Genomic DNA, 72,089 nt, shown 5'->3' with positions numbered 1-72,089 from the left:
GGCTACTAGCAAGTGTTAAAGGGAAGGTTTACAAGATGGTCGTGAGACCAGCTATTTTTTATGGTTTTTCTTCTCTGTGGATTGTCACCTTGTCCTGGTGGAGAAGCTTACATGGTACTGAGATCCCAAGAGCAATGCCGTCTGGAGCTATGCTCCTGGTAGGGTCACCCATGGCGGTAAGGTTAAGGGAGAGGTCCCTGTCAGAGCAATCCAACCAAGACAACAACGGTGGAACAGGCGGAGGATGATGGCTGACTTTAGTGAAACATCACAATGGCTGGGAAGGCAGATGAAGGCTGCAGCAGAAACGGGCCCTCAGTCATCTTGGACTCCATACCACTGGATCCTGACCTAGATCTGTCAAGGACCATGTAGTGGCTGCCTGTGCACCAGTGTCCCCATCTGAAACAAAGTCACACACAGGTGTCCTCCAGAGAACAATCATGCTCGCTTCGAGTGTCCGCCGATGATGATGTTCTATGGTTTGGAGATGGTGGCACTGACAAAGACAGGAGGCGGAGCTGGAGGTGGCAGAGTTGAAGATGCTAAGATTAGAGGGACAGCTCAGGTTGGACAGTTTGGAGATGAAGCAAGAGAGTAGAGATTGAGATGGTTTGGACATGTGTGGAGAGATGCTGGGTATATTGGAAGAAGGATGCTGAAGATGGAGCTGCCAGGCAAAAGGAAAAGAGGAAAGCCAAAGAGGAGGTTTATGGATGTGGTGAAGGAGGACATGTAGGTGGTTGGCATTACAGAGGCAGATGCAGAGGACGGGAAAAGATGGAAACTGATGATCCGCTGTGGCGACCCCTATGTAGTAGTAGTAGAAACATATAGGGTGCTTACGCCAGTTTCATTGTTTGGCTCCCAATAAAATGTCACATGTAAACTATGACCCATGAATATGTTCAGAATCAGAGTTTGACTATTTCTGGGCCAATATTGGCTCAAATTTGAGTATTCACACCGATTACATTCAGGGGAGTCCTTTGTCATTTGCAGTTAACAAGTACATTAAACTTGATGATAAACTATGTCCGTTGTGTCAAAAAGAAAGATTTATTTGCAAATTGGTTTCAAGACCGACATCAAAAAGAAATATAAACATCCCTCGTTTTAGCAACAAAAAAATAATAAAACCCGTCAACAAAACCCTCAATCTCAAAGAAATTAACAACAGTTAAATTTTAACTTAGTTATACAGAGGCTGAATTCCAATGGATCTCGCCACACAAGTATGACATTTTTAACCGTGGGCTTAACAATAACATTTATTTTGCATATTAGGGGAATATTTCAAAATTAACAATGAAAGCAAAACCCCCCAAAAACAATCAAACAAACTTGAAACAGGTATACATATAATTAAATTGCTCTCAATGTCATCTAGAAAACCAAAACAGCAAATATTAAATTAATTTTCCTCCATCAAGCAACTAGGGAAAGGGGAAAAGTTGTCCCTTGTCTATAGGCTACTGCATCATAAATACAGACTTTCATGATATCCATGGTAGGAAAATCGCTAGACACAAACATGGCTTGAAGAAGACACTACCTTATGAGATATTAATGGTTTACAGTGATTAACTTAACAAAATGCGTGTTCTCTGGTCCCTCCATCCAAAGATTATGTCACATTTCAGATGTTTACTTTGCTACATAAAGAAAACTTATTGCATGCAAAGGCATGCTCATTTATTTTTGTCTCAACCAAGACATGAGGAAGGTTGCAAAGGTGGGAATCTAAAACAGCTTTGAATATGCTGCAAATCTTCTCCAATTTTAAAAAGATGTCAAAACTCATGGCCTTAAATGGAAACATAGAAATGTCTACAATATTCTACCACACACTAGTCTTGTCAGTATATCCCAAATAGTGTTTTTTTAAACTGTTCTTAAACCAAGTTAGTTACATAGAGCTTTTCAGTAAAGTATTCAATTCAAATAAAGATCTGCCAGGAAAACCCCCATGAAAACAAATAATGAAGCTGCAAATGTGGGGTGTCCTGGTGGCTCAGCCAGTCAAGTGTGATCACATGTGGGCTCGGGCATGATCGCAGCTTCTCGGGTTCAAATTGGGCCATGGGAAATTTACTGCATATCTTCTTATCTATTCACCCTGTGTTTCCTGACTCCCTCTACTGTCCAGTTGAATAAAGGCTAAAATTGCCACACAAAAAAAAAACAAAAAAAAAAAACGATAATGCAAACTTACACTGAAATCTTTAAGGACCTAATTATTTTTTACTCCATTTTATTTGTTGTGGCTTAGTCATTTTAGGGATGAACACACTGATGGTCAGGGATAAAGGTATTCAGGTAAAATATATTCATTTTCAAAGAAACTAACCTGGATGAGCAAAGATGAAAATGACAAGAGATTCAATAGCTATTGTCATTCCCCTTCCGTTCAAGTGCTAAGAGATGTGAGACAATTATTCAATTTATTTGTAGGCTGAACAAATGCCTGCTTGTATTGTGCATATGAAGAAGAAACATCTGAATGATGCAGTAGTTGCCCCAACATAAGGAAACAATCATTCAACAATCAAGGATGTAATCATTTGTTTACAGAGGACTAGTTTTAGCTTTGTGTTTTGTGTTGGTGAAAAGAAAAAGAAACTGATCGTTTGAACACTGTCTTTGAATACACCAAAAGAAAATGAAGGGAGCAGTTGACAAAATGGCCAAGTGAATTCAGCCTTGAATGTCACACTGAAACCATCCATCCATCCGAACCGCTTATTCTGCTGTCAGGGTCACGGGGATGCTGGAGCCTATCCCAGCAGTCATTGAGCGGCAGGTGGGGAGACACCCTGGACAGGCTGCCAGGCCATCACACAGGGACACACACATACACACACACACACCTAGGGGCAATTTAGTATGGCCAATTCACCTGACCACGCCGACACGGGGAGAACACACAAACTCCACACAGAGGACGACCAGGGACGACCCCCAAGGTTGGACTACCCAGGGGCTCGAACCCAGGACCTTCTTGCTGTGAGGTGACCACACTAACCACTGTGCCACCATGCCGCACACTGAAACCAGTGGGTGCAAAATCAAACCCATGAGAAGCCCTGCACCAGCATACCAAAGAAATCAGAACAGGCTTGCTCACTCAAGGTGATTACAATGCAACTGTCCTCGGACAGCCTTTGGTGTATCTTCATAAAATTAAATCACATCAAAATAGTCAAGAGGTAAGTGTACAATGTCAATTCAGTTTGGCCATCCCAATAAAAGACATGAAAGTATTTGACACAAGAAGACATTTTGGCTTTCACTAGTCTAAATCTTTTCTGTCTCAGCTGCGGTTAATGTTCTAATTACCTAGATAAGGCTCTGCAATTAGTACAGATCTTGGCGTTCTTCTTAACTAATAAATCACATATTGAGGATCGCTCCAAGATGATCGGACCCTTGTCACTTGGTAGGTCCACAGGGGGAAGTCCCTGGCACATGTTGTACCTCTCCAAGTCCAATAGCAGGCTTGTCACGTCGCCCACAGATGTAAGATGTGTGGGGTGTTCATCATAAAGAGGGTGGGTGAGTAACAGTGGCTGCTTTTGCACTGTTACCTGATAGCAGAAGCCCGGGTCAATCAGCACCATGGTGTCAATCATGCTGGACTGTTTAGCACACTGGATAAGCTGCAGCTGCGGACCCTCTGTCACTATGGCATACCAGAGGATCGGCAATGCAGAAGAGCGCAATTCCTCTAATAGCTTAAGCAGCTGGTTTTCCATGTCCAGACCACTCTCAGCTGCATTTTCTGCCAAACTAAAAATCCGTGTAATCTGTGGTGAACAACAGTCAGAAAAGGAATGAACAAAAAAACACTCATCTGCAGTAATACAAAGAATTGAGCTTAAAATATTCTCAAAGTGAATACACTCACCATGGGAAACTCCTCTTCATCCACTTCTCCAGTCAGCTTTTCAAGACCCCTGCCTGTGTTTGATCTGTCTTTGTCCCATGTGTTTAGCTGATCCTAAATTGATAAGTTTGGATTCTTTTGTAATATGTCCAAATATTAGGTGAGCAAAACAACAACAAAAAACTAAATATGAACTAAACACAACTGTTTTTTGTTTTAATTGTTTAGACTAACAGACATTGAAGTGCTTTAATTTGCACAAAACTCAGAATTTCTATCAAATCTTATTGGTCAGGTAATATTTCAAAAACCAGGGATATTTCTAATGATGCCCTTACACATTAAACCTACAACTTAAAGAAGGTACTAAGAATTTGTTTACACCTGCTTCACATTAGTTACTTTGAGGACTTCAACTTTCAACACTTGAATGCACAGTGCAAGAGACTGGTGTTGGTCCACCTGAAGGAACTCACAGACCCCTGCTTGACCCCCTGCAGTTTGCCTACCGGGCAAACGGGTCAGTGGAGGATGCAGTCAACATGGGATTGCACTACATCTTCCAACACCTCAACTCCCCAGGGACACATGCAAGGGTCCTATTTATGGACTTCAGGCCCACTGATCAGACTGCTTTCACCTTCCTATATCTACAAGGTAAATATGCTGTCTGCTAACCTGCTAGTTGATAGTCACGGTTCAGTCAAACAAGGTAGTGCAGTTGTTAAGGGGTAGTGACATTTTAGAAGATTAACCTACAGTTACAAAGGATCAAGGGTAAAATATAACTTACTAGTCGCAAACTGGTGTGGTTGATGCTAGGGCTTCTTTCAAGGAGTCCATTTCTCTGTACTGCATCTGAATGATTGAACTTTTAAAAGACAAAGATGAAATTCAAAAAAAATGTTTTTTCAGTTTAGGATGGATACGCATTTTAAATCTTTTGGTTTACAATTTTTAATACAACCTGCATGGATGACTGATGGATTCTACTGCTGGTAGGATCAGGATTCCAATTTGGCTAAAACAGCAAGAGAGAACAAAAACAAGTCACAAGTCATTAATGAAGCTCTCAGTCTACCAAATGAAGTGAACTTTAATATTTATCTTGCGTTAATTTCACCCAAAACATGACAACCACTCAATCATAGCGATATTCATCTTGCATTAATTTCACCCAAAAAATTATAACCACTCAATGACAACTTCTCTCAACTTCTATGATCAAGGATAACTCACAGCTTGCAGTCTACTGGTATCATCTTCATTGTCAGTAAAATCCAAGCCAGTCAACAGTCTATTAGTCCTCTTTTGGGTCATCTTTCGACTGTATGTATACTGAGGTCTGGGCCTGCCGAACTGCATCAAGCCTTCCTGGGTTCCATACTCAGCTTGGCCCAACTGAAAGGGCAACAAGTGTCTCTGTCAAATATAAATGTCCATATGTGAGTGTCATTTGGGCTGTTGCTAAAGAGCCGTTTAAACCTACCAGCCTCACATCACCGGAAGCGAGTCCAAAGCTTGCCAAAATAGCAAAATGTTGTCGTCATGAAATGTAGTAAGTTAGAAAAGCAAACTTTGTGAGCCCTACCATTGCCTGTCTCTGACACTGGCGCAGACGACATTTTTGTCTCTTCTTGTTGCTGCCTCCAAACTTAGGTTTGTCGATACAGAAGTCACATGTGCCACAGTCCTTCCTGCAGAGACAAGCATTACACTTCCCACAGGAGCGCCGCTTCCGCTTCTTATGCCACTGAAAGACAGGAGAAATAGAAACTAAATCACAACTAATAACCTTCGTTGGATTTTACCTTTGAATAACTTCTCACTCACTTTACACATTATAAACTGATCTGTTTCTACATAGAATGCTACAACAAAGTAGAACTGTGCCGAAAGAAGCTCACATCATCATCGTCATCAGTCGACATGTCATCATCATCATCAATGTCCACATTCACAGAGAGGTCTTCTGTGTCGCTGTTTTGATAATTTGAATCCTATGGTGAAGATGGAGCAATAAGGAACATGAAGAGAAATAGAAATTGTAAAAATTGTCTTTGCAGAAATAAAATGTAATATTATCAAAAATATAAGGGTGGTTTGGGTGCAGATTTGAAAAAAATAAAAACATTACCTGTGAATCCATATATTGACTCTGTGAAATAAATTTGATCAAATTTTAGTATCACACAGCAAGCCCCGATCATGCAGCGCACTTTTTGCAAAATGCATAATTGTTGCTAAGCAACCACCAAATCACCTATGCTTAGACTAACCGTTATTTTGCTGTGAAGTAAAGTAGTTAATTTCCTAGTTAGTAGATAGTCAGTTAACTAGTAGTGAATAAACATTTGCATAAAAAATGGACAGGCGGCAGGCACTTGCTCTGGCTCTGATGTAATAACTTTCTTCCTGGCCTGCTGTTTTTTGTTCAGATCATGGTAACTACGGTTGGTTAAGTCATATATAGCTCCGAGTATCCAACAGCTACCAGTAGTTTGTCCTCCATGTTGTCTCCACTTGTTGTCGTCACCACCACAAAAGGCCCACCTCTCAATTCATCTGATTGGACAATTGGAAAAAATGCAAATGATGTCGGGGGCTTTTCTAAATTTGAGGGTACGTTTTTTTCAACTCGAATCATTCAGGGCACTCCTGCAAAAACGCAAGGCGCATTGAGCGAAAAAAACGTGAGGCGCTCAGCAACGTAAATGCAGCGTGCAAAAAGCTTCACTCGCATTAATAACATTTACAAAAAGCTGCTACTAAAAGGTGCTCTGTCTGATCGAGGCCTAACAAAGGCATTCTCCCGTACTTCCTTATAAGGCAGCCACTAATTATAGGGCATATTAGTCCTAAAATATATATTTGTGGCTGCATTCGGACATGTGTTTGAATACAAATCCAGCTTGACTTCATTAAATAGACTGCCAAACCTTACCTGCTTAAAAAACAAGTTGCTAATATTTTAAATAACACATTGGCCATTTGAGTGGAATGTTAGATTATCAATCAAAACCAGACTAAATGATAGTGTGATGGGTAGTTCACTTTGCATGTTGTCTTTTTCTTAATGCTACCATTTCCCCACCACCTTCACTTGTCAACCCAATTACTTCGTGTGTGGAATGTAGAAAGCCACTTAAACCTGATAATGGGCAATGCAGAACATTGCAAGCAGGTGTGATATGACATCTCAACACAATAGTTGGGTCAGGATTGGCTCCTTTATTCTTTAGCGAGGGGGCTTCAGCAAACATTCAAGCTCACTCAGGTTTGTTCATTAATAAAATTACAGACGTCATTTACTGGGCAGGTATAGTTTCTTACATTTAAGTATTTATTGTATTTGTTTACCCAATTTTGCCTCAGGGATTAATAAAGTATTCTGATTCAAGTACTTAAGTATTTTCTTAAGTAATTACAATTAGGTAAAGACCAAAAAAGTGATTTTAAAATACATTCAACGCCTTATATTACATCAATTTAAATTTTGATTTCGCTTCTATGTCACTAAAAAAATAATTTAAAATTGACAGTGGGGAAAAGGGAATTAATAATGTACAGTGAAGGAGATGAAAGAAGTGTTTTTACCTGGATACTCATACTATTCTCTGATGCTGCAGGAGGATCAAAGTAAGGTCTCCGATGGGGCAGGTTTCCACTTCCAGGGCTCTGTTGTAACATATAAAATGAAAACGTAACTAGAGCCCATAAAGGTAGCCATTTGCTAGTAAGTCAGTAAGTGACAAACAATGTGTGCCTGGCAGCCTACCTTGCGGATAGGACATATGCATTTACGTTTCCGGCAAATGCGTTTTCGGGATTCAGGGCTCTGCAGCCCATGTTTGCAGTTAGCACACTGCCCACAATTCACTGCATTACGGCAAGCCACACACTGCCCACAAGGAATCCACTACAGTAGACATAAGACCAGACAGGTTTGTTTACACTGTAAAGGTTATGAATCAGCATTCTGTACCTCAAGAGCGCCTAATTATCTTACTAAACTTAAACACTAAATTTCCCATATTAACATAAAATGCACACCAGGCGTTGCTCTCATTGTTCCCTAGAGCAGAGGTAGGGAACGCAAGTGTAATCATGGGCTAGCTCGGCAGCTACGTGGGCCACACTTATACTAATTGGAAAAAACCTCACAAAACAACATATTCAATAGCACTGTACACTGAATACATGAATCAAATGTAAAATACTTTGACCTTATCTAAACTTCTAAAATATAAAAATGGGACAAAACCAATACTAAGAAAAATAAATTTAGCAAAAATAGGTCTCTATTTTAGTAGTAAAAGAATATCTCAACCCTTTTGATTCTTTATGTAATTTTTGACATTTTTGGTTTTTAGATTTTCAGACGGCAGCTCCTGTTCACATCTGGATGTGCTGCTGCCATCATGACTGCTGCCAGTATCAAACACATTCTGTGCTGGGATTGGAGTCTGATGGACTCCAAGTCACAAATTTGTCCATGTCTTCTAGTGCTACTTCCTTGATGGAGGACAGCACTTTGCCTCAAGATAACAAGCTGCTGCAGTCACACTATGCAACACGCAGAGGTAACGTGCCTAAACACCTTCGTATAACTAATCCTAGTGGGGCTTTTTCGCCCCCATTTATTTATTCTTATTTCTTGTGCATGATAAATGTTGTGAATTCTTTACATTTAGAGACTCTTAATTTTGAAATCACGGGTTTGGCTCCACTTCCTTCTCAGTCCGCTCGTTCTCTGTTATGTTTCCGCCATTGCTACTGGTGCGGAAGTCACTGACGATGTAAGTTGTAATATTACCGTTTTAAGGTTAATGTGGCACAATAACTTGATTCTCTCTGTATTTCATAACATTGCGTTGTTTAGCCGATGTTAAGTGTATTCATTGTACTGCTGTAATGTCAGAAAGGACTCGTTTCAGTAATTAGCCTGGTCCAAAATTAGCCGTGCTAAGTGCTAAGCTAATTGGCTAGCCTAGTTAGCTCGCCCTGTATTACTGTGAACATGCAGTTAACGTGGTTTCAGTGTGTTATTATGACAATAGTGGTTACTGCTACATTGGATGTTTAATATTAACCCAGAGAGGATGCAGATTTAATTGTATGATCCTTAAATCCTTTGTTAATGCTGGCTACCAGTTACAACTCACAGACATTCATGCATTTATTTTCCTTGTTTTTATTTCAGAAACTATAGAGATATGCACCGTTATGCTGTACCATTTGTACTGCTTGAAATATTACCACTCTGCAAATTCTTACTACCCTCTAAGTGACTGCGAATGAAGTTAAGCAGAGTTATAGTTGCATCCTGAACCCACAGTCACAAAACTCTGCGGGAACTCCCGGGGCAGGTTGAATGGACACAGAAACAGAAAGCAGTTCAATATCCTTGGTGCATAGTCTCTCTCTTACTATTGTGTTTTTGCACCACCGTTCATTATGTACAAGCAAACTCCACCACCCCGCTTCTTACCGGAGATTTCAGACCATCGATTTGTGCGAATGGGTGCACCAAAATCATCTATCACCAGCTCCACGTCTTAAATCAAACTGATGACTCTGCTCTCTGACCAGAGCCCTGTTGTGGTCAATCATCCAACCAACCAGTTTCAGGGGTCCAACACCCAACAAAAGGTCCTTCGAGCCGGAGTTAATTGGCTACAGCAGAAGATGTCATCAGAAGATAAGTCCGCGTCTCCGCCCCATCCTGAAGCTCAAGAGCACCATGCGAGGTGTCCCCGCACCTCCAGATATCTTGAAGACTACATCCGTGCCTACAATCCTCAGCAACCTGCCCTTTCCTCCTGCCCTACCAAGAGAGTGCCAGAGGAGCAGAGAGGAGCAGCGGATGCAGCCTCCCATCTGGACAGACGCGAACCTTACACAACCCCAGCTCAGGGGACCTGCTGAGCAGTACTTCACTTAGAAAACTCACTGAATCCATCTACGGGATAGAGAGGGAGGATAATGCTGAAGTAGCCCAGCTCACCAAAAAACTCAGTCAGCAGGAAAACCTACAGTGTTGCCGTCAGGAACCGTTAGAACACATCACATCATTCCTAATGGAAGAGAGACAGGTGATCATCATCACAGCGGGAAAAGTGCTACACTCCCCCCGCTCCCCAACATGATCACCCTCGGTGCTTCGCCCCCCAACGTCTCGTCTCTCCATGCCATTCTCCTCCTTCACCAGTGAAGCAGAAACACAACATGGAGGGCCAGGCTGGCAGACACACAACAGAATGTACGTCTTTGGTACCAGAGAGTGGGGCAAAGGTGAGACACTAAACCGCTGTACCAGGAAGCAAAAGAGCAGGGCATACTCTGCATTCACACCACTACATCCAGCCTCTTCAAAGTGTCCAAGCTCCCATTTCTCTACAATCTTGTCTGGCGTGGCGATGCCGACACTGGGCTGGCAACCCCCCACCAAGGCAGACCCTCTGCAACTGCAGGCCACAGGGCTACCTCACCTAGTACCTCTATTTTGAGTCTGGACAAGGCCTCCAGCCTCAAATACAACAGCAGATAGCCACTACAGCCTCTGCCTATAAGCTCATGGCAGTGTCTTACAGCTATCCTGCTGCACTGCACTATCCTCGACCACAAGTGATGCCTCAGGCCTTATCAAGCTATGACCCACCTCATTATGGCCTTATTTTAAGTTATGCCTTATATAAGTGCATACCTTGGGGGAGGAATAGGCTACGGGAGTAAACCCCTACAGAAAATCAACGTCCACAGTGCTGTTGTTTTTTGTTTTTCTTGCGCTTTTGTATCTGTTTAAGTCGGAGGGTACTGCTGGCATCTTGTGTGGCTGCCGCTTCTCCCTCTCGTAGCCCCCCCTTCCCATCCACCCCATATGTTTGTGCTATATTTATCTGTTCTCTTGTTTCACCGCCGTTTATTGTAAAGCGACTTTGAGTGTTAGATAAGCGCTATAGAAGTTTAATTCATTATTATTTATTATTATTATTATGCTACTGTGCCTCCATCAATGGTGCCACCTCAGCATCAATCATCTGGTCCAACAGTGGGTGACTCGCCTCCAACTGTTCAACCTCAGCTGCCATTAACCCAGACTATGGCCCCATTCAGCTTTGGCCTGTCACCTCGCTCAGCATATGCTGTGTCGAAACCCAAAATCCCAGACGACTTCACAGATAGTGAAAAGGAGTTCGCTAACTTGAAGCTGGCTTTAGACAATCTGCTTGAGCCTCACCCGGAGCTGACTGAGAAGTACAAATATCATGTGCTACTTGAACACCTCAAGCCGATTGAGGCTCAGACCCATGCCCATACTCAGCAGCCACACAAGCTTTGCAACTCCAGTACGGGCAGCCACACCAACTGGCACAAAGCAAAATAGCAGCAATTCTAACTGCACCCGATGTGAAACTCAGTGATGCCTGTACCTTCCAGAGCTTTGCCCTACGGGTCCACCTGTTTGTGAGTATGCTGCTCCCGGTAGAGGAACCCCTGGGTATTGAGCTCAACTGCTGTTCCCATGTTGACCGTTTACGCAGTAAGCTACCCATGTATCACAGAGATGGGTTTATCAAATATCTGCAGGGCAAGCTCAACAGCACAAGCCTCAACCCCTACAGCCTAAAGGACTTTAATGGATAGCTTCAAGTTAAAGTCCAGCAGCAGCGCCTGTCCAGCAGATTGGTGCAGCACTACCAACTGGAGAAACCACCAAGTAATGGGAGGGAGAAGACTCTGCCTAAGGGCAAAGGTCAAAGTGTAGCTGTATATCACGGAGCAGAGCCCGCGCAATCAAGCGTCCCCAGTAATCCCATACCCTCCAAGAATAAGAAACCATTCAAAGTACATTGCCTCTTCTGCGACGGCAAAAAGCACTACATCAGCCACTGCCACAATATTACAGAGCAGTCAGCAGCAGACCTGGAGAAGTGGATAGCAGAGGGAAGGCGCTGCTAGAAGTGTGCACGTGCCAATGTGCGTGAGTCATACAACCTCAAGAAACCCTGCCATGACTGCGGTGGCATTCATCTCCAGGTCCTCCACGATGTAGCCCAACATCGCTCCATCGATCCACAGTCAAGGGCCTCAGAAAGTCGAGTCTATCGGACACCTAGCATTGCATCAAGCAAAGTGCTCCTGAAGGTGGTCCCAGTCCTGCTGCACAACGATTCTAAGTCAATGAAGACTTTCGCTGTCTTGGATGATGAAGCACAACTGACTATGATTTTACCCATTGCTGCCCAGCAGCTCCAGTTGAATGGTGAGCGTGAGACTCTTGCCCTACGCACTGTACGAACAGAACTTACACAGCTCTGGGGGTCGAAGGTCAGCTTCAAAATCTCCACCAATCATAACCCACAGAAGCGCTAGAAAGTGCTGGGAGCATTCACTGCTTCAGGTCTAGACCTGGTAGAGCAGACCTACCTGGTGCAGATGCTCCAAAGACGGTACCCTCACTTATGTGGGATTCTGCTACAGCCATTCTTCAATGTGCGTCCACTGGTGTTGCTTGGGTCAAATCATGTACACCAGGGGTCCCCAACCACCGGGCCACAGACCGGCACCGGGCCACAAAGTATTTGCTACCGGGCCGCAAGGAAACAATATGATATACGATATTCAAATAAAAGCCCAGGACCGTGTAACACTAGAGGGCTTTTAATATGAAACTGATACTTGAAGTGTGTGCTACTATGATGTAATTTTATCACTCATTCATGTGGCATTCAGCAGACCAATGGTAACTAACTTCATAACTCAGAGACGCACTCAGTCAACTCACTACTAGTAGCTAGTTGGTTACCATGAGCAGTAAAAAAACAAACGTCGCTTGAGAGTGTCTTCGGAAGAGGTAGGGGAGATAAAAGGTCTAATGACGATGATAACGCAGAGACAGTAGAGGCCGAGACGGCAAAGAAAAAAAAGGAAAAAAAAAAAGAAAGCTTCCTTCAATAGGAAATACGATGAGTCGTACCTAAAATACGTAAAACCAAAACTCAGCGAAACCTGGAAACCAAAACTCAGCGAGTCAACATTTAGGAAGTCCAGCATTATGCAACCCCTCTTGAGGAAGACAGGAGTACCTAAGCCTAACAGCTCCAAACATTGTCATAGCACACCTGAGGGCCACAGAGAAGCGGCTCAAGAAAGAGCCGCCTGAGCATGCGACAGCAGTGGGCTCATCAGAATTGAAAGGCATCACCTTCTGCTGCCTCACGACAGTAGAGGCCAATATCAGCATCCCTGATGCCTCCCGATTCAGTATGTGAAACGAGTTGGTGGGGGCCACTCGACAAACATGTCAGGGTGCTCATGGGGCAGCAGTGGACCTGGTGCAAAGCCAACCCATTAGTCACTGAGATGCAGAGATTCTATTGTTGAGAGGGTGTCAAGCCCATAGCTTCCCAGAAGAAGTTACTGCCCTCAAAGCACAGAAACCTATGCCAAATCATAGTCATCTGGCCAGCCTTACATCAGAGTGGGACTCCTCAATTTGCATCGTCCGATTGGGAGGGAGGTTGCGAAGACTGCAGAACCCAAGCATAGGAGAGCTCCATCCTATCATGCTAGACCCAAGGCACCTAGCAAGGAAGCTACTCGTCAAAGACAAAGAGGAACTTCTGTGACATCCAAGCACAGAGCAGGTGTATGCAGAAATACAAAGGCAGTATTGGGTCCTGCGAGGATGGCAGACCGTCAGACACCACCAACACAGCTGCCCCTCCTGCCAGCGATAGCAAGCTCAGCTGAAGGTCCCACGTGGCAGTGCCTCAAACTTCTCTGTCCACCCTTCTATTCAACAGGTGTTGATTGTAGTCAAGCTAGCCAGGAGGACTGAGAAGCACTGGGGTGCCATCTTCAAGTGCCTCACAACCTGCACCGCTCACATCGAGCTCCTCAACAGCATGGATGTGGACACCTTCATCCTCGCTCTTTGCCGTTTCATCACAAGATTGGGCCGAACAAGAGAGATACTCTCAGATTGTGGTGCCAACTTCTGTAGTGCAGAGCGGCACCTACTTCGAATGTTATCAGTCAATTAAATGGCAGTTATCAGTTGTCATCAGACCATAGATATGATAGTATGGGCCTACTCTACCTCCTTATTGGCTCAGTAGGCCGTTATCATCGATTCGTTCGTTTGATCACGGCCCGTCTCATGTCTGCGTCCATGTCATGTGACTGCTTCTTTGCAGCAAAAACAAACTAACATTAAATGGCTGACATATTTTTAGGGTTAGTTGTTAATTATCGTAATAATTAACAAACTAAACATCATATACATTCACTCAACGAAGATTATGAAAATAAAATGCAAATTTCTTGAACGCATTTTAATGCAGAAACCATCTTAAAATATTGCATTTTCAACTGAGAATAAAGGAGATGTCATTCATTTAAGTTACTTTGTTTTCGCTGTAAAGAAATATGCCGCGATCAGCGCCTCGGGCGTGATCAAACAAACGAATCGATGATAACGGCCTACTGAGCCAATGAGGACGTAGAGTAAGCCCATACCATCTCAAATATATGGTCTGATGACAACTGATAACGGCCATTTAATCAACTGATAACATTCGAAGCGGCTCAGAGTGGAAACGCCACGAGGCTTTTGCAGCCATGGAACTGCACTTGAAAGAACGGCTGACAGAATATCAGATCCACTTCAAGTTTAATCCACTGAACGCTCTCCATTTCGGTGGAGCATGAGAGGGAAGGTCATTCCATCAAGGCCGGTCTTCAAGTCACAGTGGGGAGCCAAACAGTTTCTGAAGACGTCCTACACACCTTAGTGGAGGTAGAGGGGATCTTAAACTTGAAACCACTAGGGTACATGTCAGCTGACATTGCTGACCCCATCACGCCTAACATCCTTCTGCTGGGGCGGCAGGATACGGTGCTGCCTCAAGTGACCCATGTCCCAGCAGGCATAGGGCAGTGGAGATGGTGCCACTGTCAGTTTCTTGTGGACCAGTTTTGGCTCCAGTTCACCCGGAACTACTTGCCTACTCCTCAGACATGGCAGAAGTCATTAGGTAACATAGTCCTGGTCATTGACCCATTACTCCCAAGAGCTCAATGGCCCATTGGAAGGGTTATTAAGACGGTCACTAGTCAGGATGGATGCATCAGAACCACAGAGATCCTGGTAAAAGGTAAAGTCTACACAAGACTGGTGGCTCGCCTGATACAGCTCCCTGTTCCCAAGGATGATACCAAAGACACTTGAAGAAATCCCGTTGTTGCACATTAGCTGCTCAAATGTGGGGGCGGCTATTCTGAATTCTTTACGTTCAGAGAGTTATTTTGAAATCACGGGTTTGGCTCTGTTTCCTTCTCAGCCCGCTCATTCTCTGTTATGTTTCCGCGATTGCTACTGGTGGAGAAGTCACTGGCGGTGTAAATTGTAATATTACCGTATAAGGTTAATGTAGTGCAATAACTTGATTCTCTCTGTATTTCATGACATTGCGTTGTTTAGTCGATGTTAAGGGTATTCATTTTACCGCTGTAATGTCAGAAAGGACTCGTTTCAGTAATTAGCCTGGTCCGAAATTAGCCGTGCCAAGTGCTAAGCTAATTGGCTAGCCTAGTTAGCTCGCCCTGTATTATTACTGTGAACAAGCAAGTTAACGCGGTTTCAGTGTGTTATTATGACAATAGTGGTTACTGCTACATTGGATGTTTAATATTAAACCAGAGAGGATGCAGATTTCATCGTACAATCCTTAAATGCTTTGTTAATGCTGGCTACCAGTAACACCTCACAGACATTCATGTATTTATTTCCCTTGTTTTTGTTTCAGAAAGTATAGAGATATGCACCATTATGCTGTACTATTTGCACTGCTTGAAATATTACCACTCTGCAAGTAAAGGACTTAAATCAAACTGATGACTCTGTGCTCTCTGACCGGAGCCCTGTAGTGGTCAATCATCCAACCAACCAGTTTCAGGGGTCCAATACCCAACAATAATGACTTTTGGTACTAGCACTTTGCTTAAGCATAACAGACTGCTGCAATCACACTATACCACACGCAGAGGTAACATGCCTAAACATCATCATACAACTAATTCTTGTGGGACTTTTTCCTCCCCTATTTGTTTATTTTTATTTCATGTGCATGATAATGACTTAGTACTGGCTAGTACTGTTATACTTTTTTTTTTAAATAACAAGGGAGTTTTAGTTACTAATTTTCAAAATATCAAGTGGGACACCATTATTTATCAACTGGGCCACACGTTCCCAACCCCTGCCCTAGAGTAAACCATTTTAGGTAAGGACCATCAACTAGCTGCCAGGTAAACATTGATTATAATGACTTTAAGACATTTTTGTGATAAACATCATACCCAGAGGATGGTGGCATAGTCATCATGAACACACACACACACACACACACACACACACACACATACATACATACATCCGATAAGTACTGCCTCAGGTGGCTTGTGTTTACTCGTTTATCTCTCTGAAGGACTGAGTTGGACCCAAGTGACAACCCGGGACTCTGCTATAAATTAATGCCTTTATTATTCATCTATTATAGTGTTTTCTCCATCTAGGAAAGATGGAGCAAAGTTGGCAACTCTTAGCTCAGTATGTTGATGTTAAAACTGACTATTAAAAATGTAACTGAATCATCAAGAGTCAGAATGAATCTGTGATGCTGACTGAAAGCACATAGATGAATTTACAAAAATAACCTAAAAGAGACACTAAGTGCAGCTGGACTTTCTACAATGTAACCACTAATGTCAATTTAGCAACACCTACAACATTCGAATGCTGCATTTCTTAATCCCGCTTGATCTTCTTCTTTTGGTGAGTTTGCAAGCGATCAAATGAAAATTGAGATTTAAATGTTTTCACTTAATTAACTTTCTAGTACACGTTTTTGTATGTCAACAGTTGAGGATGCCACTACGCTCCATGATACTATAGAGTGCAGATGCATTTTGATTTTTATAAGGCAGGGGGGAGGGTTGGGGAAATTCAAATCCAATTACTACAGGACATTTTTCTTGATGCCCACCCACACGTGCAAAGTGATGTCACTATCAATTTGACCAGGGAGATAAAACACATGATTACTTAGATGCAAATAAAAAAGGGCAAAGTTTTTTTGTGCATTTTTCGGCACATTATATTAGAAAAATGCAAACTTGGTGCAGATAAAAGGGGTAATTGGATGATTTTTTTCCCCATTTCATATGGTCTTTAACAATGTTTGAATTTACAACTCAAAATTGATGTGTCGACAACATTTTAAATTGAGTATCATTCACACAGCTGACAAACAGTTGCTAACATGATCCAAAAGGCATCTTGGGAGACATTCTTTACCTTTCTGAAACGAGCCAATGGATGTTCCTTCGGCTTTGAGGCTGTTGAGATTATAAAAACAATAACAATAAATGTTGCAGAGTGAGTAAAAATGGTGTCAACCAAAAATGCTGGCATCTTTTTGACCCTGACCCACTTATATCTATACAACTTATTTTTTCTTCAGTCTTCAAAATCATTACCCACTTATGTACTGACTTACCCCAGCAGTTGGAGCAGCAGGGCCTTTTCCTCTGCCTGTCATACCATGTTCCAGTGAATGAAACACCACACATGGAACAGACACTGAAAAGAGGAGAGAACATGTAATAAGATATTCAAAGAAGATTGAATCAGTTCATCTGGATACAACATTCATTGACATACATTTCATCACTCATTTAAATGAGCTCTTCAGTCTAAACTGACTGCAGTCTGAGTCTGAGAGGGAGAGGCAGAGAGAGCGGGCCCTGCCCTTCAACTCGCACATACGACAGGCTCCAAGAGACAGATCTCTCTTCTGGATGGGAATAGCGAAAACGAATCATAGACAAATGTCTTAATCCTATTGTAAACTAGAAACGGAGTTGGTGGGATAAAAGGTGCATAAATGGGAAATTTCTGTTCTTCATTTCTCCAATACAGATAGCAGAACAGTTAATGTCAGAGCTTATCAATACTATGGTCTTTAATAATTTAGCACTGGTGCCCGTTTAATACTGAGTTTTGGTACCCATCCCTACCAGTGAAAAATCATTTATTTAACAAAGAAGCGGTCTTGAAGCATCCTCAATAATCCAGGTAAGGAAATCCCAGAGGTTGAATTAGTTCATCTGGACACAACGTTTTGTCAGAAAAACGTTTCAGTACTCGTCTGTGAATGTTCTCATTCATCCAGGTCATGGTTATCCAAAGGAGTTGAATCAAGTGCAACTGGACTTGGTATATATCCATGAAGACGTTTCGCCTCTCATCCAAGAGGCTTCCTCAGTTCGTGCCTTTCTGACTAGACCAAGCTAGTCTGACTGGCTGGTGATGAGACTCAGTATTTATCCTCTAGGAGTCAGAAAGGCACGAACTGAGGAAGCCTCTTGGATGAGAGGCGAAACGTCTTCACGGATATATACCAAGTCCAGTTGCACTTGATTCAACTCCTTTGGAGTTTCATTACTCATCTAAGTGAATTAATCAGTCTCGAGTGACTGCAGGTATCCCCACCCTTAGGGCCCAAACACACCAAACCGACATCAAAGAAGTAGCGGCGACGAAGGCCAACTGTTGCGTCGCCTCACGTCGCCTGCATCTGGGCCAAAAAGTAGCACTTGAACACACCACAAAAGATGACAGCCAACGGCCAACTAGTATGTATGTTCTGCATCTGTGTGAGAGGAAATAACTCTCCATACCAGCAAGCGGCGGTAGTCTGTATTTGCCATTCAAAAACTGAAACCGGAAGACCCAGGACTGCGGATATACAAACCGTAAACAAAGCAGCATTTGCTTACCATTTTCACTCAACTCTCACTCACTACAGAAAACTGGCTACACTAGAGCTGGCCTTTCTTGAATCATGCTGATCAGCTAATATTCAGTTTCTTCATTCCAGTTTGCCATGTCGTTGTGAAAATATTAGCTTCTTTAAATATTCAGGTGAGATGAAGATGAAAAATGAGAAGAGCCTTTGTATGGCCTCTTGACTTCATTGTTGGCTTGCTTTTGCAACTTCCGTTTCTCTTCTCGTGCACGGATTCACTAACCTGAACAGCCAATCAAAGTGACTGCTCTCACCGACGGGCTCCGCTGCCGATTCAACATGCTGAATCGGCCGATAAGCTGCCAACAGTGCCAACAGTGCCAACGGTGCGGGACACACCACAAAAACTAGGGCAGCAGACGTTCACCAATGGCCCGACACTGGCCAACAGCCAACCGTTGGCCTGGTGTGTCATGGCCTTTATAAACAATACAGTTGCATAACAACTGAAACCAACAACCAGTTTCATATGCAAATATGGGCGTGACCGTTAACTACAGTTTCAATGGCCATGTGTACTATTCACAGAGGATCTGGGAATATTTGCAATCACAGCATTGTAAGATGGCGACAGACATACTCTTAGTCCCCCCCCCCCTCGGTTCAGGGGCGGTCATTCCCTCTTCACACAGACGGCCTCTTTGACTCCCCGATCAAACCAGCCTTCCTCCCTATCAAAGATGTGCACATTGTCATCCTTGAAAGAGTGGCCACTGGCCTGTAGAGGGGTGTAGACTGTGGAGTCTTGGCCTGTCGTGTTAGCTCTCCTGTGTTGTGCCATCCTCTTGGCCAGCGTCTGTTTAGTTTCCCCAATGTACAAGTCACGGCAATTCTCCTGGCACTTAACAGCGTAGACTATATTGCTCCGTTTGTGCTGGGGGACCCAATCCTTGGGGTGGACCAATTTCTGGCACAGCGTGTTTTGGGGTCTGAAAGCAACTGAGACACGGTGTTTGGAAAATACGTGTCTCAACTTTTCTGACACTCCCACCACATATGGAATCACTACTGGTTTATGCTTAGGCAGCTGTTGTCCCTCACCTGTCTTCGATTGGCTGGTGCACTGTTTGGGCGTCTTCCTGGCTTTGACAAACACCCAGTTAGGATAACCACACTTAACCAAGACCGGTTTACTGTGGGATTACTCCCCTTCCCCGGCCGCTGTGTCAGTGGGGACATTGTCAGCTCGGTGGTACAGCATCCTGATGACTCTTAGTTTGTGCTCCAGTGGATGATGAAAGTCAAACCTTAAGTATTGATCAGTATGTGTTGGTTTACAGTAAACATCAAGAATCAAATGTCTCCCATCACCAATTGCAATTTCACAGTCTAAGAAGGCTAACTTGTCATTTTTCACATCCTCCCTGGTGAACTTGATGTGGCTGTCCAGAGTTATTAATGTGGTCAGTGAAATGTGGTACATCTTGAGTAGGCTTGGGCAGTATACCAAAAATGCCGTATAATGGGGTATTAAATTGACACCTCGGTATGATTTTCCCATACCGTCATACTGCCACACCCAATTTTTCATTTAAGCAAGCATGCTCATTCCACTTGCGCATCTCTGCGATGTTTGGATCAGCGAACCTGTAATAGAGTAGCCTACCGTCGTTCCCGCCCCCTACCAAATGCTTAATTAATTCAGTGAAGTCTGCCATTTATTCACATAATCCTGGTTTATCTGGTTTCAAATGTTCAATTGGTACAAAATCAACAGATGAACAATGATAAATTCGTAAGACTATGAACTGCCTTTTTTTGGGAGGGGAAAAAAAGTCGAGGGTAACCAACAAATGTAGTCAGGAAACAGAATGACTTTCGCACACGTGCACCTAGATTCCCACGCTATGCATCACGCGAGGTGTTGTTAACAACTTTTGAGAGACAGAATTGAAGTGACAAGATGGAGCGCTGTAGCAATTTGGTTGCTAAAAAAAATGTGAAGGCTCCTGTATGGCAGTATTTTGGTTTTGAGCCAGATGACAAGGGGGAGCCAAAAGATGTCGATATAGCTACATGTCGACTTTGTCAGAAAGAAGTCACCGCAAAAGAGGGGAACACATTAAATCTCCGATCTCACTTACGCAATCAACACCCATCAAAATCAGTGGAGTTGAGTAGGAGTAGGAGTAGGCCTGTGCCACCCACACCATCTTCATCTATTCCTGCTGTGACAACGCAACAAAAGATTATGGGTGCTTTTTCAAGGTCCACAAACAAAATATTTTTAAAAAAACTAAAAAAAAAACAGTGCACGATGGAGAGATTGCACAGATGCAGTGACATGCTACTTGGCAAAAGAAATGGTGTCGTTCCACACAGTGGAAAAGAAGTCGTTCATTAACCTGGTCAATACACTGGATAAGCAGTACAAACTTCCAGGCAGGAAATATTCTTCACGGACTGCCATCCCAGAGATGTACAGTCATGTACGAATGGAAGTGAAAACGTTGATCCAGGGGGCCGAATACTATGCGCTAACAACTGATGCACAGTCGAGTATCAACATGACCCCGTTGATGCCACTGACTGCGCACATAATTACCCCTGACTGGAAGATGGAGTCGCGGTGTCTCCAGATGGCTTTCCTGCCGGAGAACCACACTGCCGTTAATCTTGCCGACACACTCCGTGATGCTTTGGAAGACTGGCAACTTCACTCCCAAAAGCTCTCATTTATTACAACAGATAATGCTGTGAATATCCATGCTACCATCACCAGTAATCTGAAATGGCCATGGCTAAATTGTTTCGGTCATAATTTGAACATCGCCGTGACCAATAGCCTCCGGGACGAACTACAGTGAACAGATCGAGCACTGGGAGTCTGCCATGCAATTATCGGCAGTTTTGCTCATAGCTGGCAGAAAAAAATGGGACCTCAAGAAAGCTCAAGCAGAACTTGGTCTCCCGGACCATGCCCATGTCAAGATAAATATCTTAGATGATATATAGTTTAGGGATGGGCATGATTAATCGATAATCGATAATTGATCATTAGGAAATTAGTCGATCACGTGGATTTTTTAATCGATCAACATCCATATCACATAGAGGTTAAATTAATGAATCTCACTCCATGGCAGCAATGTTGAAAGAATGAATTTCACTGCCTGGCAGTAATGAGACCTCTTAACCAGGCGGGGATGCAATTTTTATATCTGTAGACCGAAAACTGAGCTAGTACCGACCGGCTACCATATTGGAAAAATAGCCTTCAACATGAAGCGCATAAAGCTAAGTGTGGCGTGGGACCATTTTGAGTTAAAAAATGACATAGCTCGCTGTAAACACTGCAGTGTGACATATAAATATAACACAGCAACTACCCCGATGATGTACCACTTGAATAACGTGCATCCGACCCTGATAAATCCACCGTCCTCACCCTCTCAGCCCACCATCACGTCGGTGTTAGCTCAAGGCAACAGGAGCTGCGATGCACAGCAAGCGGAGAAAATTACCGTGAGCATCTGCAGATTAATAGAGACATATATGCTGCCATATTGTTGAAGGCAAAGGTTTTTGAGATCTGATTAATTTAATTGAACCAGCGTATCACATTCCGTCACGACGCACCATCACCAGGTGCATAGAAACTCGCTACGAAGAGCTTCAGCAGCAGCTTAAAAAAAGCTGGCCACCATTGACACGGTTGCACTAACCACAGACTGCTGGACTGCTCTAACAGCGGAGAGCTACATCACCATCACCTGCCACTATATTGAAGATGACTGGCAAATGAGCTCAGCGGTCCTGCTAACTGAAAGCTTGCAAGGCCGGCATACAGCCGACTTGCTAGCTGAGAAGTTAAATGAAGCTGTAGCGCAGCGGGGACTTCAAGGCCGAGTTATTGCATGCGTCCACGACAACGCGGCCAATATCATCTCTGCCAACAGACCCACCAGAGTCAACTGGGTTTCTGTTGCCTGCTTTGCACACACCCTCCAGCTGTCCATAAACGATGGTTTTGCACTATTCCTGCATCGGGTAATCTCTGCGGCTGGCAAACTCGTTAGCCACTTCAACCACAGCACCGTGGCAACCAAAGCGCTGCAGACGAAACAGGAGCAAATGGGCCTTCCAGCACACCGGCTTATCCAGTCATGTAAAACCCGGTGGAACAGCGTCTGTGACATGTTTAATCGTCTGATGGAGCAGCGGTGGGCTGTTGCCGCCGTCCTGTCAAATCGGACGGTGACCAAGCTTCAAGATGCCAGGGTCCTAGAGCTGAAGGATGAGTACTGGCAGCTAATGGAGGACACAGTCTGTGCTGTCGGCACTTAAGTGTGTCACCACTGTCATGTCTGCAGAGAAGGACGTTTCCATTTCCAGTGCGTATCCAGTCACTTTCAGCCTCATGAACACCCATCTTATGCGTAAAGAAGAAGACGGGGCCAGATGTATCGAATTCAAGGGAAAAGTGCGGTCCTCCCTCAGCAAGCAAATGAAGATAAGCTAACTTAGCAGGGCTTGACATTAAGCTTTTACTTGTGAACTTATCTTTTACTTGTCCGAGAGCTCAAGTTACTTGGCCAAATACAAAGTTTTTGAAAAACCATTATAAGCTAGCTAGCTACTTATTTGCACTAACATTAATCATAACCATTTACTGGTAGCTATTTAGCTACTTAACTGTGTGGTTTAAATTTACCTCAGCTAGCTAATGTTTTAGTTAGTATGCATGCTTTCTAATGTAACAAGCTCGTTAAAATTACATCACATTAGCTAGTCTAGCTAACGTCAGTGTGTTGGGATGCATTCCAGTAGGTTGCTACAGGTTGTATGAGAACCGGCTTATTTTTCCACAAAACCAGTAACATTACCGAACTCTAGTTGTATATAGATAGCTAAGTAGCTACTTTACTTTCGTTATTCTGTAAAGCACTTTGAACCATTGTATCATGAATTGTACAAGCTATATTAATAACGTTTGACTTCCATTTGATTACAGAGCAACTGCTGCAAGGACGGGCAGTCCCGATCACTACCATTTGTTAGCTTGTATTTGTAGCTTCACAATAAAACGCCAATGTTACATAGCGCTGATAAACCAGTAAGATCACCTATCGAGTGCTGCTGACTAACATGTATTATTTGTATTTGACATAATGCATTGGCTAAAAAGAAAGGATGTGTAGACGCTCTCTAGAATGTTGTTAGAGGCGCCCCTGGCATTCAGTGACCCACTGTGTAAATTATTAGCTAACTAGCTATAGCCCAAGACAACGTAATATTTGCATATTAGCTCATTACAGCCAAGTATGTAGAGTTTGGTCACTGTCTGAAGATTCTTTTTCATAATTTATTTAGGTTGAATCTGATGACTTGGTGTCATCCGCCCCCATGATCTCATCAATGCTGGACCCTCGTCATAAACACTTGGGCTTTCTTACACCAACACAGACAGTGGTTGCAAATGCGAAACTGATTTAACTGGGACAGGCAGCGGAGGCGTACCAGGAGGCTATCCCACTGGTTGGGGGAAATAAGGCTGCGTTGTCCGACTCAGACGAGGGGACTAGCGCAGCCACTGGAGCCGCAGGCACGCCGGCGTCTGCCATGGCACTACTTTTCGGGGAGCAGTACTCCACTCCACGCAACATTGGCATCGAAATAGAAGTTCAGAACTTTCTGAGGGAGACTCCCCCACCCCTGAATTGCCACCCCACAGACTGGTGGAAAGTGAATGGAGGGAGGTTCCTCAGGCTGGTGAAGTTAGCGCGAAAATACCTCTGCATCCCCTCAACTTCGGTCTCTTCGGAGCGAGTGTTTTCAGCGGCTGGGCTGACGGTCACTAGGCTGCGTTCGCGTCTCACCCCTGAGCATGTCAACATGCTCATCTTCCTGAACAAAAAACAGTAGGCTGGAATTACTTGAATTTGTTAAGAGTGGACTGTGGACAGTTATCTTTTATGTGAGTAACTGTTATTTATTTTATTTTATCTCTCTCAGCTGGAGGCCTATTGGAGTCATTCAAAGTTACATTTTGTGAAAAACTGTCAGCGCTAAGTAGGCCTAATGTTTTTATTTTATTTTTTAATTTGCATATTTTATACATAGCCTACATATAATTTATATTGTGGGGAATCGTTTCTCAAAGAGGCTCAATAGTGTTTAAGAGCGCAACAGCATTGGCTCTTTAATTTGTAAAAAGATTTGACTCGGCCGGGCTCGTGGCTGCCTTTTTTATGCATCGTGACGGAATGTGATATGCCAGTTTTTTACAATTAAACAGTTAAACTTTAACTACCTTGTTTAAAAGCATTGTGGTTGTACTATAAGTTAACTATAAGTTAACTCCTTTGATGAATAAAGATTTAATTGAGGAAAAACATGCTTTCTTTGGTATTTCTGCCATAGGCATTTTTTTTCATTAAAAGTAATTAACAATTAATCGATAATTGATCGTTAATTTTCGCGATGATCGATCAAGGAAATTTGATCATTTGCCTATCACTGATATAGTTGCCTACGTTCATGAATGAGCATTTTAGTGCCGCTTTTGAGACGGCTCTGGTGCTGAAAAGACAGCTCCATGATGTTGCTCTATCAGTCCTTAATAACAGATTAACAAACATATGTCACTAATATAGCTTCAGGAATGGCTCGTTTAGAGCATGCATAAGGTGATTGAGTAGCCTATTTACTCAGATGGAGTCAGGCTGTAGCAAATAATAAATGGTTACATTTAAGTTGGATCACTGTATAGCCTATATTTTTTTTTAATTATTTCATCCACATTGAATGTGTGATTTAAATGTGTAGCACATTAGAACATATATAGAATATTGATTTCACGTATTCTTATTCAGGATTGCGCCACCTGCTGGGGTTCAAAGCAAAAGATGACCGGGCGCATCTTAGAGAAAGCACAGGCCATATGACGGGTCCTGGCAAGACATACATGTACTCAAGTCCATCAACAACGCCCTCCAGCCTGTCAGTGCCTTCACTGATATTCTATCAGGTGAAGAATATGTTACAGTGTCCTCGCTTCTGCTGACGCTTCAACACCTCGAAAACAATGTATTGGAGTCACTGGAAGACACCGAATTGACAGCTGCACTGAAAACCGGAATTCTGACCAAGTTGAAGGCCAAATATGAAAATGATAACCTCAAAGAATTGATGCACATTTCCACTCTTCTAGATCCTCGCTACTGCAGCGATCACGATGAAGCTTTGGCTGAGACAAAAGGGAAAGTTGAAAAACAAATGATCAACCTTGGACGACAGGCACCTAGTCTGGCGGTGACCATCAGGGAAGAGGAGGAGGAAGTGGAGGAACTGGAGCCACAACCAACAAAGAAGCTCTCCGCTTATCTACAGGGGCCAGTCGTCGACGGAGAGGAAGATCCGTTAATTTGGTGGAGAGCCAATACCTCAAATTACCCCCTGATGACCAGAGTCGCACTGAAATATCTCTGCATTTGTGCCACAATCAAGCACACCATCAGAGCAGGTATTTAGTACGGCAGGCAATATCGTCACTCCCCAGCGCTCTCTGCTTAAACCCGACAAGATGGACATGCTGGTCTTCCTAGCAAAAAACAGCTAGAATGCACTGTACATAGACATGAGTGTTTTGTTACATTTTTGTAATTTTGTGCTTGCGTTTTGACTGTTCAGCTCAGGCCTACACACGTAATATTTTCATTTTTACGATGTTTTTAAAAAAATAATGTTTCAATCATGGGCGACATTACGGGGGGGCAAATGCCCCCCCAACTCACAAAGAATAATTAAAATAATATACCACATAACGTAATTTAAAAATATACAAATATTATTTGCTGTAATTACACCTACGAGCCGCTGGGGGCAATGTAACGATCTGAAGCGAACCATGTTATCTAGCTATGGTAGGCTAATTGAAAATGTCCAAACGCGGTAACGCGTTGTTAAGTTATTTTACAAAGAAAACAAAAATCAATCGGGTTGAAGGGAATGAAAATGAAGAATCGCGTCAGGACGATGATGTGTCTCTCACAGAGACAGGCAACATTTCAGAGCAACCTCTGCGAGAAGTGGACAATGCAGAGATGCAGGTTCAGCAGCGAGAAGCAGGCAATGCCGTGGTGTTACAACCTGCAGCTCCAGATCCTATTCTTGGTGTAGGAAACTGTTTGAATTTCGTGGAGAATGGCCCCTACCAACCTATTCTGTTATTCCCAGCAACAGGAGGGGGGAGATTTGGAAAGGAATGGTATGTTACCTACCTGTGGCTTGAGTACAGCCCCGCCCGCCGCTGATCGGGCATTCTGTTACTCATGCCGCACATTTAGCGTTGCTGGCCACAACAAAGAAGAAACGTTTCGAATGGTGGAACACATAGACGTCTGTTCTTATCATTTCTATTTCTGTCCGAAACATTGGCAACATTTTGCAACGTTCCAAATGTTGTTGTGAAAAGGGACATGTAGGACTACGCTTTTTAAAAGCGATCCTCGATATGCATTTTGCAGCAAAGATTGAAAAAAAAAAGTAAATGTGTTAAAGTTTTGTCACTTATTTAAAATAAAAATTTGACATTGAAACCGCATGTTTTGTTTATTGCACACTAGTTGTACTTTTACATTGATACAATTATGTGATTAAAAAAAATCTTTGCCCCCCCCAATTTTGGGACCCAAATGTCGCCCATGGTTTCAATGTTAAATATAAATATTTATTAAAAACAATTAGGCCTAGTGTGATTTATGTTAGAATGTGGCTTTTCATTTGTAATTTATTGTTGCCATTGCTACGATGTTTAGGTCTAGACTTTATTTTGACCGTTGTCACTGTGTTGAATAATAAAAGTTCCAGAACAAAAGTTTACGTGTTTGACACCCACTTCTTAAGGTCATCTTGATATTGACTTTTTTCTTTGTTATTATATCAATAATAAATTAACTTTTGGTTGGTAAGGCAGTGTTGTAGTACTCGAGTCCAGATTTTGATTTTCAGGACTTGTGACTCGACTTGGACTTGAGCACTGATGACTCGGACACGAACATTGACTGCATTCGGACTCGGAAGTTGGAGATGAGGACTCGGACTTGTTAACTGATAAAGAGTGTTTTTTTGTTTTTGTTTGGCTATTGTGTCACAAAGTAAATAAACTCCCTTTGAAATGGTGACAGTTGTGTCATTTTTGTTTAATGTAGACCTTTTTTTATTTGTAGGTCAGCTTTTTTACGATGCCAGAGTGGAGCACTGGAGACCATCTTGGAACTCGACTCAGACTCAACCTTGATTACTCGGACTCGGATTCAGGTAATGGGGATTTGACTCTGACTCGACCTCTTCTTTGGGGACTCTGACTTGGACTCGAACACTGGGGACTCGAGACTCGACTTGGACTTGAGGTTTAGTGACTTGACTACAACACTGTGGTAATGTAACGCAAGTGTTTTAGCGCAGTGCTGCCATCATGTGGTAACACGTGTTCACAGAACGCAAACGCTTTTTATGACCTTATTTATACATCTTATTATTAATACGGTATACCCCATACCACAGTATATTTTAAGGTCGGTATGACGGTGTGAAAATATGGATACCGCCCAAGCGTAATCTTGAGATTTAATTTTGACCCAGGTGTTGTCCACAAATCTGAACCAATGGCTAGGTTGTGTCCCTGCACAGGACATCAGAGCCCTCTTTCCACTTCCTCCATATACAAGCTGGCCACTACAGGTAAGACTGAGGAACCCATAGCACACCCATGCCTCTCTGCCTATAGTACATACGTGGACTGAAGACACAGTTTCAGGAGCAGACACACTTGGTCAGTGTTAAGGGTGGTCCTATTGCTAAGGGTGGGGTGTCACACCGGGAGCAGGAAGAGGGCCCAAGTGCAGACAGCGGAGAGAAAACTGGGCTACAACAAGGTTTTATTCAACAAGACTTATAGACAGCAGGGAAGGCTCACAACAGGATGTGGTGCATTCAGCGACCAAGAGTCTCTGTGAGTGTCTCTTCGAAACGATCTGACAGAGATCCGGGCAACCAGGGGTAATATATACATAAGGGAGCCAATCAGGGAGATTTGGCACAGGTGTGCAGGACAGGGGCAGGAACTGCACACCCAATCGGAGAAAGGGGAGGGAGATTGGGTGCAGGCACGCAGGAACCACACAGCCAATCGGTGAAAGGGGAACAGGTGAGTGAAGCTGGGCAATCAGGGTCACTCAGGCAAACGGGCGCAGGTGGACTGAGACACCAATCAGGGGAGGGTGCAGGTGGGCCCCGGTGACCCAGATCACACACCCATGACATGGGGTCGTAATTTCATACAGACTACATCCACTGCTTCATCAACAGGAACGCACATGAAGAGAGACTTAACATCATAAGAGACCATTGTTTCATCCCCCTCCATAATGACATTCCTCACCTTATCCACAAAATCCATAGTGTTCTGAATGTCATGTTCATTACTGCCTACCAAAGGGTTTGAAACTGTAGTTAACGGTCACACCCATATTTGCATATTAAACTGGTTGTTGGTTTCGGTCGTTATGCAACTGTATTGTTTATAAGGGTGGGGATACCTGGAGTCAGTTTAGACTGAAGAGGTAGGTCACTTAGATAAGTGATGAAACGTATCTGTCAACAAATGTATCCAAATAAACTGATTCAACCTTCTTTGATTTTCTTACCTGGATTATTGGGCATGCATAAAGACATGTGATAAGACAGAAAGCCATCTACACGCAGCAACTACTCATCAGAAGTCAAATTCCTTGATAAATTTCACAAGTCTCTGGTTATCAAATGGTTAGCTGCTGCATGTCTGATATACAGTGTCTACTATCAAGTGTGAAAAGTTTAATTTGAAGAAGACAACTACTCACAGAGAGGTCTCCTCTGACCCAACTGGTCCATTGATGGAGGGGAGCAGTCTTGATGATGTGGTATAAGGCAATTTTATTCTATTTTCCTTCACAGCATTTTCACCCTCAAAGTCTTTGTTCAGAGGCTCATTTAAGCTGTACGGGGAGAAGCTCTTTTGGCTGAACTCAGACAGTTTGGAGACCATGGTTGGGGTGAACCTGTGATAGGAGTCGGGAGTGTCTGCCCCCTCTCCTCTGTCCATCCAGCTGGACTCTGAGGAGGAACGCTCCATCTTTCTCTAATGGATAAGAATGCAAGGAAAAGATTGTAAAATGGACACCTCACCTTTGTAATTTGTTGTCTAAAATGTAGTAGAGCGTATCAGTACCTTTCCTCTCTTCAGCTGAGGTGCATCACCATTGTAGAACTTTCCTGACTTGAAATCAAATGTGGACAGGTCAGTCATACCCTCCAGCACTGAGGTTAGCTCTACTCTACTTCTCACCCGATCACCCTGTGGACTGCGGGCGAAAACAATTAGAAAAGCTGCAGTCTCTAGTCAAATAAACATGAATAAACACCATGCTGAAGCTTCAAATGTGTTCATAACTTATACACAAGCCCCTGAAATGAAGATGTTTGTCACAGGGGGCATATCAAACCAGTGTGCAGAAGGATGGTCTAATTAATACAAGTTATTTACCTTAAGTAATAAACATCTTTCTGGCCAATACTGGAACCTGAACGACGAATTACTTCTTTACGTTTCCAACCCTCACCGAGCACAGGCCAGTCAACCCATCCCTCATCATGAATTGCTCGCCTGCGGCGGTGAAAATTAAGCCTGAATGTATTGGAGAACAAGAAAATCATAAGATCCGAGAAATGCATTTCAATGGGAAATCCAATAGACTTTTAGTTTAAAGATGTTATAGAACAGCACACAAGAAAGGAAGGACATGAGTGTACAGCAATGCTATTGATTGTTCTGGAATTGAAGAAATGGTAGCAATGTCTTACACACGATGACACCCTTCATGCTTACTTAAGTGCATCTAGTTGTCACCATGAAACCTCTTATAATCAAAACATTACAAACACAACTAAAAGTAGCAGCACAATTTTCACTTGCTGTTCCACTTCATGGTGCACCGAATCACCTAAGGAGTGGAATTTCTTCTAGCTAATATTTATATTATTTATATATTAAGTTAAATAGGAAAATGAGTATGATGAAGTAATATTAATGGATAACCCAACCCTAAATATGATGGCAGTTCGGTAACATTTTTCAGTCTCTAAATAAGGCCAATCAAAATAAATAAGACAGATCCTCACAGAATGCAATACAAAAAAAGGCGTTTGGCATGGACATCTTAGTCTGACAGCATACAGTGTTTCTCTATTACTATATTCAAACTTGACCACCACAGAAGGGTTAAAAGAAAAAAGGAAATGATTCAACATACTGGTAGACCCGTTTAATGGTCCTGTCGCTGCTTGCAATACTCCCACTCTTTTCACTCTCTCCTGCTAAACTCTCCTCTTCAGCATCCCGTCCACTGTTGAGGTTTCGATCATTTCCTGGAAAATCCCAAACTGCGGCATCATCATCATCCTCGAGGGGCTCAAACCAGTCAACAGGATGCTCACCAGCAGCTGCCTTAGTCCTCTTGCCTACATCTATTTCCCTAGACACTGAAGTTACGGTTTCCTTGGCATTAGGACTGCTCGATGGTGCATCCAATGGTGCCAGGGCCACGGGTGCTACCTCATCAGAAATGTTTTTACTGTTCTTCACCTCTGTCCCTCCCTGTTTGATTTTCTCTTCCTTGTTTTCTCCTTCAGAGGTCAAGCTTTCAAGGGGTTTTTCATTCATCGTTCAGCCGGTGTGAGCCACAAGTGACACTAACTCTCTTCCTTATCGAAAGCTCACGTCTACGAGGGTACTCCCATTCCATTGAAAGTGAAGTCTATTTACGTCTAAGCCCCCGGGGTTGTGTAGGGAAGCTTGCGGGAGCGCAGGAACAACCAAGGTTCTAATGGCAGAACCTGTCAAGAGGAAAGGTTGTTTTGTTATAGGGAATGAAACATTAATCGGTTAAAAACAGGCAAGTTCAATCAGGTCCTCGATGAACACCAGTACTGCTGGCGTTGTATTCTGCCGGATAGCTGATTACAGTCCCCTGTTGTTTCAGGTTAAATTCCTCACTGATTGGAGGTGAACGTAATTGACGAACTATCTGACAGAATACAAAGCCATGAATACTAGCAGTACTACAGAACCAGATGGGAACCACTGGGCTATAAGATTATAGTGTTCTAACAGTAAACTAGCATTATATTAGCTACGCTAAATATTTAGCTATCCCGGACTGTTTTGACATAACCTCGTCAGATGTTATTACGGAAAAAACGAATATAATTGGGTGTAACAATCATGTTAATAAACAATAACAAAATTAGCTGCAGTTAAAAGACTAACAATAATCATCACGATGAACCGCGACTTGCTTTAACAGATAGGCAAAATGTGTCATTGCCTGCGTTAGCAAGGACTGGGATGTGGCTAATGTGCGCCAGTTAGCTAAATTATCTCATTTACCTACTCACTCTGCTCGGCGTTTGAACCACTAACAACGTGGACTACAACTAATTAATGCAAAGCTTACATTGCACACGGTTGCATTAATCTAAGGTCCCTCGTGAAAAAAAGCTACTTCGTGCCGAAATGCTCTTCGATGTTGTATTATATAGCGTTAGCTAACGTTAGCATAGCATAAGGATGATGCAGATATCGCGATATTCTTGCGATTGGTTGTAACAGTGCGTCTTGTGGTGGCAGTTGTATGAACGTAAAGACGGACGCTTTGTAGTTGGACAAACAGAAAGCTTTAGAAATAAAATCAAATTGCTAAAGCCCCATGCAACTCTGCTCTAAGTGTGTTTCTTGATAAGGTAATGTTAACATAGTTAACCTTACAGGAAGGTACAGACAAGATTGTCGAAATGCCGCCATTATGAACGACGCGTGCCACAAAACGCTGGGATCATGTCAGTATACGTACTATCTGTAGTAGTATCTGTAGTAGAGTGATCAGGTGTCCACACGCTAATTTCCGAAATGCAGGGCGGCAGGGGAAGGCTTATTAATATTCATAAATGAGTTGCTGCCTGATTGGCCGGTGAGTGGCAGGTGGCAGGGGAACCCTGCATTTCGGAAATTCGCTGTCCGCACAGCATTTTTTCCCCCCTTGTCCCACATATTCAGACGATGTCCCGCATTTTGATTGGCTCTAGTTTTCGAAAGTCAAACCACTGCAGGACAGACGCTTTTCTAGCTTTTATCCAATGACTGTGAAGAAAGCAGGGAAGGCTGTCATCACAGGGCTGTGTTTGATGTCAATCAAACTGGGCACACGTGGGTCAAATGCAGGTTAAGTCTTTTCTGCCACAGGTGCTACATCCAACGGGGGAAATTGCGAGTCACCGCAAAATCACTGCAGATTTAGGCGGAATATGATGGAAAGTAACACCAAGAAAAGGAAATGCAGCTACAACAAAAGACTGGGAAACAACGTATGACTGGTTGAAGCCGGTGCAAGGCGAGTCCCAGAGAGTTTTTTGCGAAATTTGCCAGTTATTTTTCTAGTTTCATACGGAGGGGAATACGACGTGAAGCGACACGGGACATGTGGGTCTCACAAGAAACGTGTGCCTCAATGAGAGATGTGCGGATCTATGGACTCATTCCTACCGAAACCCAAAGATGATTGCTAGACAGATAAGGTAACAGCAGCTAAAATAACTAGCGTTTACCGCACTGTGCAGCACTCCCACTCATACAGGTCAGCAGACTGGTAGTAAACTAGCGCAGATAATTTTTCCAGACTCAGACATTACAACAACAAAAAAAAATTCATGGGGTCGTACAAAAGCAGTGTCCATAGTTACAAATGTGCTTGCACCTGCCTCTGTGGATACTTGTTTGAGAGAATTAAAAACACCAGTGGTTCAACTCCAAAAGTGACAAAACTCACACACGCCATTTTTTCCAGTGATCACGGCACTACAAAACTTTTTCCCACCGTCTGTTAGGTATTCGACACCAGAGTTGGGTTTGAAAAGCAAGATCCTTGACTTTTATGAGGATAGCGATGAGTAATCTGCTAACACAAACCACCAGATTACGAACAAATTAAAAGAAAATGACCTGCGACTGGACATGAAAAATATACAGTTGTGTTCAAAATAATAGCAGTCCAACATCAGTAAGCAGATCAGTCACTGTTTTTGGTAGAAATTATATTTCTACATGGCAAATAACTTACTAGTAGGTGTAGTAGAGTAATAGAAAACCAACAGACCCAACAGTCATGACATGCATGCTGCTGATTCTGTGTAATTGAATCATTAATTGAAAGGGGCGTGTTCAAAATAACAGCAGTGTGGAGTTCAATCAGGGAGGTCATTCAGCTGTGAAAAAACAGGTGTCAAACGGGTGGCTCTTATTTAAGGACAAAGGCAGCAGATGTTGTACATGCTGGTTCTAGTACATTTCTCTCTGAAAATCTGAGTAAAGTGGGCCGTTCCAGACACTGTTCAGAAGAACAGCGTACTTTGATTAAAAAGTTGATTGGAGAGGGGAAAACGTATAAAGAAGTGCAGAAAATGATAGGCTGCTCAGCTAAAATGATCTCGAAGGCTTTAAAATGGCAACCAAAACCTGAAAGACATGGACGAAAACGGAAAACTACCACACGACTGGATCGAAGAATAGCCAAAATGGCAAAGACTCAGCCAATGATCAGCTCCAGGGAGATTAAAGAGGGTCTAAAGTTACCTGTGAGCACTGTAACAATTAGAAGACACCTATGTGAAGCCAAGCTTTCGGGAAAAAAGAAGCCCCTGCAAAGTCCCATTGTTGAAAAAACATGTGCTGAAGAGCTTACAGTTTGCCAAAGAACACAAAATTACAGGCCTAAAGAGAAATGGCGCAACATTTTGTGGACTGATGAAAGCAAGATTGTTCTTTTTGGGTCTAGGGGCCGCAGACAGTTTGTTAGACGACCCCCAAACACTGAATTCAAGCCACAGTACACTGTGAAGACAGTGAAGCATGGTGGCGCAAGCATCATGATATGAGGATGTTTCTCATACTATGGTGTCGGGCCTATTTATCGCATAACAGGGATCATGGATCAGTTTAAATACATCAAAATACTTGAAGAAGTCATGTTGCCTTATGCCGAAGAGGAAATGCCCTTGAAATGGGTGTTTCAACAAGACAATGACCCCCCAAACACACCAGTAAGCAAGCAGCATCTTTGTTCCAGACCAACAAGATTAATGTTATGGAGTGGCCAGCACAATCTCCGGACCTTAATCCATTAGAAAACCTGTGGGGTGACATCAACAATGCTGTTTCTGAGGCAAAACCAAGAAATGCAGAGGAATTGTGGAATGTAGTCCAATCGTCCTGGGCTGGAACACCTGTTCACAGGTGCCAGAAGTTGGTCGACTCCATGCAACACAGATGTGAAGCAGTTCTCAAAAACAGTAGTTATACAACTAAATATTAGGTCAGTGATTCACAGGAAAGCTACATCTTCAAGCATTTTTCAGTTTATACAGTAAATGTTTGAGTTTGTAAAGAAAAAGGCAGACCCTGCTATTTTTTTGAACAGCCTAATATTCCTTTTTCTTCACTTTCTGTAAAGGAATAACACATTTGATAATCTTTTTGTTCATGTTTTGATTTGTAATAGAATGTGCAGTGTTCCCAATGCATTTGCATGTATGGAAATAAAAGCTATTATAAGGATTTTGAGCTTTACTCACTTTTTTACTCATACTGCTATTATTTTGAACACTACTGTACTTAAGTCCTTCACATGCCAACGGCTTAACCTGTAACCTGCATAGTCTATTGTGTGCTACTGAATCAACCAGAGGGCAAAGAATAGAGATTGATGCTTTACGAGCTAAGGGGCAGGATAGAAATGTTTATTTTTTCCTTTAGATAGACAAAATTTTAGACAACCTTTCAGTGTCCCACACAAACATGCTCTTTGTCCCACATTTGGTTTGTTGGGATCTGGTCAACCTATCAATCTGTTATATGAAATGTGTCAACGAAAGGCGAAGGACTTTCAGAAATTTTACTCCGTGTGTGTGTGTGTGTGTGTGTGTGTATGTATGTATATATATATATATATATATATATATATATATATATATATATTCTCCCCAATTGTGTGCTGCTACTACTACTACTACTTTCGAATGTTCCCGTTAGGGGTTGCCACAGCAGATCATCTGTTTCCCTCTCTTCCTGTCCTCTGCATCTTCTTCTGTCACACCAGTCACCTGTCTGTTCTCTCACCACATCCATAAACCTCCTCTTTGGCCTTCCTCTTTTCCTCTTCCCTGGCAACTCCATATTCAGCATCTTTCTCCCAATATACCCAGCATCTCTCCTCCACACATGTCCAAGCCATCTAAATCTTGCCTCTCTTGCTTTGTCTCCAAAACGTCCAACCTTAGCTGTCCCTCTAATATACTCATTCCTAATCTTGTCCAGTCGCTTGTAATCTTGTTCCTAATCCTGTTCTTCATCACTCCCAATGAAAATCTTAACATCTTCAACTCTGCCAGCTCTGCCTCCTGTCTTTTCGTCAGTGCCACTGTCTCCAAACCATATAACATAGCTGGTCTCACAACCATTTTGTAAACCTTCCCTTTAACTCTTGCTGGTACCCTTCTATCGCAAATCACTCCTGAGATTCTTCTCCACCCACTCCACCCTACCTGCACTCTCTTCTTCCCCTCTCTCCTGCACTCCCTGTTACTTCGTACAGTTGACCCCAAGTATTTAAAATCATACGCCTTTGTCACCTCCACTCCTTGCATCCTGACCATTCCACTGTCCTCCCTCTCATTCACGCATAGGTATTCCGTCTTGCTTCTACTGACTTTCATTCCTCTTCTCTCAAGTGCATACCTCCACCTCTCCAGGCTCTCCTACACCTGCAACCTACTCTCGCTACAGATCACAATGTCATCCGCAAACATCATAGTCCATGGAGACTCCTGCCTGATCTCGTCCGTCAACCTGTCCATCACCATTGCAAACAAGAAAGGGCTCAGAGCCGATCCTTGATGTAATCCCACCTCCACCTTGAACCCATCTGTCTTTCCAACCGCACACCTCACCACTGTCACACTTCCCTCACACTGCACCACTCCTATATACTTCTCTGCAACTCCCGACTTCTTCATATAATACCACACCTCCTCTCTCGGCACCTGTCATATGCTTTCTCTAAATCCACAAAGACGAAATGTAACTCCTTCTGGCCTTCTCTATACTTCTCAATCAACATTCTCAAAGCAAACATCGCATCTGTGGTGCTCTTTCGTGGCATGAAACCAGACTGCTGCTCGTTATCATCACCTCTCTTAACCTAACTTCTATTACTCTTTCCCATATCCTCATGCTTTGGCTGATCAACTTTATACCTCTGTAGTTGCTAGTTTTGTACATCGCCCTTACTCTTGAAAATCGGTACCAATATACTTCTTCTCCACTCCGCAGGCATGCTCTCACTTTCCAAGATTGAGTTAAACAATCTAGTTAAAAACGCCACTGCCATCTCTCCTATGCATCTCCATGCCTCCATGGGTATGTCATCCGGACCAACTGCCTTTCCACTCTTCATAGTTGCCCTCACTTCCTCCTTGCTAATCCACCGCACTTCCTGATTGACTATCCCCACATCATCCATCCTTCTCTCTCGCTCTCTCTCATTTTCTCCCCAATTGTACTTGGCCAATTACCCTACTCTTCCGAACTGTCCCGATCGCTGCTCCACCCCCCTCTGCCGATCCGGGGGTGGGGGGGGCAGACTACCGCATGTCTCTTCCGATACACGGGGAGTTGCCAGCCGCTTCTTTTCACCTGACAGTGAGGAGTTTCACCAGGTGGACGTAGCGCATGGGATGTTCACAATATTCCCCCCAGTCCCCCCCCGAACAGGCCCCCCAGCCAACCAGAGGGGACGCTAGTGCGGAGACCAGGACACAGCCACATCCGGTTTCCCACCCGCAGACACGGACAATTGTGTCTGTAGGGACCCCCAACCAAGCCGAAGGTAACACAGGTATTCGAACCGGTGATCCCCGTATTGATAGGAAACGGAATAGACCGCCACACCACCCAGACGCCCGTCCCCGCTATATTTAATGTCAAAAATAAAAATATGTGCAATTATTAATAATAATAATCAAATTTATATAGCGCTTTTCTAACATTAAGTCACTTTACAATAAAGGGGGTGAAACACGACAACAGATAAACATAACACACATGCAGGGGTGGATGGGAAGGGAGGGGGCTACGAGAGCCAAACACGACACCAGCAGTACTCTCCGACTTAATCAGATACAACTTCGCAAGAATTACTACTTTTAAAATTGACAAGTCAATAATCTCAAAATCCCAATACAAATAAGGCTGTTCTCCATATACTGAGTATACTTGTGAATTGTTGGGACATTAATTATACTCCCTCTCTCTTTCTCTCTCTTTGTATGTATGTGTGTGTGTGTGTGTTTGTGTGTGTGTATATATATATATATATATATATACACTACCGTTCAAAAGTTTGGGATCACCCAAACAATTTTGTGTTTTCCATGAAAAGTCACACTTATTCACCACCATATGTTGTGAAATGAATAGAAAATAGAGTCAAGACATTGACAAGGTTAGAAATAATGATTTGTATTTGAAATAAGATTTTTTTTACATCAAACTTTGCTTTCGTCAAAGAATCCTCCATTTGCAGCAATTACAGCATTGCAGACCTTTGGCATTCTAGCTGTTAATTTGTTGAGGTAATCTGGAGAAATTGCACCCCACGCTTCCAGAAGCAGCTCCCACAAGTTGGATTGGTTGGATGGGCACTTCTTTGAGCAGATTGAGTTTCTGGAGCATCACATTTGTGGGGTCAATTAAACGCTCAAAATGGCCAGAAAAAGAGAACTTTCATCTGAAACTCGACAGTCTATTCTTGTTCTTAGAAATGAAGGCTATTCCATGCGAGAAATTGCTAAGAAATTGAAGATTTCCTCCACCGGTGTGTACTACTCCCTTCAGAGGACAGCACAAACAGGCTCTAACAGGTACTATTTAATGAAGATGCCAGTTGGGGACCTGTGAGGCGTCTGTTTCTCAAACTAGAGACTCTAATGTACTTATCTTCTTGCTCAGTTGTGCAACGCGGCCTCCCACTTCTTTTTCTACTCTGGTTAGAGCCTGTTTGTGCTGTCCTCTGAAGGGAGTAGTACACACCGGTGTAGGAAATCTTCAATTTCTTAGCAATTTCTCGCATGGAATAGCCTTCATTTCTAAGAACAAGAATAGACTGTCGAGTTTCAGATGAAAGTTCTCTTTTTCTGGCCATTTTGAGCGTTTAATTGACCCCACAAATGTGATGCTCCAGAAACTCAATCTGCTCAAAGAAGTGCCCATCCAACCAATCCAACTTGTGGGAGCTGCTTCTGGAAGCGTGGGGTGCAATTTCTCCAGATTACCTCAACAAATTAACAGCTAGAATGCCAAAGGTCTGCAATGCTGTAATTGCTGCAAATGGAAGATTCTTTGACGAAAGCAAAGTTTGATGTAAAAAAAATCTTATTTCAAATACAAATCATTATTTCTAACCTTGTCAATGTCTTGACTCTATTTTCTATTCATTTCACAACATATGGTGGTGAATAAGTGTGACTTTTCATGGAAAACACGAAATTGTTTGGGTGATCCCAAACTTTTGAACGGTAGTGTATATATATATATATATATATAAAGTTAATATTATATACCCTGGGTAAGGATAAGTGGTTTGGATAATGGATGGAATATCTTAATATTCCACTTCTCTTTTACTTTTATCAACACAATTGATGGTTTCCGGAAGAAAAAAACACGCTATATATATATCCAATATCCAATATCCATTCCATCCATTAACCTAACCGCTTATCCTGCTCTCAGGGTTGCTGGGATGCTGGAGCCTATCCCAGCAGTCACTGGCCGGCAGGCAGGGAGACACCCTGGACAGGCCGCCAGGGCATCACAGGGCTCTAATATATATAGTAGTAGTATTCTATATATATTAATTATAACACATTTTTGTTAATTTTGCAGTTGGTATTTTGTGCAATATAATTCAAACTATATCTGATGTTATATGTTGATATAAAATCTGGTGCCATTGAAAGCATCCTGGCAGGGTACCTCGCCGCCTGGTATGGGAACCGTACCTCTCAAGACCAAAACGCCATGCAGTGGTACGGTTCCAGAGCATGCCACCAGATCCACACTCACCCCCCTACAGGACTTACACACCAGGCGGTGCAAGAACCAGGGCTAAAAGGATTATCATGGATCCCCATCACTCCAATAACGGACTGTTTCAGCTGCTGCGGTCAGGCAGATGTCTCCACAGCCACAAGGCCAACAACACTGAGACTCAGGAGTTTCTTCCCCTAGGCCATAAGGACACTTAACACAACACAACCCTATTTGTAATACTGCTGCCATTTTTACCACTTTACCTCAGACACTTTACTCAGTCTACTTGCCCACTTGTACTTGTAATGTATATAGCAAATGCACATTATAGATGTGGTTATTTGGAAATACCTTCTGTATTCACCCCAGATATTCCATTTCTCTTGTTGCAGTTTTGGAGTTTGACAAAATTCATTTCACTGCTTATTGTACTTGTACATGAAGTATGTGGCAAATAAACCTTTGAATCTTGAATCTAAAGCAATGTGCTCCGTTATGTTTATCAAAATAGTGATACCTTTATAACTACGGCTTAACTATGAAAACTACAGTAATCAACTGGTCCAATCAATGCGGAAGAGCTTAAAAAAAAAGAGGAAGGGGCGTGAAGGCATGAATGCGTTGGCCCTGTGATGGACTGATGGCCTGTTCAGGGTGTCTCCCCGCCTGCTGCTCAACGACTGCTGGGATAGGCTCCAGCATTCCGCAACCCGAATTCTGATGAGCGGCTTGGATAATGGATGGAAGGGGCATCCAGGTGGCATGGAGGTCTATTCCATTGCCTACTAAAACAGGGATCACTGGTTTGAATCCCCTTGTTACCTCCGGCTTTGTCGGCGTCCCTACAGACATAATTGGCCATGCCTGCAGGTGGGAAGCTGGATGTGGGTATGCGTCCTGGTCGCTGCACTAGTGCCTCCTCTGGTCGATCGGGGCACCTGTTCATGGGGGAGGGGGAACTAGGGGGAATATCTTGATCCTCCCACACGCTACGTCCCCCCAGGGAAACTCCTCACTGTCAGGTGAAAAGCAGCAGCTGGCGACTCCATATGTATCGGAGGGGGCATGTGGTAGTCTGCAGCCCTCCCCGGATCGGCAGACAGGGTGGAGCAGCGACTGGGACAGCTCGGGAAGAGTAGGGTAATTGGTCAAGTACAATTGAGGAGAAAAAGCCGCCCCCCCCCCCCCAAAAAAAAGGGCAAACAATTTCTCACAAGGATCTGGGACAAAGTCATAGTGTAAAGTCAAGTCAATTTTATTTGTATAGCCCATTATAAATTTGCCTCAGGGGGCTTTACAACAACACAACATCTTGTACTTAGACCCTCACATCAGATAAGAAACAACTCCCTAAAAAAATCCTGTAAAATATTCAATTGGGGTAATCATGAGAAGGTCATTAGCAATCATTCAGCAATACTTTGTCTACCACACACAAGATTCGAACATATCAATTTCCTCATTATTATTAAAAAAAATACAGTACAGAATCCAGTTAACCAAGTTTTTTTTTTATTAAAACAGAGAAATCTGAATAATATAGTCTTCATCTCATAGAAAAATCAATGCAAATTTCTAACTTTATTATAAATATACACAGTGGGGGAAAAAATAGGTGCAGACTACCTATCCTTGTTGCTACGCAGATCTGTTGTTATGGGGTCATGCTGAATGGTTTGGTGCAGCATTAGAGCGAGCAGACCAGCCCTGTTGGTCATAGCAGTTCGAACATTTCGCTCTTGCTCGAAGAGCTCATCCAGCTTGTACCACTATGGGGGAAAAAAGGCAGGTGGTTAACACCGATGGCTACGTTTCATCGCTGTGTTTTTAGTAAATGCGTGTGCGTGCGCGTGTGCCGGTCTGCGGCTGATCTCGCAAACTACTGGACCTATCGGCCTAAATTGTGCACTGTTATGACTATGACGAAGAACCTCTTATGGTTGCAGTGATTCAAAACCCTCGAAAAAACATTTGTTCTCGCTATTGCCGCTCCCTCGACCAATGCTACTCTATATCACGGCTAGATCTAAGTCAACCATGTGCATGCGCAACTCATATCTATGGTTGACTCGGATCGGGCAGCAACATGATCAAAAGTCAAGATTAAAAGAAGATTAAAAGAATTTTCATAATCCAAAAAATGCAAAATTTATAAAGGAACAACTTCGTCTAGGTTGCAGTCAAAACAGGAAGTTTGCATATTCTTGTCACTGCCCAATCTGAGACAACCATAGATATGAGTTGCATATATGTGACCGTAAATGGTTTACCCAGCTTTCTTAATATTGTGAAAATACAGACAGGGTTAGGGTCAGACCAAAATGGTTGCATAACAAATGGTTTCTTTTTGGAAAATGCAAGTTTAAATTAGTAGCATTTGTGTGAGGGTCCGCCTCGGGGGTTGGGCATCCACATACTGACAGGCAAAACATTTTTATTAGGTAGACTTTTTAGCTTGAGCACCGCATATTAAAAACTTTTTTTCTCCCATATTTCCTGTTCAACTGACTTGGGCCTGCGCAAAAGTCTTATAATGGCAGGAAAATTGCTTTTTTTCTGTGCGTGTATGTGTGTGCTCTAATCTCACATACTACTGGGCCTATCAGCCTAATAATTTTTGTGCACAGGTATGACTGTACGATCAAGGACCTCTCGGGGTTGCAGCAACTCAAACGCTTTGAAAAACCTGTTTTAAATATAAAAAGTTATATTTAATTTTTTATATTTACGCAATACCCATTTTAAATATAAAAATTTATATTTAATTTTTTATATTTATGAGATATATAGGCGCTGTCTGCATATCTGTTTTAGATGCGCAGACAGCGCCGCCATATTTTCCCTTCTCCCTGTGGGCAAAAAAAGGGGTGGTTTGTTGCCACGTCCGAGCACCGGAGAAGGGGAGATATGCCTGGTGAGAATCTACACTCTTGAGTCCACTCTTCTAGTTGTATTAAATCAATCACATTTAGTTAATACACTCAAATCCAGAAATGGTAAAACAAATAGTAATAATGTTTAAGTGAAACCCTACAGGAAAGAAAATAACCACCATCTTCTCTCCTGAGTAAAGCCAAACATATGGTGGTTTCAACTCACCACTCTGACTCGCTCCAAATCCACCTCGGCTCTCCTAAGCTTCTCCCAGTTATAGTGCTTGTTGCACTTCCGTTTCGAGACCCTGCAGTAGTCACCTGTCACCTCAAATACATTCCGAACCAAAGGACATCCACACACCTCATCAGCAGAAACCTAGCCAGAGGATGAGAAAGGAGAACAATTAAAAGTAATCAACCAACTAAAGAGGGACCTTTCACTGCAGAAGACAGACCGCAGCATTAAGTTTTGACAGTCATTGTAAATATGCAAAATCAATGTGAATTTGTCAGCCATTCTACACACAGCAGCAGCAACGCAAGAATCAAGTGATTTCAATGTCTTCCCACACCAATTTGTGCAAGGACTGATTTTATCATGGCAAAGTCTACTTGGAGTCAACCTAAATTATTCTCCAAAAATGTATCTCAGGAACAATCTCATGTGAGTTATGGATGTGCTATAATCATATTGCCTGCAACGTTCCTTTCTCCAACTATTATTTCTCCACTAAAGTCAACTCTTCTCATCACACAGAGGATATGTGAATAATTGTACGTATGAGATAACTTTTCATGGTTTGATGGTGCTCATTTGATCAAGAGAATGTGGTGGCGATTCAAGTTTTGAGTACTAGACTAGAGTAGTAAGAGCAGGAAAGCAAGTTAGAATTTGGTACAAATGCCCTGTAGCAAATTGTTCTGGCTAAAGATTATGTAATTTGTGTAGAGAAAATAGCAAGGGACTTTTCTGTTTCCAAGTCTACACTACCGTTCAAAAGTTTGGGATCACATTGAAATGTCCATATTTTTGAAGGAAAAGCACTGTACTTTTCAATGAAGATAACTTTAAACTAGTCTTAACTTTAAAGAAATACACTCTATACATTGCTAATGTGGTAAATGACTATTCTAGCTGCAAATGTCTGGTTTTTGGTGCAATATCTACATAGGTGTATAGAGGCCCATTTCAAGCAACTATCACTCCAGTGTTCTAATGGTACAATGTGTTTGCTCATTGGCTCAGAAGGCTAATTGATGATTAGAAAACCCTTGTGCAATCATGTTCACACATCTGAAAACAGTTTAGCTCGTTACAGAAGCTACAAAACTGACCTTCCTTTGAGCAGATTGAGTTTCTGGAGCATCCCATTTGTGGGGTCAATTAAACGCTCAAAATGGCCAGAAAAAGAGAACTTTCATCTGAAACTCGACAGTCTATTCTTGTTCTTAGAAATGAAGGCTATTCCATGCGAGAAATTGCTAAGAAATTGAAGATTTCCTACACCGGTGTGTACTAATCCCTTCAGAGGACAGCACAAACAGGCTCTAACCAGAGTAGAAAAAGAAGTGGGAGGCCGCGTTGCACAACTGAGCAAGAAGATAAGTACATTAGAGTCTCTAGTTTGAGAAACAGACGCCTCACAGGTCCCCAACTGGCATCTTCATTAAATAGTACCCGCAAAACACCAGTGTCCACATCTACAGTGAAGAGGCGGCTGCGGGATTCTGGGCTTCAGGGCAGAGTGGCAAAGAAAAAGCCATATCTGAGACTGACCAATAAAAGAAAAAGATTAAGATGGGCAAAAGAACCCAGACATTGGACAGAGGAAGACTGGAAAAAAGTGTTGTGGACGGATGAATCCAAGTTTGAGGTGTTTGGATCACAAAGAAGAACGTTTGTGAGACGCAGAACAAATGAAAAGATGCTGGAAGAATGCCTGACGCCATCTGTTAAGCATGGTGGAGGTAATGTGATGGTCTGGGGTTGCTTTGGTGCTGGTAAGGTGGGAGATTTGTACAGGGTAAAAGGGATTCTGAATAAGGAAGGCTATCACTCCATTTTGCAATGCCATGCCATACCCAGTGGACAGCGCTTGATTGGAGCCAATTTCATCCTACAACAGAACAATGACCCTAAACACACCTCCAAATTGTGCAAGAACTATTTAGAGCAGAAGCAGGCAGCTGGTATTCTATCGGTAATGGAGTGGCCAGCGCAGTCACCAGATCTGAACCCCATTGAGCTGTTGTGGGAGCAGCTTGACCGTATGGTACGCAAGAAGTGCCCATCCAACCAATCCAACTTGTGGGAGCTGCTTCTGGAAGCGTGGGGTGCAATTTCTCCAGATTACCTCAACAAATTAACAGCTAGAATGCCAAAGGTCTGCAATGCTGTAATTGCTGCAAATGGAGGATTCTTTGACGAAAGCAAAGTTTGATGTAAAAAAAATCTTATTTCAAATACAAATCATTATTTCTAACCTTGTCAATTTCTTGACTCTATTTTCTATTCATTTCACAACATATGGTGGTGAAAAAGTGTGACTTTTCATGGAAAACACAAAATTGTTTGGGTGATCCCAAACTTTTGAACGGTAGTGTAAATATTTCAGACAAGTCATGGAAGGAGCAGTCCGATAGAGTAACAGTGTTGAGCACTCTTACCAGATGGTTTCAGAACCCATCAATGGTGACGATAAGCATGCTCAACTAATGAGGAGCGGAATATCAATATAGATGTATGAAAAAAAATATTTTAATACATAGCGTACAAGCTTGTTTCATGTGTCATGTACTCAGCTGCTAATGTGATTCAACAAAGAAAACAGTGTTTGTTGGATCACATTAGCAGCTGATGAGTGCGCGACACACGAAACAAGCTTGTACTGCTATGTATTAAAAAAAAATCCTATATATATATCTATCTATATACACTACTACTACTATTATTACTACTACCACTACTTCTTTCGGCTGCTCCTGTTAGGGGTTGCCAAAGTAGATCATCCGTTTCCATTTCTTCCTGTCCTCTGCATCTTCCTCTGTCACATCAGCCACCTGCATGTCCTCTCTAACCACATCCATAAACCTCCTCTTTGGCCTTCCTCTTTTTCTCTTCCCTGGCAGCTCCATATTCAGCATCCTTCTCACAATATACCCAGCATCTCCTCCACACATGTCCAAATCATCTCAATCATACCTCTCTTGCTTTGTCTCCAAACCGTCCAACCTGAGCTGTCCCTCTAATATACTCATTCCTAATCTTGTCCTTCTTTGTAACTCCCAATGAAAATCTTAGCATCTTCAACTCTGCCACCTCCAGTTCCGCCTCCTGTCTTTTCATCAGTGCCACCGTCTCCAAACCATACAACATAGCTGGTCTCACAACCATCTTGTAAACCTTCCCTTTAATTCTTGCTGATACCCTTCCGTTGTACCCTGCCTGCACTCTCATCTTCAACTGTCTTCCGCACTCCCCGTTACTTTGGACAGTTGACCTCAAGTATTTAAACTCATATGCCCTCATCACCTCTACTCCTTGCATCCTCACCATCCCACTGTCCTCCCTCTCATTCATGCATATGTATTCTGTCTTGCTCCTCCTGACTTTCATTCCTCTTCTCTCCAGTACATACCTCCAGGCTCTCCTCAACCTGCACCCTACTCTTGCTACAGATCACAATGTCATCCGCAAAAATCATAGTCCACGGAGACTCCTGCCTGATCTTGTCCGTCAACCTGTCCATCATCACTGCAAACAAGAAAGGGCCCAGAGCCGATCCTTGGTGTAATCCCGCCTCGAACCCATCTGTCATTCCAACCGCACACCTCACTACTTCATACTTATCCTGCACGACTCCTACATACTTCTCTTCAACTCCCGACTTCCTCACACAATACTACACCTCCTCTCTCAGCACCCTGACATATGCTTTCTCTAAATCCACAAAGACACAATGTAACTCCTTCTGGCCTTCTCTATACTTCTCAATCAACATTCTCAAAGCAAACATCGCATCTGTAGTGCTCTTTCGTGGCATGAAACCATACTGCTGCTCGCTAATCGTCACCTCTCCTCTTAACCTAGCTTCTATTACTCTTTCCCATATCTTCATGCTGTGGCTGATTAACTTTATACCTCTCTAGTTGCTACAGTTCTGCACATAGCCCTTATTCTTGAAAATCGGTACCAATATAGGACTTCTTCTTTACTCCACAGGCATGCTCTCACTTTCCAAGATTGTGTTACACAATCTAGTTAAAAACTCCACTGCCATCTCTCCTATGCATCTCCATGCCTCCATGGGTATGTCATCCGGACCAGCTGCCTTTCCACTCTTCAGCCTATTCATAGCTGCCCTCACTTCCTCCTTACTAATCCACCGCACTTCCTGATTCACTATCCCAACATCATCCAACCTTCTCTCATTTTCTTCATTCCTCAGCCCCTCAAAGTACTCCTTCCACCTTCTCAACAAACTCTCTTCTCTTGTCAACACATTTCCATCTCTATCCTTGATCGCTCTTACCTGCTGCACATCCTTCCCAGCTCGGTCCCTCTGTCTAACCAATCAGTACAAGTCCTTTTCTCCTTCCTTAGTGTCTAACCTCTCATACAACTCACCATACACCTTTTCCTTTGCCCCCTCTTTCTTTGCTTTACGCTACATCTCCTTGTACTCCTGCCTACTTTCGTCATCTCTCTTGACTATCCCACTTCTTCTTTGCCAACCTCATTATATACAGTCACTGGCCACTTTATTAGGTACACCTTGCTAGTACCGGGTTGGACCCCCTTTTGCCTTCAGAACAGCCTTAATCCTTCGTGGCATAGATTCAACAAGGTACTGGAAACATTCCTCAGAGAGTTTGGTCCATATTGACATGATAGCATCACGCAGTTGCTGCAGATTTGTCGGCTGCACATCCATGATGCGAATCTCCCGGTCCACCACATCCCAAAGGTGCTCTATTGGATTGAGATCTGGTGACTGTGGAGGCCATTTGAGTATAGTGAACTCAATGTCATGTTCAAGAAACCAGTCTGAGATGATTCGAGCTTTATGACATGGCGCGTTATCCTGCTGGAAGTAGCCATCAGAAGATGGGAACACTGTGGTCATAAAGGGATGGACATGGTCAGCAACAATACTCAGGTAGGCTGTGGCGTTGACACGATGCTCAATTGGTACTAAGGGGCCCAAAGTGTGCCAAGAAAATATCCCCCACACTATTACACCACCACCACCAGCCTGAACCGTTGATACAAGGCAGGATGGATCCATGCTTTCATGTTGTTGACGCCAAATTCTGACCCTACCATCCGAATGTCACAGCAGAAATCGAGACTCATCAGACCAGGCAACGTTTTTCCAATCTTCTATTGTCCAATTTTGGTGAGCCTGTGCGAATTGTAGCCTCAGTTTCCTGTTCTTAGCTGACAGGAGTGGCACCCGGTGTGGTCTGCTGCTGCTGTAGCCCATCTGCCTCAAGGTTCGACGTGTTGTGCGTTCAGAGATGCTCTTCTGCATACCTCGGTTGTAATGAGTGGTTATTTGAGTTACTGTTGCCTTTCTATCAGCTCGAACCAGTCTGGCCATTCTCCTCTGACCTCTGGCATCAACAAGGCATTTTCGCCCACAGAACTGCCGCTCACTGGATATTTTCTCTTTTTCGGACCATTCTCTGTAAACCCTAGAGATGGTTGTGCGTGAAAATCCCAGTAGATCAGCAGTTTCTGAAATACTCAGACCAGCCCGTCTGGCACCAACAACCATGCCACGTTCAAAGTCACTTAAATCACCTTTCTTCCCCATTCTGATGCTTGGTTTGAACTGCAGCAGATCATCTTGACCATGTCTACATGCCTAAATGCATTGAGTTGCTGCCATGTGATTGGCTGATTAGAAATTTGCGTTAATGAGCAGTTGGACGGGTGTGCCTAATAAAGTGGCCGGTGAGTGTATATGCTGTCAAAATTAACGTGTTAATTTTTGCAATTAATTTTAAATATTTAACATATTAAATAGAATTAACACAATTAGCACAGCTGTGCTTTGTTTACTTCCTGAGGTGGCTGTGCGAGGCTTTTTAACAGGCATATCACCACTAATTGCCCATTTGGTCACCACGACATTACTTTCTGGCGACGTTCCTGTGACATCGTAGCAATGTTTTCAAGTGAATGTGCTATGTATGTCGCAAAGTTGTGCCTTGGTCAGACGCAGACATTATTTTTGGTACTGTGAATAATGTTGCTGTTGTGTGCACTCCCTCCTGCTTGTCGGCACATGGAGAGCTGTTACAGTGCATAACCTTCGTCTCCGCTTTCTCACAACAGCAGGCTTTATTTGTTCCCAGCCTTCACCCCATCATGGAAAATATTAGATATTCTACTATGCTGTGCCATTGGGGCACATATGGGGTTGTGTGATGCATCATTATGAACACGTTATGAACACATAATGGTCATGAATTCGTGACACTTTAAATTCAACTAGCACTTCAACATGGAATACATTTTTTTGTTGCCTTCTAAACTGATATCTAATTTTAATGGCCTTGATGGTTTAGAAATTGAGCTGGCACATTAACATATAGGCCTGGGTTTAATGCATATAAGAAATATGCCTTTCAAGCTGACGGTCAATTCTGATGGTCTGGATGGTTTTATTGGAAATCTGTAGTTCACAGGAGAGAGTCTGTGTTCACATTTAAAAGGAGGCTATTAAACAAGAGTATTTCAATTTAAATCAACTTCCTTTGTGTTGATTCTACATTAATTCCGTGATTTTATATTTAAATATCCATTATTACAAGCTTCAATCTTAAGAAGAAAAAAGTGATTAATTGCGATTAATTACAGCCCTATATATTTTTATATATATATATAAAACGCACTACTGACCTTGGGGTCCCTGGAATGCTCCGGACACAAAACCTGAAGCCTCTTGCAGTAAGTTTTGCTCTGAGGATTATATACATCACAGAAGAGTCTAGTTGCTCTGGCAAGATAGAGGGAAAAAAGTTTAATCAAACAAAAGAAAAACAAAAGATAGCACTACCAATTTCGCATATTTTATCTTACCCTTCTATTCTTGTAGGGAACATGGAACCGAATGAGGTCTGACTCTCATACTGACAATGCAAAATATAGTGTGTTATTAGTCTTTTGAAAATTATAATTGTGAAACAAGTATTTTTTTGCAAGACATACTTTATATTCCATTCCTCCTTACATATTACTTTTTTTCTCTTACTCACCTTGGCATAACATCGTTCCATATGTCTCAGTGCAACCTTTGGGTTGATGGGGTGACTACAAGACACACAGAAAATCTGCAAGTCTGTGTCATCATTGTCTCCTTCATTCACCTGCAACCAGAGAACAGGGATGGGTATCATTAAGCTTTTAATGGTACTACTACTTTTACCGATACTGCCTATCGATCCAGTGCTTTAACAATACTCTTTATTGGTTCTTTTTTTATTTTTTTATTAACAAATTAAAAACAGAATTAACATTGCTTTACTTTCTCATGTCTGGACACTGTTACTTTTAATCATTAACCCATGTTTGTATATTTTAGTTAACTCTGTGTAGGATCTAGGCTGCTAGCATAAAAAAATACCTGAGGTGGATGGGGCAACGAGAGAAGTCAAAAATTGTGCATCTCTCCACCTTCATTTGTTGCACTTTCGCTAGATGTTTCGAAATATTGCTTGTTTCTGCCCTTACATAAAAAATACTTGTACTTGTAGCAATGAGCACTGTCAGCATCGACTCTAGTGAAGTATAACCAGACTTTTGACCATTAAGTTCTCTCTCCGCCATTGTCACTAAGAGCAGGCTCTGTGGGTCTGTGTGTGTGTGTGTGCATCTTGAGTCTGCGAAGGAGAGGCAGAGAGATGGCCCCGCCCCTCAACCCGCACATACAACAGGCTCCAAGACAAAGATCTCTCTTCTGGATGGGAATAGCAAAAATGCATCATAGACATATGTTTTAATCTTATTGCAAATTAGGAACAGAGTTGGTGAGATAAAAGGTGCAAGATAACGTTTATGTAGCCTAAGTAAATAGGACATTTCTGTTCTTAATTTCTCCAATACCAATAGCAGAACAGTTAATGTCGGAGTTTATCAATACTATGGCCTTCAATAATTTAGCACCGATGCTCGTTTAATACCAGGTTTCGGTACCCATTCCTATCAGTGAGAAATCATATAAGAAAGAAGTTCTTGATGCATGCTCAATAACCCAGGTAAGGAAATCCCAGAGGTTGAATTAGTTAATCTGGACACGTTTTGTCAGAAAAACGTTTCATCACTCATCTAATTCATCAGTCTCAACTGACTGCAGGTATCCCCACCCTTTTAAACAATACAATTGTTTGTCATTTTACAAATGTAAAAATTTCAAATCTACTTTATATGACTTAGTTATCAAAGCTGAAACATCTTTATATGGTCTCAGAAAGGTGAATCAGTTCATCCGGACATAACATTTATTGAGAGAAACCTGACCTGCAGGTACCCCCACCCTTATAAACAAGACAGTGGCATAAAAACCAAAACCAATGACCAGTTTCATGTGCAAATATGGGCATGACCATTATCTACAATTTCAATGGCCATGTGTACTATTCAGAGGATTGGGGAATAGCTAAAATCACAGCATTGTAAAATGGTGAGAGATGTACTCTTAGACCCCCCTCCCACCCCCTCGGTTCAGGGATGGTCATTCCCTCTTCACATAGATGGCCTCTTTGACTCCCCGTTCAAACCAGAACTCCTCCCTATCAAGGATGTGCACATCCTCATCCTTGAAAGAGTGGCCACTGGCCTATACATGGGTGTAGATTGAGGAGTGCTGGCCTTACGCGTTATTTCTCCTGTGTTGTGCTATCCTCTTCGCCAATGTCTGTTTGGTTTCCCCGACACACAATGCATGGCAATCCTCCTGGCATGTAACAGTGTATACTTTATTACTGTTTGTGCAGGGAGACCCTATCCTTGGGGTGGACCAATGTCTGGTGCAGCTTGTTTTAGGGTTTGAAAGCAACCGAGATGCAGTGCAACACTCCCACCACATACAGAATCAACACTGGTTTACTTTTAGACAGTGTGCCTAGTACTAAGAGTGATCAGGGTGCTGTACCACCGAGCTGACAATGTCCCCACCGACACAGTGGCCAGGGAAGGGGAGAAATCCTACATTAAACAGGCCCTGGTTAAGTGTGGTCATCCTAACTGGGCGTTTGTCAAAGCCAGGAAGATGCCCCAACAGTGCACCAGCCAACTGAAGAGAGAAGGACAACAGCTCTCTCAGCGTAAACCAGTAGCGTTTCTGTATGTGGCGGGAGTGTCGTAACAGTTGAGATGCATATTTTCCAACACATTTTAGTAATCTGAACAGGGAGTGTAAGAGGCCATCTATGTGAAGAGGGAACGACCATCCCTGAACTGAGGGGGGCGAGCTAAGTATACATACAGTGGTGTGAAAAAGTGTTTGCCCCTTTCCTGATTTCTTATTTTTTTGCATGTTTGTCACACTTAAATGTTTCAGATCATCAAACTAATTTAAATATTAGACAAAGATAACACAAGTAAACACAAAATGCAGTTTTTTAATGAAGGTTTTTATTATTAAGGGAAAAGAAAAATCCAAACCTACATGGCCCTGTGTGAAAAAGTGATTGCCCCCCCCCCCTGTTAAAATATAAATTAAGTGTGGTTTATCACATCTTTGGAAAGCTGAGTTCAATTTCTCTAGCCATACCAAGGCCTGATTACTACCACATCTCTTCTCAATCAAGAAATCACTTAAATAGGACCTGCCTGACAAAGTGAAGTAGACCAAAAGATTCTCAAAAGCTAGACATCATGCTGCAATCCAAAGAAATTCAGGAACAAATGAGAAACAAAGTAATTGAAATCTATCAGTCTGGAAAAGGTTATAAAGCCATTTCTAAAGCTTTGGGACTCCAGCGAACCACAGTGAGAGCCATTATCCACAAATGGCGAAAACATGGAACAGTGGTGAACCTTCCCAGGAGTGGCCGGCCGACCAATTTACCCCAAGAGCGCAGTGACGACTCATCCAAGAGGTCACAAAAGACCCCACAACAACATCCAAAGAACTGCAGGCCTCACTTGCCTTAGTTAAGGTCAGTGTTCATGACTCCACCATAAGAAAGAGACTGGGCAAAAATGGCCTGCATGGCAGAGTTCCAAGACGAAAACCACTGCTGAGCAAAAAGAACATAAAGGCTCATCTCAGTTTTGCCAGAAAACATCTTGATGATCCCCAAGACTTTTGGGAAAATACTCTGTGGACTGACGAGACAAAAGTTGAACTTTTTGGAAGGTGTGTGTCCCATTACATCTGGCGTAAAAATAACACCGCATTTCAGAAAAGGAACATCATACCAACAGTAAAATATGGTGGTGGTAGTGTGATGGTCTGGGGCTGTTTTGCTGCTTCAGGACCTGGAAGACTTGCTGTGGTAAATGGAACCATGAATTCTGCTGTCTACCAAAAAATCCTGGAGGAGAATGTCCGGCCATCTGTTCGTGACCTCAAGCTGAAGCGCACTTGGGTTCTGCAGCAGGACAATGATCCAAAACACACCAGCAAGTCCACCTCTGAATAGCTTAAGAAAAACAAAATAAAGACTTTGGAGTGGCCTAGTCAAAGTCCTGACCTGAATCCGATTGAGATGCTGTGGCATGACCTTAAAAAGGCGGTTCATGCTCAAAAACCCTCCAATGTGGCTGAATTACAACAATTCTGCAAAGATGAGTGGGCCAAAATTCCTCCACAGCGCTGTAAAAGACTCATTGCCAGTTATCGCAAACGCTTGATTGCAGTTGTTGCTGCTAAGGGTGGCCCAACCAGTTATTGGGTTTAGGGGGGAATCACTTTTTCACACAGGACCATGTAGCTTTGGATTTTTTTTCCCCCTTAATAATAAAAACCTTCATTTAAAAACTGCATTTTGTGTTAACTTGTGTTATCTTTGTCTAATATTTAAATTTGTTTGATGATCTGAAACATTTAAGTGTGACAAACATGCAAAAAAATAAGAAATCAGGAAGGGGGCAAACACTTTTTCACACCACTGTATGTCTCCATCTTACAATGCTGTGATTGCAGCTATTCCCCAATCCTCTGTGACTAGTACACATGGCCATTGTAACTCTTAATTAATGGTCACGGCAATATGCATATAAAAGCGATCGTTGGTTTTGGTCATTATGCAACTGTGCTGTGTATAAGGTTGGGGATAGCTGCAGTCAGCTGTGACTGACGAAGTCACTTAGATTAATGATAAAACGGTTTCCCACTAAACGCTATGTCCAGCTGAACTGATTCAACTTATGGGATAAGAAAGAAGGGTTCACTTGAAAATAAAAATGATTGAGGAAACTTTGGACTGGCCACATTATTGGTGTATGGGCTATTCTTACTTATGGAAATGAATTTCTAAAAGTAAAATTTCTTTGATTTGATTGTTGTTCCCAATAGATGATATATGTAAAGATGGAATATTAGCTGAATTTACAAATAGCCTAATGCTTTCATGATTGTGATCCTATGATAGTGACTTGCAAAGCTTGCCCTGAATAGTCCCACATGGGTTATTTACCCACTGGAAAAGAAGCCATTATTTGCAACAAAAAAAAAAGGATGTGACTAGGTGGGCAGAGATTGATAAATTGTTGACATCTCACCTCTTCATCCTGCTGAACCACCTGCTGCTTGCCTTTGGCGATGATGCCCTCCAGCTCATGGAAGCGCCGCTCCATCTCTGTTAGACGCAGGCGAGCATTCTGCTGATCACGCCTGATGCGCTCCAGCTGTTTTTTACCCTGCTCCTCAGCAACGCAGGGACTCTGCTGCCACTGCTGGATACGCTGGGGGAGAATCTCATAAATTCGACTAGTGATGGAAACACACACGTATACACACACACACACACACACACACACACACACACACACACACACACACACACACACACACACACACACACACACACACACAAACCATACAAAGGCCAGACTAAGTCAATTTATAGTGCCAGAGATAAAGATTGAGATTTTGCTTTTTTTATCTTACCAGTCATTTTTGTGAACAGATATTTTCATTTTTAGTGATCAAATATCATGAAGTAATTTATGGCTTATATGTCTTGATTAGGAATGCACAATGATAGCGGCACATCATCGGTATCAGCTGATAAAGGCTTTAAAATGAAATATTGGCATTGGCCCGAAATGCTGATATGACGGGCCAAAAAGATGATGCTTCAATTATGCACACTCAACGTGAACCACTGACCAGGCATAAATGCGGTGAGTCACATAGGTGGGACAGTTTTTTTGTTTTTGTTTTTAACCTGCTACACCAACTACGTCTGTGTTGCATGTGGTTGCGTGCCAGCCATGTTTTCTGAGGAGTTTTCGGAGGAAATTTCAAGTAGGATACTTTGGAAAATTGGCAAGTTAGGTGGAAAATGCTTTATCTGGTACTGAACAATCATTTCAACTACAGGATTATGGATACAGGGGCGGCATGGCTCAGGAGGTAGAGCGGACCATCTAGTAACCTGAAGGTCACTGGTTCCATCCCCAGCTCTTCCAGAGAGTGTGTCGAAGTATCCTTGAGCAAGACACTGAACCCCTAACTGCTCCTGATGAGCAGGTTGGTGCCTTACATAGCAGCCTCCGCCATCAGTGTATGGAGATGTGTGTGTTTGTGTGTGGGGCATACATTGCAAAGCACTGAGTGGTCGACAGACTAGAAAAGTGCTATATAAATGCAGTCAATTTACCATTTAATCATTGATTTGATTTACTGTTTTATAATGTGCAATGAAAAGAACATCCCACAAGGTTGCATTGCTGTGTCACATTGCCTCTGGTACAATGAGGTATTTATTTTCATCATGTTTAAACTGATTGTACTCGTCTTTTGGAGGGCCGCATAGTCACGCATAGGGAGGGAAAAAAAAATAGACCAGCTGCGTAAAAATAAAGATCAGCAGCATGATGGAGAACAGCTGCAATCACAGCGTTGTAAGATGGAGAAAGATGAGGATGAGCACATCCTGGATAGGGAGGAACAATGGTTTGAACGGGGAGTCAAAGAGGCCATCTAGTATGTGCAGACGGAACGACCATCCCTGAACCAAGGAGGGAGTAAGATGATATCTTTCTCCGCCCGCTTTTGAATTTCATGCTTTTACTGTCTCTTATCCAGTCAAACTCACCATTGTGGTTGTGTACCGCCCACCAGGCCCCCTTGGTGAGTTTCTGGAGGAGCTTGACACACTTATCTCGCACTTCTCTGTTGATGACTCTGCACTTATCCTTCTCGGTGACTTCAACATCCACACTAACAAGCTAGATCCTCTTCTCTCTTTCCTCTCCTCCTTTGACCTTCACCTCTCACCCTCTCCTGCTACCCACAAGGCCGGCAACCAGCTGGACCTTATCTTTACTAGACACTGTCTTATTTCCAATCTCTCTGTTACTCCCCTCTAGCTCTCTGACCACTATTTCATGTCCTATTCACTCTCCCTCTCTTCACCCCCCTCAGCCCCTTCCCCTACCCACATGGTTTCCACCCGTAGACACCGCCACTCTCTCTCCGCCACTGATCTTTCTTCCTCTGTTACCTCTATCCTCCCTACACCTGAATCTTTCTCTCTCCTACCCCCTGAAACTGCTACTGATCTTCTCTCTACCCTCTCCTCTTCTCTGGACAATCTCTGTCCCCTCACATCCAGGCCTGCATGCCCAACTCCACCTGCCCCTTGGCTGACCAACTCAGTACGTACTGAAAGACGGAGCCTGAGAGTGGCAGAGCGCAAATGGAGAAAAGGCAAACTCCCAGAGGACCTTCTCAACTTACAGTCTCTCTTCTTTCCACTTTCTCCTGCTCTCTTTCTGCTGCTAAGGCTGCCTTCTATCGCTCTAAAATCCTATCCTCTGCCTCTAATCCTAAGAAACTCTTTGAAACCTTCTCTACACTTCTTCAACCCCCACCTCCTCCCCTACTTCCACCCTTCTCCCTGATGACTTCGCTAACTTCTTTGACAAGGTAAATAACATCAGATCCTCCTTTTCTCACCACCCGGTTAGTGCTGCTTGCACTATCCTACCCTCTGCACCCTCCCTCACCTCTCCACATCCCACCCTATCCCACCTCGCTCCCCTCTCCCTCGACGAGGTTCTAAACCTCATCACATCCAGTCGCCCCTCTACATGCTCCCTTGACCTGGTCCCCTCCCCTCTTCTTCAGTCTATAGCACCTGAACTTCTTCCTTATCTAACCCACCTCATCAACACCTCCCTCCAGGCAGGATGCTTTCCATCTGCCTTCAAGACTGCTAGAGTCACCCCCCTACTCAAGAAACCATCACTTAACTCCTCTGACGTCAAAAAATACAAACCAGTTTCCCTTCTACCCTTTCTATCCAAAACTTTCGAACTTGCTGTCTTTAACCAACTTTCTTTGTACCTCCACCAGAACAACCTTCCGGACCCCAACCAGTCTGGGTTCAGGGTGGGTCACTCGACAGAGACGGCTCTCCTTGCAGTGGAAGAATCGCTGCACTCTGCGAGAGCAAACTCTCTCCTCTGTCCTGATACTCCTGGACCTGTCAGCTGCGTTCGACACAGTGAACCACCAGGTCCTCCTCTCTACCCTCTAGGGGCTGGGTGTCACAGGCTCTGCACTCTCAATGTTTACAACCTACCTGATGGGTCGCTCCTACCAGGTGACATGGAGGGGATCTGTGTCGGAGCCTCACAGACTGACTACAGGCGTTCCACAGGGTTCGGTTCGGGGTCCTCTCCTATTCCCCCTGAACACGACATCCCTGGGTTCTGTTATTCGCTCGCATGACTTCTCTTACCACTGTTATACCGATGACACCCAGCTGATCTTGTCCTTTCCTCCCTCTGACACACAAGTAGAGACTGGCATTGCTGCGTGCTTGACTGACATCTCGGAGTGGATGGCGACACACCACCCAAAGCTCAATCTGGGCAAGACAGAGCTGATGTTCCTCCCGGGGAAAGGTTGCCCGCACCGAGACCTGGCCATCACCATTGACAACACTGTGGTGATGCCAACTCGGACTGTGAGGAATCTGGGTGTGATCCTGAATGACCAACTGTCATTTACTGAAAACGTTGCACTGGTTGCTCGCTCCTGCAGATTTCTCCGCTATAACATCAGGAGGATTCGCCCATTCCTCACCGACAAGATGGCACAGGTGCTCATCCAGGCTCTGGTCATCTCCCAGCTGGACTACGGCAACTCCCTCTTTGCTGGCGCCCCGGTGTCGGCCATCAGACTTCTGGAGCTTGTTCAGAAAGCTGCAGCTCGTCTGGTGTTCAACCGCCCTAAGTTCTCCCACACAACTCCCCTTCTCACGCCCCTACACTGGCTCCCAGTAGCTGCTCGCATCCAGTTTAAGACTCTGGTGCTAGCCTACAGGGCAGTGAAAGGAACAGCTCCTTCCTATCTCCAGGCCATGGTCAAGCCCTACACCCCCGCCCGACCACTTCGCTCTGCTGCCTCGGGACGCCTGGTTGCCCCGTCGCTCAGAGGCCCTTGCTGCCGATCGACCCGGTCATGACTCTTTTCTGTCCTGGCCCCACAGTGGTGGAATGAACTCCCCACTGATGACAGGACAGCGGAGTCGTTGCCCATTTTTCGGCGCAGGTTAAAAACTCACCTCTTCAAGAACTACTACCCTGTTACTTGTTCTTAGCACTTACTGTATTCACTAACTTAAAAAAAAATATTCTGTCTTGAACTTTTACTTTAGCACTGGTTTTGCTCTTAGATGCTTGTTTAGATGCACTTATGACCTCTGATGACTAGTAGTTCTCCTTGATTTCCTACGTTAAATGCACTTATTGTAAGTCGCTTTGGATAAAAGCGTCGGCCAAATGACTGTAATGTAATGTAAAAACAAGTTCCATCACTGCCAGAAAGCCATTCTGGTAATGTGGAGGACTTTTTTTTTACTCTATAATATGACATCAGATGCATTCTAAGATAAACCCAAGCACAAGTTCTTACTTGGCAGCCAACTTCATGCCACAGTCCTCAGAGCAGTATTTGGAGTTGGGACGTGCTGCCTCCACACAGCTGGGCCCTAGACACTGACGCAAACCTCCACTATCACCACCATCCCCTCGACTGCTGTGTCTGGTTTTATCCTTGTGTTTCTGCTTTTGTTTGTGGCGTCGGGACTCCTTCTAACAAACATAAAAAGAAACAGTTGTGAACCAGATGTTAAATAATTCATCAACATGAAATAATTTGGCATAAAAACAAAGACATGCACTTAAAACCCCAAACTATCCTTTCCACTAGTAAACAAACTTTTTCTTACTTTCTTGTCGAACTTCTTCTCTCGTCTCTTGACATGTTTCACCTTCACAGCTTTCTTTCGCATGACAGGACTGAATGGAGGCTCATCATCCTCATCGCTGAGCCACGGCTGGGTGAGAGGGGAGATCGTGCAAGCAGTGGAAAAAGTAAACAGTGAAATAAAATTGTGTCCACTGAAAAAATCAAATATGGGGACGTAAATTGATTACACCTTAAAAAAAGATAATGTGATTGTTAATTTACAACTGTTTTATTAATGATTCCCTACCATGGCATCGTCATATCCAGCTGCTTTGTATTGCTGGTACAGCTCTGCCTCACTGTCATAGTCATCAGAGTATCGTCTCCGCTTGTGGTGGGAATTCTCTCGCCTGTCTTGCAAGGAGAACTCCTCATCTTTCACACGCAGCATTTTCTGAAAAATCAACCAAGTATGCTCAGGGATCCATTAAATGACATTAAGAATCGTAAATCTATTTGAGTCACAGGACTTTAATTTCAAAACTACTTTGTGCTTAATTAAAATGCTAACTTTGAACCTATATCAACCGCCATGCATTACCACAAGTCTGATACTATTACTACAGTTTACTACAGAATCACTACAGCATTACTACATTATAGCATTGCTACAGTTTAATTCTGACCAAGATTTCACTTGCCAACTTAATTATGTAAGGAATGAATTTTCAAAAGGATGAAATACAATATTATGTCATTGTGTAAGGAGGAAATACCCTGGCCCGAACTTCACACTGCCTAAATCTGCACTTCTGCCTTATTTTGTTGGGGCCTCCAAACTTCTTCATGTCCATGCAGAAGTCACACTGAGCACAGTCCTCAGTTCTTCTGCAGGGCTCACATTCCCCACACATGCGGACAGAGCGTTTTACCTGGAGAGAAAATTTGACATGAGATAACCTGCATCTTTTGTATTCAATTTGACTATGGGTGTTAGACAATATCCACTGTGTAACACCCACCTTGATATTAACTATAGTCACCACTGTTTTACTTCTACAGGTGGGGCCCTGGGTTACCAAAATGAATGGTCTCTTGACAAAATTTACAAATTTCGATTTTTATACCTGTATTTTAATATTTAGCGTTGCCTCCACGTAGCAACTTTTAATGAGCTGAAATCAAGTCTGCTAAGACTAAAATGTTTTTTTTAAATCTGTACCATTAATTTATGCTCCCACTTATTTATGGCCTTATCTAACAGTAAACACATTACTCAATTACTCAATCAATTATTTTGAATGCAGATATATCTTTTTAGTTAGTAGACACTAGTGAAAGTACATAATTTTTTACTAGAAACATGAAATAAAATAAAATAAAAAACATACATGAATTTAGTATGACAGTACCTTTTCAATTACTATCAAGGGTAACTAAGTTATAGAATGGGAAAATGACAAATTGTGGGTTCACACACACTCACACCCCTGTCACTCAGAACCCTTTGTGTATCCAAGGAGAAATGGAAGAAATAAAATAAAATGTCTCAAATAAATGTTGCAGGCCTGATTCGTTGCTAGGGTGCGTTGGAGCCTAAAAACAGAAGTGTCCACTTCACTTGCGTTTAATCACAGTCCGAAGCAGCATAAAATAAAAGATTGTGCACGTGCAATAGAGTTACTCACGACCGGGTGGCAAAGTAGAGTTGACGGCAAACCAGACGAGATGGATACAGACAGTTGTTACTAAGCAGCTCAAGGCTGCACAATGAACACATCAACAGACTGGTATGCTTAAGCCTTTTTCTCCAGCAAAATTCTTTGTTCTCACTTAAACTGGCCAAAAACCCATGTTACAATAACACCCAGAGTGAAGCACATGCTTTACATGTCATGCAATCACTTAGAATCATGTAAATGTGCAGCTACATTGCCCTAAAACCAAAAATACTAACCAAGGATTGGCCCAACTACAGCTCACTAAGTAAGCTCACTAGTAGAAAATTGTATTAGTTATGAGTGAAATCTATCACATTTATACTGCCATTTTTTTCTTAAAAACTTTTTTTTAAACTAAATGCAATTTATATTCAGTAATATCAGACATCAAATACTGAACTGACAGGTTGTTGTTGGGAGTCTAAATCAAAGAAGCAGCTAAAATTGTCCACTGAAATAATGTACAGTGCATCCGGAAAGTATTCATACCCCTTCACTTTCCCCACATTTTGTTATGTTACAGCCTTATTCCAAAATGGATTAAATTCCTTTTTTTCCCTCATCAATCTACATACAATACCCCATAATGACAAAGCAAAAAAGGTTTTGTAGACATTTTTGCAAATTTATTAAAAATAAAAAACTGAAATATTGCATTACATAAGTATTCACACCCTTTACTCAGTACCTGGTTGAGGCACCCTTGGCAGCGATTACAGCCTCAAGTCTTCTTGGGTATGAAGCTACAAGCTTGGCACACCTATATTTGGGGTATTTCTCCCATTCTTCTCTGCAGATCCTCTCGAGCTCTGTAAGGTTAGATGGGGCGCATCGCTGCACAGCTATTTTCAGGTCCTTCCAGAGATGTTCAATGGGGTTCAAGTCTGGGCTCTGGCTGGGCCACTCAAGGACATTCACAGACTTGTCCCGAAGCCACTCCTTCATTGTCTTGGCTGTGTGCTTAGGGTCGTTGTCGTGTTGAAAGGTAAACCTTCGCCCCAGTCTGAGGTCCTGAGCGCTCTGGAGCAGGTTTTCATTAAGGATCCCTCTGTACTTTGCTCCATTCATCTTTCCCTCGATCCTGACTAGTCTCCCAGTTCCTGCTGCTGAAAAACATCCCCACAGCATGATGCTGCTACCACCATGCTTCACTGTAGGGATGGTATTAGCAAGGTGATGAGAGGTGCCTGGTTTCCTCCAGATGTGACATTTGGCATTCAGGCCAGAGTTCAATCTTGGTTTCATCAGACCAGAGAATCTTGTTTCTCATGGTCTGAGAGTCCTTTAGGTGCTTTCTGGCAAACTCTAAGTGGGCTGTCATGTGCCTTTTACTGAGCAGAGGATTCCGTCTGGCCACTCTACCATAAAGGCCTGATTGGTGGAGTGCTGCAGAGATGGTTGTCCTTCTGGAAGGTTCTCCCATCTCTACAAAGGAACGCTGAAGCTCTGTCAGAGTGACCATCTTGTTCTTGGTCACCTCCCTGATCAAGGCCCTTCTCCCCTGATTGCTCAGTTTGGCTGGGCGGCCAGCTCTAGGAAGAGTCCTGGTGGATCCAAACTTCTTCCATTTACGAATGATGGAGACCACTGTGCTCTTCGGAACCTTCAAAGCTGTAGAAATTTTTTTGTACCCTTCCCCAGATCTGTGCCTCGATACAATCCTGTCTCGGAGGTTCACAGACAATTCCTTTGACTTCATGGCTTGGTTTCTGCTCTGACATGCACTGTCAACAGTGGGACCTTATATAGACGGGTGTGTGCCTTTCCAAATCATGTCCAATCAATTGAATTTACTACAGGTGGACTCCAATCAAGATATAGAAACATCTCAAGGACGATCAGTGGAAACAGGATGAACCTGAGTTCAATTTTGAGTGTCATAGCAAAGGGTGTGAATTCTTATGTACACGCAATATTTCAGTTTTTTATTTTTAATAAATTTGCAAAAATTTCTACAAAACCTTTTTCACTCTGTCATTATGGGGTATTGTGTGTAGATCGATGAGAAAAAAAAGGAATTTAATCCATTTTGGAATAAGGCTGTAACATAACAAAATGTGGGGAAAATGAAGGGGTGTGAATACTTTCCGGATGCACTGTATGAGTGGGAAAGGAGACTGGTGAAATGCACTGTGTAATTTACTAGACTTGAAGGTGGGCCAACACAGTTCAAATAATTATTTTAGCCTTGCATTGTCACCATGAAATACATCTTCACCTCATGTTACCCTTTGACTACGGAAAATTGTCCTCTTAAATCTGTACAGTAGTTTCAAAATGACTTATAGCATGATTTCCTTTAAGGTCAGTGGTCATTTAGTTGAGCTACATCCAAGAAGAAACTTCAATCAGAATCAGAATCAACTTTATTGGCAAAGTGTACTTACGCATTCGAGGATTTTTGACTCCAGTTTACAGTACTTGCATATATCACTCACACACAAAAAAACAAAAAAATAAATAAATGGAATACTTATATACGGAATAATTTATTATGCTTATAAAATTATACTTGTTATCAGGGTTGTTATCAGGGCTCAGCGTTTTCAGTTTTTATTTTTCATAAAAACAAAATCCGGGAATTTATCGGTGTTTATTTTGAATATTAAAAAACAGGTGAAAATCAGTTGAAAAAATAAAGAATACAAAATCCATGTGAAAATCGGACTATAATTGGTTTAAACCGATCTGCTCCTTTTAAAAAAATTGGGTATTTTTCGGTGAAAATCGGTAAAAACTGAAAACGCTGAGCCTTACTTGTTGTGTACTAAAACATCCATCCATTGTCCAAACCGCTAATCCTGCTCTCAGGGTTGGGGGGATGCTGGAGCCTATCCCAGCAGTCACTGGGCGGCAGGCGGGGAGACACCCTGGACAGGCCGCCAGGCCATCACACAGGGCCGACACACACACACACATTCATACCTAGGGGCAATTTAGTATGGCCGATTCACCTGACCTACATGTCTTTGGACTGTGGGAGGAAACCGGAGTACCCAGAGGAAACCAATACAGATACGGGGAGAACATGCAAACTCCACACAGAGGACAAACCCCAAGGTTGGACTACCCCAGGGCTCAAATTCAGAACCTTCTCACTGTGAGGCAACTGCGCTAACAACTGTGCCACCGTGCCGCATGTATTAAAACATATACTATATATTCATCTATTATATAATTACATCCATCCATCCATTATCTTAACCACTTATCCTGCTCTCAGGGTCGCGGGGATGCTGAAGCCTATTCCAGCAGTCATTGGGCGGCAGGTGGGGCGACACCCTGGGCAGGCCGCCAGGCCATCACAGGGCCGACACACACACACACACACATTCATTCCTACGGACAATTTAGTATGGCCAATTCACCTGACTTATGTCTTTGGATTGTGGGAGGAAACCAGAGCACCTGGAGGAAACCCACGCAGACACAGGGAGAACATGCAAACTCCACACAGAGGACGACCCCCAAGGTTGGACTACCCCGGGGCTCAAACCCAGGACCTTCTTGCTGTGAGGCAATTGCGCTAACCACTGCGCCACTGTGCCGCCATAATTACATACCATATGTAATATACCGCAGGTGGTGTGCAGCAGCGGTTACGTAAGCAACTGCAAAACAATCACGTTCCCCTGCTCTCGATGATCCTGGCCAACGTTCAATCACTGAGGAATAAAATGGAAGAATTACAAGCGAATACCAGACATCTACGTGAATACACGGATGCTTGTCGCTTAGCATTCACGGAAACATGGTTCACAGAGAACGATCTGACGCCTCCCTGGATATAAATGGCTTTGGCACTCCCATATGGCTGGACTGGGATAATGCAGTCACACAAAACTCACACGGAGGGAATGTGTGCCTGTATATCAATTGCAGATGATGCAACAATTTTACTGTGCGGGAGCGGCTGTGTTTGCCATATATTGAGCTCTTGTCTGTGTCAGTAAGACACTTTTATCTCCTGAGGGAATTCCCCCAGGTGTTTGTCACCGTTGTGTACATTCATCCCAAGGCCAACGCAGAGGTTGCAGTGGAAACCATCTTCAAAGTGGTACAGTCACTTCAAACTATCTCTCCGGATGCCCCCAATATTATACTGGAAGACTTTAACCACTGTAACTTGAAGAAAACATTGAACACCTTTTATCAATATGTCAGCTGTCCTACGCGTCATAATAAAACTCTGGACCTCTGTTATAGCTCCATAAAGGGAGCGTACAAGTCGGAGGCGGGCCCCGCCCTTGGATCTTCTGATCACAATACGGTGCATCTTTTGCCTGTTTATAAGAATGTGTTGAGGAGAGAGAAAGGGCACATAAGGCAGGTGAAGGTCTAGAATGCTGACTCCTCTCTCACCCTGCAGGGGTGCTTCAACTGTACAGACTGGTCGGTGTTTACTGAATCCTCAGACAATATTGATGAGCTAATGGATGTTGTGTGTAGCTATATCTCCTTTTGTACAGACAATGTGATTCTAACCAAGGCTGTCAAGATTTTCCCAAACAACAAACCATGGGCTTCATCAGCCCTTAAGGGTCTGATTCATAAAAGGAAAAATGCTTTTAAAGAGGGCAATGATACTGTAGTTAAGGAAACAAAGAAGGAGATCAGGTCAGAAATCAAAAAGGCTAAACTCAGGTAGAGATAAAACAGTAGCTGAGCTAAGCAGTAACAATTTAAGGGTAGCCTGGAATGGTATGAAATCTATGACTGGGTGTAAAGACAAAGGCAACAGGAACATTGCTCTGGCTGGTTTTAACTCAGATAAACAGTTGGTTGATGAGTTAAACAAATTTTACTTAAGATTTGATAATCATGACTTGACAGATAAATTGAATGCATTAAAGAACAGCGCAAGCGCTCCCCCAGCTTGACTGTTGATAGCAAAAGTGTGGAAAAACACTTCAAAGTCACCAAGTCTAGCAAAAGCCCTGGATCTGATAATATCTGTGGTTCTTAATATCAAGTTCTTAAAACCTGTGCTGAACAGTTGTGTGGAATCTTTCAAACCATTTTCACACTATCCCTTCAGCAGCAGAGGGTCCCAATAGCATTGACGTCTTTAATCATGAAGATATTTGAGAAGCTCATTAAAAACGAGGTTTTATTGCAGGTGGAGAAACCCCTTGATTCACTGCAACTTGAATACAGACCCGACAGGGGTGTACAAGATGCCATGATAACACTATTAAAGTGGTGGGTAACTGAGCTCAAATCTGTGTTTTGAGATACCCATACCCCAGGAAAACATATCAGTAACCACCCCGCCAATTCTGTATGATTAAAAATGTTGCGAAGTATATAAAACAAAGCTTCAAAAACATGTAAAAATCTGCAGCATCCACTGGTTTCAGACTCTGGGGGCATGGCACCGAAAGGAAGACGGCGACGTCACCTAGGAAGCCGGCCAAAAAAAATCAAGAAAGGAAAACGGGAAAAATACCCAAAAACGGTCTAACTCCGCAAATCAGTTCTATACATGGTTCAACACATTTTAACATGTCAACAGCAATACATCTCCCGCATTTATAAAGTATTTTGAAGCAAATCTGTCAATTTGGTTACCCTGCTCTTTAAAATTTCTGTACTGCCATCTTGAGGGGACAAATGCTCATGCCAGCCTGTTTATAGATTTCTCCTCAGCCTTTAACACGATCCAGCCACATTAGTTAGCAAAAAAGCTCATTCATCTCTTCAAACTGGATCTTAATCTAGTTGGCTGGATACTGGACTTCTTGACTGATAGGTCCCAGTGTGTGAGGGTTAATGGCTCCTTTTCCAATCAGCTGTATTCTTCCAACTGGTTCCCCTCAGGGTTGTTGCCTCTTCCCATTACTCTACATCTTGTACACTAATGACTGTCGCAGCAACCATACCAATAGACACATATTCAAATTTGCGGATGATTCAGTGATTGTAAGTCTTCTTGAATGGGAGGAGGAACATGGGACCTGTGGTCAATTTCGTATCTTGGTGTGATGAGTCCTTTCTCCACTTAAATGTGTCTAAAATTAAAGACATGATAGTCAGCTTTAGAAAGACTCCTCCTAGTCCTGTACCAACCAGCATTAAAGGTGCTGACAACTGAGCTTGTGAACAGCTACAAATATCTGGAGGTTGTTCTCAACAACAAATTGTGCTTTGAAACTCATGTTGCTTCCACATCAAAGAAGGTCCAACAAAGACTTTTTTTCCTGAGGAAAGTGTACATTTAATGTCTCCTCCCAGATGATGACTCTCTTTTATAGATGTTTTATTGGAACAGTTTTAATTTACTGTATTGTTGCTTGGTTTGGTAATTTGACACTGGCTAATAAAAAAAAAAGGCTTGATAGACTCATCAAACAAGCTAGTAAGATTTCAAGGAGAAGTAAAGACCTGCTTACCGACCTATATAATAGGAAGGTATTCAGAAAGGCTACTTCCCTTCTGGAGTGCCAAGGTCACCCCCTTCGGCCAGAGTTTGAGCTGTTACCCTCAGGTCGTCGGTTGAGGATGCCCTGTATTAGGACTAAGAGATACAAGGCTTCCTTTGTCTCCACTGCCATTCAATTGTTAAATGGTAGACAGCATTCATCCGTTGTCTGCAGATCGCTTGTTTCCATGGTCTGTATATTTGAACTCCTTTGGTTCTCCTGGCCTACTATGTCCTGTTGTTTTTTTGTTGTCCATCAATGATGTGTCAATTCTGCCTTGGTGTTTGTATGTTTTGTTTTGTGTGAGAGTTTTATATATACTTGCTGCAAACTAATTTCCCTGTAAGGGACAATAAAGATACTTTGGCTTTATATTATATACTTGTTATAATTATAACAATAAACAGCAGTTGTATGTGTGTTTACAATTGTACATTTGTATTGCACATCTTGACCAGAGGGGACTATTTACAAAGTGTCATATTTACATAATAAGTGTCCATTACTGCACCATGCTGTTAAGTGTTCACGACAGAGATGACCTGTGGGGGGAAAAAACTGTTTCTATGTCTGGTGAAAGAAAAATTGAATCAGTTCATCTGGACACAACGTTTATTGGGAGAAACGTTTCATCACTCATCCAGTCTTGCAGTTCCTGCTTTGCTTCGCTGGTTGATTTCTACACTGTTTTAACCACAGGCTTTGCAGTTAGTTTTTGCCTGTAGGTTGGATTAAGATGAACCAAGCAGTGATCAGAGTGCCCCAACGCTGCCCGGGAGACAGAGTGATATGCATCTCTAAGAATTATGTAGCAGTGGTCCAGTGTGTTTATTTTCCCTGTTGGGACAATATCCTGTTTTTATTTTGGTAGTTTGTGGTTTAATTTTGCTCTGTTAAGTCCCCAAGGATTATGAAAAGTGAGTCTGTATGTTTTGTTCCAAGCTGGTAATCTCATCAGCCAGGGTTTGCAGTGCGCCATTCACACTGGCCTGGGGTGGCATGTAAATACTGACCAGGATTAAGGATGAAAACTCCCACAGTGACTAAAATGGCTTCCAATTTATGCACAACGTCTCCAAGTTCGGGCTGAAGTATTTAACACTATGAAATCTCTATACCAACTCGCATTTATGTAGAAGCAAATTGCTCCGACCTTCACTTTCCCCGATAGCACTGTTACGCAATCCGTTCGGTGTAGGCAGAAGCCTGGCAAATGAAATCCACTGTAAAGAACTGGATTCGCCAGGTGATTCACCTGGCAAATGAGATTCACCAGGTGAATTGCTGGGAGTGCAGATCGAAATCCCTGCTTGCTAGAGCCTCATCAGTGCACCTGCGCACTTCCCCCTTCTGCGTCACCTCCATGTGTCAAGAGAGCCGCGGTTCCTCCAACAAAACTCTCCAAAAAATTGTCCAGATTTGTGAAAACTGGCGAAAAACTATCCGGAGTTAACTGCTTAATGTTAAGCAGTTCTTCTCTAGTGAAAGTAATCAGGTTTGAGTAACCAGACACAGAGAATAAACAGAAAACAGAGAAAACTATTAGAGAGCGCTGTACCGAGGCTGCCATCCTGAATTGATAATTCAATTATTGATAAGACTTCAAAATGAAGGGCTGTTGCCCAGTTTTGGGGCAGCACGGTGGTGCAGTGATTAGCGCAGTCGCCACACAGCAAGATGGTCCTGGGTTTGAACCCCGGGGTAGACCAACCTTGGGGGTCCATCCCAGGTTGTTCTCTGTGTGGAGTTTGCATTTCTCCCGTGTCTGCATGGGTTTTCTCTGGGTGCTACAGTTTCCTCCCACAGTCCAAAGACATGTAGGTCAGGTAAATCGGTCGTACTAAATTGTCCCTAGGTGTGAATGTGTGTGTGTGCGTGTGGGTCCTGTGATGGCCTGGCGGCCTGTCTAGGGTGTCTCCCTGCCGGCTGCCCAATGACTGCTGGGATAGGCTCCAGCATCTCCGCGACCCTGAGAGCATGATAAGCGGTTTGGATAATTGATGAATGGATGCCCAGTTTTGCTCTCTCCACCCCCCTAAATGAAACGCCACTCACCTTTGATCCACGCCGCCTCTCACTTCTATATTCTGGAGTACTAGAGTTGCTGTATTGTTTTTCAGTTCTTTCTGACTCAGAATCCTTTTCTCTGTTCTTCTTTGAGCGGTACTTTATTTCCAATGAAGCGTTTTGACCTGGAGATGTGGAAAAAGCAACATTGTTTAGCTTATTTCAAGGCTGTATTAAAATGTTTAACATTAAGAATTGCTCTCAGAAACAAAGGCAAAATTCATCACCTCTACATCGCATGCAGTACCACTCCCGGATTGCCTTGGCCATCTTCTCAGTGACATTAATGCAGTGACCATGAAACCATTCATTGCAATTATCACAGCCACTGTCAATGACAGAAGTAAACATGTGAGCAATATAACATCCATAGAACTGACTGACTCAAACAACTCTGTCAGAAGCGTTAACTTACATCATAAAACAGTTGATGTCCGGTTTTCTGCAGATACAGTAGAGTGGTGCATTCTCTCCCTCGATGCTACTACTCTCACGCCCAGGTAATAGGTCTGTGTCAGACATTTCACTGTCCTTTAGAAGAAAAAAAAACATTTTAGTATCAAGTTAAACAAAAAGTTTATCTTTAATTGCACTCAAACATCACTGCTTTTCATTGAGCAGGAGCACACAGAGGCTGCTTAAAGTTATCTATGCTAAATTGGTCACTGATTACGCCATGAACTCTCATCTCCAAAGTGACATTATGAGAAGCTAATTTAGTTTTTTTTTAACCAGCACTCTAGTTTAAGTTTCACTTGACAAGCCATGCCCCTCTCCTAAATGCAACCAGCACCTCACCAGCTCGACCACTACACATACCACAAAAATGACCAGCGCCTATGAGAATGCCAATATATGGTGACCAGTTCTGTGGCACTACTACCCCACTAAAACAGTATGTGACATTAAATAAGTATATATATCCACCTTCTTAAAATAATGGCTTAAGTCATATTTTCAAGTTTTTCAAAAAACAGAATAAACTGAAACTGAAACAATATTTGTCAGTTTATTGTTTTTTGAAAAACTTGAAAATATGGCTTAGGCCATTATTTTAAGAAGGTGACGATATTCACGACGCCATCTGCACCTGCGACTAGGTTAATATATATATATTACCAATCAAGATGAGATTACGAGGCTGATCTGAAACAAAAGCAATATACTAAATATAGTGCCATCCAATTGGCTGTATAAATTTCTCCCGTTATTAGACCGTTTTAGACAAACTGTATCTCCGTGTTTGGGGTTTAAGCGCATTCATATGTCTTACTAAAGTGCATGAAAAAAGAAAGTGAAAATAATTGACTTGATTTACATTGACGTTAGCAAGTTATCGGGTCGTTAAGAGTTGATAGCATTACACAGTAACATTTAGATGTTGATTTGTTCATGTAAGATCTGTTAAAAGCTCCTGTTGTACGGGTCTGTTGATAAGGACCCAGCTCTAAATAGGTGCTAAATAGCTAGCTAGCGTTAGCAGGGTAGGGCACTTCAGACGCTAGCTAGACTTTGTAACTAAGCCTCTTGCACAGACATTAAGACAAACGTTTCTGCCTTCACATTTATCAAAAACTGGCAAGACGATTTTGAGAGTGTTAATAACAAGTTTTGAACAAGCAACAGTTCTGTCAAGTCTAGTGCTAGCATTGACGTAACGACTTGAAAGACAGTCTCTTTTACTCTTAACGACGCCAAATTAGCGTTAGCTAACTAACTCAGGAAAGCATTCAACCGTTGCCGCAAGCTCATCCGAGGGTCTCGATTTTATCCATACCATTTTGAGAAGTCCGTACAACTCTTTAACGTGCTGAAATGGTCTGGAAACAAGTTAAATTAAGCTCAAAGAAACGAGTCCGTTGAAACTCAATATATGAATATATTTGTTTTTCTTTTTTTTACCCTAGCAGCCGATCGCTAACGATTGGATCGGCTGAACTCGTTATGAGTCGTTAAACTATAACCGGTGATCATCTTCATCATCATCATCTTCTTCTTCTTCTTCTTCTTCTTCTTCTTCTTCTTCGCTTCTTCTTCTTCGCTTCTTCTTCGTCTTCGTCTTCTTCTTCTTCTTCTTCTTCTTCTTGGTGTTTATTGGCGGTTGGCAAACAACGAATTGGTACATGGCCACCACGAGCTGGTATGGAGTTTGAATCAGAATGTCTATTATTTACACTTGTCCCTCCCAACAAAATCTAATTTAATCTTTTTGATTAAATTAGTTATTCTACGAAGCTGAAACAAGATTTTATAAAATTCAGTTGAATTCTTCTGTAGAATATATATTAAATCAAATTGTTCTTTTATTTTCCTGAGATTTCGAGTCAGACGCCTTCTTTCTGCCTCATTATTTCTGACAATAAATCATAACATGCTCTATTGTTTCTTCTTGCCCACGGTAGTCACATCTGCCTGTATTGTGTTTGCCTATTCTGAAAAGCGTATTGTTTAGTCCAGTGTGTCCAAAACTGAGTCCTAAAATTATTGTCTTATCTCTCCTGTTCCTTCCTGCACACCTCATTTCTCCCACTTTCATTTGAACTCTGTAAAACCATCGTCCTTTCCTCTCTTCGACCCATCTCTTTTGCCACCTTTCCTTCAATCTGTGCTTAATAATGCTCTTTATTTCTTATTTCTGTCTTGCTTAAAGTAACTACCATAATCAATGTGATTATGTA

General features: G+C 42.8%; 2 protein-coding genes and 1 long non-coding RNA gene across 4 annotated transcripts; all 3 read right to left on the bottom strand.

Annotated features, from left to right (window-relative positions):
- Positions 1 to 1,072: 1,072 nt before the first annotated feature.
- Positions 1,073 to 5,622, bottom strand: LOC130106838 (uncharacterized). Its single transcript, XR_008809773.1, has 5 exons — positions 5,478 to 5,622; positions 5,126 to 5,287; positions 4,680 to 4,907; positions 3,908 to 4,000; positions 1,073 to 3,806 (listed from the first exon to the last, which is right to left on the bottom strand). It is a non-coding gene; the product is annotated as an uncharacterized LOC130106838 (long non-coding RNA).
- A 23,980-nt stretch (positions 5,623 to 29,602) lies between these two features.
- Positions 29,603 to 31,573, bottom strand: LOC130131666 (uncharacterized). The gene is made up of 4 exons (XM_056301446.1): positions 31,056 to 31,573; positions 30,290 to 30,430; positions 29,975 to 30,107; positions 29,603 to 29,884 (listed from the first exon to the last, which is right to left on the bottom strand). The coding sequence occupies exons 1-4, from the start codon at positions 31,463 to 31,465 to the stop codon at positions 29,603 to 29,605; spliced, it is 966 nt and encodes a 321-aa protein (XP_056157421.1). The 5' UTR covers positions 31,466 to 31,573.
- A 9,619-nt stretch (positions 31,574 to 41,192) lies between these two features.
- cxxc1b (CXXC finger protein 1b) lies at positions 41,193 to 71,429 on the bottom strand. 2 transcript variants are annotated; one of them, XM_056273088.1, is made up of 14 exons: positions 71,189 to 71,427; positions 69,827 to 69,942; positions 69,639 to 69,739; positions 69,400 to 69,536; positions 59,978 to 60,133; positions 59,509 to 59,655; positions 59,242 to 59,349; positions 58,926 to 59,104; positions 54,557 to 54,764; positions 50,086 to 50,196; positions 49,910 to 49,959; positions 49,730 to 49,826; positions 43,043 to 43,195; positions 41,193 to 41,712 (listed from the first exon to the last, which is right to left on the bottom strand). In XM_056273088.1, the coding sequence occupies exons 1-14, from the start codon at positions 71,189 to 71,191 to the stop codon at positions 41,566 to 41,568; spliced, it is 1,713 nt and encodes a 570-aa protein (XP_056129063.1). In that variant the 5' UTR covers positions 71,192 to 71,427; the 3' UTR covers positions 41,193 to 41,565. The 2 variants fall into 2 exon arrangements, 1 of the variants encoding a protein (XP_056129063.1); XR_008809772.1 differs by lacking the exons at positions 41,193 to 41,712; positions 49,910 to 49,959 and having other exon boundaries at positions 43,161 to 43,195; positions 71,189 to 71,429.
- Positions 71,430 to 72,089: the final 660 nt, after the last annotated feature.

Source organism: Lampris incognitus, chromosome 2, assembly GCF_029633865.1.
Source record: "Lampris incognitus isolate fLamInc1 chromosome 2, fLamInc1.hap2, whole genome shotgun sequence".
Lineage (NCBI taxonomy): Eukaryota > Metazoa > Chordata > Actinopteri > Lampriformes > Lampridae > Lampris > Lampris incognitus.
Note: the sequence above shows the minus strand (reverse complement) of the source record. Positions and strands in the feature narration are given on the sequence as shown.

Bases quoted from the DNA above. Each gene is read 5' to 3' on its own strand.
- cxxc1b (XM_056273088.1), bottom strand. The intron at 59,656-59,977 runs GTATTTCCTCCT...TTGATTTTTCAG, and splicing joins AGTGTGAAGTTCGGGCCAGG to AAAATGCTGCGTGTGAAAGA. The intron at 43,196-49,729 runs GTCAGTAGTGCG...TCCTCTGGCTAG, and splicing joins AGCATTCCAGGGACCCCAAG to GTTTCTGCTGATGAGGTGTG.
- LOC130131666 (XM_056301446.1), bottom strand. From the start codon at position 31,465: ATGAATGAAAAACCCCTTGAAAGCTTGACCTCTGAAGGAGAAAACAAG. The intron at 30,431-31,055 runs GTATGTTGAATC...CAATACATTCAG, and splicing joins ACCATTAAACGGGTCTACCA to GCTTAATTTTCACCGCCGCA. The intron at 29,885-29,974 runs GTACTGATACGC...CTTATCCATTAG, and splicing joins CTCAGCTGAAGAGAGGAAAG to AGAAAGATGGAGCGTTCCTC.